The sequence below is a fragment of the Seriola aureovittata genome, chromosome 1 (genome assembly GCF_021018895.1).
Source record: "Seriola aureovittata isolate HTS-2021-v1 ecotype China chromosome 1, ASM2101889v1, whole genome shotgun sequence".
Lineage (NCBI taxonomy): Eukaryota > Metazoa > Chordata > Actinopteri > Carangiformes > Carangidae > Seriola > Seriola aureovittata.
The window spans coordinates 31,679,731-31,751,819 of record NC_079364.1 but is presented as its reverse complement, the minus strand read 5'-3'; the positions used below and the strand labels follow the sequence as shown (position 1 = coordinate 31,751,819).

The following is a 72,089-nucleotide window of genomic DNA, read 5'->3' as shown; positions in this document are numbered from 1 at the left end:
GAGAAGAAAGACGAGAAGGAAGAACAATTGCTTGTGAAACTGAAGTAAAAACCTGCATCAGTTTACTTTAGTACAATCACTGCACTAGAGAGTCTTAATGAGGCAGACAGGCTCTAACCCTGTGATTGGTAAACATTTAAATAATATGAAACAGATACAGAATGACTCACAATAAATAATGATATTAAACGATGCCGAAGGAAACATTGAGCACACAAACACAATTATTCCTGTTTATGAATTGTAAAATTGTTATTGCAAAACTGATCATGATGATAATGAATGAAGTTCCTTGAAGTTTGTTTTATTTATATGTTAAATAACGTCTCTGCTTATTTTGTATTTTCACTTCACTGTAACTTGGATCTCTGTGGAAGAGTGTGTGTTCACATGGTCAAAGGAATGTGTGAGGTGCTGCACATTCTGTTCATAAACACCAATGTATGTGTGGGAAATGGCATACGCATGTGTATGCATCATTTATGCATCTGGCCCCAGGTGCTGTGATTACCACATAGGGGCTGTATGAAATGTATGAGGGGGAGATGGGGTAAGAAAAGGGGGAGGGTATTGTCATTTTTATTTTGTCTGAACGTAAAGTAGTTTGACTTTTTGGGAGAGTGGAGAAGGTCTATTCTGTTCATCCTGCAACCCTAGTTTTTCTCCTTTGTGTCTCCTCCTCTCCTTGTGTGTGTATATATGTGTGTGTGTGTGTGTGTGTGTGTGTGTGTGTGTGTGGCCATGGGTTCTCACTGCTGGCTCCTGGCTTTACTCCACACCAGCAACTAAGCTCCTGATCAAGCTCCAGCTCAAGAACCCCGGCCACTCTCTGCTCATTTCCAGATTGTTCTGTGTCTCTTTGTGCCCAGAATCCCAGCGCCGGCCTTCAGCCGGCCCACGCTGCCCACACAACTGCCTCGCTTTGATGCAATTCACACATAAAAAAAAACCATCCTTCTAACAACAGAGCTAAAGCAAAACCTTGTTTGCGTGTTAAAAAACTAAGGTTCAGACACAGCGATGAAATATTATCATTCATTTGTACATGAATAAATGACAAACATGGAACTATACATGGGAAAATAGGCAAAAGAAAAATATACAATCAAACTTAGAACATAGCACCAATTAAATAAAAAATAAAAGAAGAATTCCTGTTGGGTTGAGGAATGGTGAATAAGGTGTCAGGAACACCATTATTATGTGTTGCTGGGTTTCAAACCATTCCATCACACAGTTGAAGTGGTGAAAACTAACATTGTCCCACATGATAAGACATGTCGGCCCCTGACAATCTCCCTGTCATTCTCTGGAACGAGGCCAGTGTAGAGCACATCCGACAAGTGAAGGAGCCGGTCTGTGTTGTAGCCAACGGCTGTCGCATGGTGAATTACCACATGTTCAGCAACAGCAACACACACTGACATGTTCCCACCACGCTGGTCTGGCTGTGGCCCTCTGACCTACGATGTCCCTGCCACGTCGTATTACTTTGTTCAGGTCAAATCCTGCCTCATCCACATACACTAACATGTACTTGGTCCCACTGGCCTCCACCTCAAAAGTCAAAAACAAAGAGAGACAGTTCACATCAGAACCACTTGGAAAAGTGTCTTCCAGACAAAGAGAGAAACCTCTATATCCTCACATGTGCACACTGATGTCTAGAGCTGTTTTGTTGAAAAGGCATCTTTTTCTAACTCACAGAGGCAATGTTTTTGAAAAATGCCAATGTCTTCCACAACAGCTCTCTGGATCTCTTTGAGTCTAATGGCATTATTTCCTCTCATCATGTCCATGGCTGCCATCTGCTGCTTGAGTGTCAAAAGTGGGCCCCTCCCAGCAGAATGAGGCAGTGGTGCTGTTCTTACAATATAAAATGGTGACGTACAGTTTAATCCTAATAAACATCACCTGTGTCAGGTAGGTTAGGATCAATGCTTCACTTTAAGAATGTGAAACGTCAGAATAAAAGTCGAGAGTAGGGGTGGGCATGATTAATCGATGATCGATAATTGATCGTTAAAAATTTTGTCGATCACGTGGAATCTGATTGATCTAACGTGTGTATTAACGAGGTTGTGTTGTGTGGTGTGTAATGAAGCAATGCAATGAATTTCACTATGTGGCAGCAACCAGCCGGGGCGCAATTTAAATTTTCAACAGAGAAAAATTACCACTCAGCTGGAATATACTCAGGCATCGCAGCTAATGCTGAAGACAGCAAGGTGAAGTTTGGAGTGGGACAAATCCGAGCTAAAAATGAACAAAGCTCATTGTGAACACTGCAGTGCTGTGTATAAGCGCCGTAGCTTTGGCTGGTTATTTGCCTCGGGCTCTTCGCATATCTTTTTTGTTCTGTAATAGTTAAACAATTCAACTTTAACTGCCTTGTTTAAGAGGATTGTTGTTGGACTATAATTTTTTCTTGGAAAAAAGACACTTTCTTTAGTATTTTCTGCCATAGGCATTTATTAATATAAAAAATGAATAATTAATTGATCATCGATCGATGATCGATCAAAGACATTTCTTCAAGTGCCCATCCCTAGTAGAGAGAATAATTTATTTCATCTTTTTATTTTTTTCATCACAGTGCCAGTGTGTCAGAAGTTTACAGACACTTTGTTAGTATTTGGGAGCATTGCCCTTTAAACTGTTAAACTTGGGTCAAATGTCTCACTGTAAATGAATCTTGGCCCATTCCTCCTGACAGAACTGGAGCAGCAAAGTCATTGGATTTTGATCCTGTTTTTACACCTGAATCTGATTGGACAATGACAATCCAATCACAAAGCAGGGTCCAATTAGAGGCAGGCGGTTCCCTTACCTTCATCTCTGCCACAGGTCCTGAAAGGTGTAATAGTTTTTCAAGATGGACGACGGTGCAGGCTCTTCTGTGACCCAGGTGGGTTTGCATACATACGCAGCATATTACATGTTAACGAATATTTTCTACAGCATCTAATCTAGTAAAATGTAGTAGGATAATTTGGTCTTTGAAACACGTCATCCGCTCCACCCTCACACCCAGCAAACTGTCACATGTTGTCAGTGAAATCCCGTTTGTCTTCTTCCCTCATGTTTCAATTTGTGTTTCCTGTTTTATTTTGATACTCACCTCACCCTTGTTTCATTCCAGGTCGCTGCACTTCCTGTGCTTCTCTCCTGTGTGATTACTTGACCCCGCCCTAATGTGTCGTACCTGTGTGTCTTTGTCTCCCCAGCCCCAGTGTAGTCTCACTGTTCCCTTCACTCTGCCAGTTAGTCTTGTTCACTTGTGTCAGTGCGGTAGCCTTTTTTCCCTACATGTATGGTTGAAATATTTTCTAAGTAAAGACTGACTTTTAGCTGCTGAGTGTCTCGGGTCCTGCTTTTGGGTCCACTGTGCATTTTACTGCTCAGGTTCACACTCATAGAGTTTATGGCTCCAGCAGACAGCTGTTTGCAGTGAAAAAGTTATTATCATAATTTTTTTTAAAAACCCCCTGTTACTTCTGAGCAACAACCAGCAGACCGACACACATTTCAACTAACTGGTAAACAAAGTGCAGCGTTTACAGTGAAAGAGCCAGATATTTCCCTCAGGAGTTGATGGAGACTAAAAACTTGACAAAAGCTGATCAGTTGATTTAGATTCAACAGATTGAAACAGACACTACTACAATTGAATGATGATGTTGGTTTAGTGGACGGAAGGTCAAGCTTCCTGTACTGGAGCAACACTTTTCTATTGTGTCTGACACTGAGAACACACTGCCTGTGTTGTATGTGCGTGGTGGATGCGTCGCTGACCCGCTGTGGCTGGCACATGTTGGTGTGTTCACACTGGCGCCTCTCTGCTGAGAGTTTGCAGGTTACTGGAATGTTGGATTTTTTTTGTCACAATAGATTCATTTCTCATTTATTTTGACAGAAAGTGTCAGTGAAGTGTCTCTGTCTCCACATGCAGCGGCTTAAATGGTTAAAAATATATTTAAATGTTTTCATGTCTGTGTCATTCAGATTCAGCTTAGACAGACAAATAGTGGAAGGTGTCAGTTTTATCTAATGTTGCTGGGATGTTGTCAGTATGACCTGTTGTCTGTTTTTGCTGGGACATGTGTTGCGGGTGAAAAATAGGCGAGAAGCCGAACCTCTAGATCATGTGATGCGGTCTCACACAGGCAGTGTGTCCGCTCTAACCCGTTAACATAGGCGCCAAAACTAAAACCATAATGTTCCGCCTTCGCCACGCACACGCCATGTATCCAGTGTGTTCCTGGCCTAACCCTGCTGTTATTATATGAGTTAAAACCTTTGTGGGAGACAAGTTTTCACAAAGTAAGGTTTTTTTTTTTTTTTGATTGCAGTTTCAGCAGGATGGAGTTAAGCCAATCTTCTTCTTCTTCAGGCCTTTCAGTCAGCGGTCTTGGCTGCTGCTCTAAGTCTAACTGCCCAGACAGAAACACGCTGTTAACTGGACGTTTTACTTCCAAACCATTCACTGAATCACATTTCATGTTTTCTCTCTCCCACACTGCCAATAACTGTGGAAGCTGTGTGAGGCTCTTCTCTCAGGGAGAGAACACGGGTTATGTGGTTGTTGATCAGAGGCCGGTCAGGTACAACAGCCCAAAATTTATCAACTCTTAAAATGAAATTAAGAATTGATTTTGATGTTCTGCAGTTTAAATGATGTGTTACAATTCTTTCTATTAGTGTTGGAGACATCTTTGACTTCCTGTCTCAGTAACTTGACAGGAAAATGAAAAATCTAAAAAAAATCATTCACTCCCAAACAAAATGAATCTGAGACTTAAGTCATCAAACATCGCTACACAGGCGTCACAGCTAAGCTAACAGCAAGAACACAAGTAAATGGACTTTACTAAGACAACATATTTCAGCATGTGATTTATCAGTTTACACCACTGTATAAATTAGACTATAAATGAACACATTACCTTGTGTTGTTTCCTTGACACTTTCTTAAATGTGAGAACGCGGAAGAATGAGAGACAAGAGAAAATGTCCCTCAGACTTTTTCCCATTTCCAACTGTCTTCAATCCTAAATCACCTGTGCTTCCCCGCCCACTTACACACCTGAGCCCAGTTCACGTCATCATCCCAGACTGTATATACATGGGCAAAACCACATTATAGCCACAATGGAAAGGCTACAGTAAATAATCTTCTCCTTGGGGACAATTGCAGCAGATAATAGGCTAATATGTGGTTTTATCCGTGCCGGGGAGACAGTAGAAGTGATGCATGCTGGGTAACATTGATTTTAATTTTTTTATTCTAAAAATATATTTAAAAATATGTTCATTCTACCCCGCAGTAAATGGCACTTTCTTGTAGTAATTGTCATGTTGTCAAGTCAAGCAAGATGAAAACTATTCTACCAAATAACACAAGCAACCTGGCCTAAGACGAATGTAGTGGTCGTATATGCCTACATGCAGTTGGTCATAGTCCAAGGAACCCGAAGTAGAGTACATGTTATTGGTCATTAGCTGACCAATTACAATTCAAGGCACACTGGGATTGTACCACTTCATTTACCCCCCTAATGCAAATATAGACTTGGTTGCGGCTGACGCGCTGGGAGAGACAAGGGGCTGCGACAGTGGGGAAGCACAAGGTTCAGGATGGCTGGATGCCGCAGCATGGCAGCCTACTTTTCTATAACGCAATATTTTTATACACAATAATCAGTCCGGCCCTGGCCATGAAACACTAATGGCACACCGGGAATTCTCCTGACCCTACCGATTACCTCCTCAAGTGTGCAGTATCCTTTCTCCAGAGCGGTAAAGCACTTTAGACATAGTCTTATAATGGCAGTAAAAACCCTGTAAAACTTTGACTGGTAGTCTAAGCTAAGAGGACTTTGTGAAACCCAGCCCAGTACACTTTATTTGATTGACAAAAACTAAGGAAAAACTTGCTCTGACTCAAATGGACAAGACTGCAGAGGGTGTGTCAGTGTGTCCCTCGCGCTCTCAACATGTCTGCTTTGTGCACGCTCAACTCTGCTGCACGCTCGCTCAACTCTGTGCAGTCAGTGGCAGCACCGCAGCAGACACACCTGGTCCTTCCTCACTCAAAGACTCAAAGGCCGCTCTTCCTCTGTCGCAAAGACTGAGAGCATGGAGGTGGAGGAGGAGTGTGGAGGTGGCATGGCTGAGAGAGTGGGAAAGGTGAGGTGGAGGTGAGTTGGGCTGACAAAAGAAGTAGATTGCTCCTCAGCGAGGGTCTCTGGCTCCTCCTCGGGCTGTTGCACTACCCGACGTGCTGCTCTGCTGAGCGGGTGTCAGTGTCATGGAAGTCACTATTGTACAAGTTGATTTTCATTTAAAATCTGTACATATTAACAAAGAAAAATACATGTTTTTAAAATAACCAGTACTTGATTTTTTCAGTCTTATTCTCCAAGAAATATCTTATGGTAGATGTCGGGGTAGTTGGGTAATAATATCTGCTACCCACTTATTTGAAACACTTGTCTTTTTTGCCAATAAATAAAATGGGCTTGTACACTAGAGCCTCAAGTTTTCACACCTGAACTGAATAAAAGCAGTTGGCACACATGAATTAAGCCCACTACATTATCATATGCAGTAGTGACAGTGAGGCCAGATCATATTGCACCTATTCTGTGACATTCAGTGTGTTAAAACTGTTTCACTTAAAATTAATTTATGAAATACGAGCATTATTACTGACTTTTACACAGGCCAAATCAGTGATATGTTCTACATTTCTGTTTCTTTGACATCCGGTCCCCACTGGCTGTCCAATAGTTTTTCATGTCATTTTATTTTGGCTACTGTAGCAGGCAATTTTCCTGCTTGTCTGATTGGGAGTCTGGCAAGATGGACAGGGTCTGAATTTGGGCCATGTCATGATGAGACAACAGTGATATACACAAACACAAACAACAGACCAGTCTGTGACACCAGGGATCAGCACGCCCAGGCCCCTGCCTTTGTCTGTATCGCACCACACCCCAATGCCCATCCCCACGGGGGCTGGGTCCATGAGGCGGTGGCTCCATGGGTCAGGGCCCCCTTCCCAGGTGTGGCTCTTTCCCTTTTCTGGGTGATCTAATTTGATGTCTCCTATTTATTTAGGGTTTTGTGAATTGTTCTGAAATGAGTTTCCTCTGTAGGGGGTCTGGGCTCAGCCTTAGAGAGGGTGGGGAGCTTGGATGTCCGGAGGGAACTCAAAGTAGTCGCTGCTTCTTCATGTCGAAAGGAACCAGTTGAGGTGGTTCAGGTGTCCGATCAGGATGCCTCCTGGTCGCCTTCCTTTGGAGGTTTCCCGGGCACATCCAGCTGGGAGGAGACCCCGGGGTGGATCCAGAGCTCGCTGGAGGGATTACATATCCCATCTGCCCCGGGAACACATCAGGATCCCCCAGGAGGAGCTGGAAAGCGATGCTGAAGAGAGGGACGTTTGGAATACCCTGCTGCCACTGCGACCCTACCCCAGATGAGCAGAAGAAAATGAATTGATCGATGGACAAACAACAGATAACAATAAACAAAAAAACAACAAACAACTAGCTAACTAACAAACAGCTAAAGATGGACAGAGTAAAAAAAGACAAAGAAAAAAGTGTCTTGTTTTTTTTTTTTTAAATACTTATATAAAGGATTGACCTGTTGAGAGAAGAAAGAAAATAAGCTCCAGAGATGAACAACCTGCATTTTGCACCCATATTCTCTTGGTCAGTGCTGCCAGATTGGGTGGTTTTCTGCCGCATTTTTCTGGGTTTTTGTTTTTTTTTCACATTGATCCACCAGCCCAGTAGCCTACTGCTTAAAGCTGTCATGTGAGGCTGGTTTTGAATAAGTCACTCAACATGCTGGTAGTAGTTGTTAGAGACTACATGATCCATTTATAAAATGATAATGTTTACCGAGCCTGTCACTGAGCCTTGGGGCTTGTTACAAGCTGATATATGTAACTGGAAATATACCACAAATGGAAATCAGACATTTCCCAATGATTGATTAGGCGTGACAAATATAATTTAACTAATTCATAACCAATTAAACTTGTAATTGATTAGTGAACAGATGCCAGCTGAGCTAGCATATCAATTTTTTGAAGCAAATGATATCTTAATTATATCTTAAGCACTCACTGTCCCTCTATGCCGCTGCCCTGCATTTCTAAGACACTGAAAACAACTTCTTGACCTGACTCGATCTGTCTTTTGTGGTGTGGATTTAAGGAATTTCATTATCTCCATTAATTCATCGCTGCACTTACCACGTGGAAAATCAGAATGGACCATGGGATCGGCGCATCCAGTGAAGATTTAGACCAAAATTTATAATTTGTTTATAATACACTTCAGGTGAAAGCTTTTCCATGAAATAAAAATTGTGAGGTGCATGGAGGCATATATGACCACTACAGTCGTCCGGGGCTGGTTTGTTTGTGTTGTTGTTACCCAGTGTTACCCAGTGTTATATCCTTTCTGAGGATGGCCAAGACATACCATGAATACCCCATCTTCACCAGCAGCCACAGGAACAAATTACTTGTGAATGTTAAATGGTGTTAACTGAGAGTTTATTCCAGCTTCAGACACAAAACAAATCAATATGGAAACAAAACACCAACACAACCTATAGCAAAACCAAATAACAAGTAACTTTCCTAACTAACAAAAAAGAACAGGAGATAAGGTGGTCAAAAGTGGTTCCTTATATTTGGTGGACATCTGACAGGAACCAATCAGCCACAAGTGTCAATGCTATCCACCAATCACCGGCTCGTCCTGACACACCTACTTACATACACTCACCCGTGCACATGTAACACCAGGCCACAGAGAGAAAAACATACAACAACAAAAAAAACACAATACGATTGCAGTTGTAACACCCAGCATGCATCACTTCTACTCTGACTGCAAGACAGACACAGATATAACTGCCTATAAGCCTATTATCTGCTGTAATTGCGCCCAAGGGAGGAGATAATGTGAATGTATTTACAGCAGTTCCAAAGCAGTTTTCAACTACATCCTAAATTTCACACATTGGCCACAAGGTCCAGCCATATACTGGGTTTTGACCTAGTCTTGTTCACTGAAAACTCCCACCCACTGCTGTTGGACACGATGCTGATGAGAGTGATTAAAGTGAACCATAACAGTAGAGCTGCTGCCTCAAAAACCTGAAAGTAAGAATCTGCTGAGCATCACATCAGTTAGGAACAGATGCTCTTCTCTATCTCTGTTTGGATGAGATAAACCAAACGCTAGCACACAACCCAGAGTCAGCAGGCTGATCTGAAGAGGATTCCTCCACTCTTGACATTTACCAATTCACTGAGTTTTAGTTCTGCTTTCATCTCTGACTCTGTCCCACACTCATCTCTGCCCCCGTCAACCCTCTCAGCCCGCAGGGAGCCAGCTTCACAGTGGCAAATCCACCTTCATGGGAAATCATTAACACACACACACACACACACACACACATTAATATTCACTGAATCAACTTATTTGCAGAATCGTGTCTCAAAAAATATTTTTCTTCACACATTCAGAGACACGTTCTCACTTATAAACACTTAACTCTTATCTTAGTATTTTGTTTAATTGCAGATTTAATGTCTGAACCCTGTAAATCAGTGACATATTTACCATTAACTGACAATGAATGCAAATTCCTGTGTTTTCCTGCCACAACATGTCGTGAAACTTACTGCGGATGTTGCAGAGAACCGAGTTCTTTGATTAAAAAAAAACAAATTACATTTTTAGACCAAAGAAACAAAACAAAAAGATTCGTAGCTACTGCTAACTCTTAATGTTTAAAAAGAAAAGACTGTTGAGATTATTTTTAATGTGCAAGTACAGTTTCCACACACATCTGCACATAATAATGAGTACAATATCATCTCCCCTCAGCTGGACAAGGCCCAAATGTCAACGGGAAACACCCATGGCTACGAAAATGCAGCTAGGACCCGGTTGGAGAGGTAACAACACTTTCCTCTGCATCTCAGTCCTGGACTTCCTCACTGGTAGTCTGTCCAGATCGTGGTGCTGGAGGAGTACTGTCCCTCCCCTGGACTGTTCACATTGCTGATATACAAGTACAATGCACCATCCATCTCCAACTCATCATTAAAGGTAGACTATGCAGGATCATTTCATTTTATCCTAATAGACATTTGGGTTAAATTGTGTCATAATTAGTAAATTCATGAGTTATGGCCAAAAACATATTTTGTGAGGTCACTGTGACCTTGAAAGAGGATAAGATCATCCTTGAATGAAACTGATTATAAAATCCTGACTTTATAACTGTTACATCGTCTATCTTTCATTCATGTGTTTGGTGATTTTGTCAAAGACTGAGCTGTGATTTCAAATTATATTTTGGTTTTACAAGAGAAAAGATGCATAACTTGCTGGTTTGGCGATGTAATGTATGTAAATGTACAGGAAGCCTCCTTAAATTCCACTTGTTGTTCCTGAAGCTTTTTAATGGGGAACTATAGGACTGTCTCCACTGCAGTAAAACACATTGGTCATTTGGTTTATTCTTCATATCAATTCTATATTAAATAATACATTCATAGTCTCCATGAATCCCAGCTGTGCTAGTAATTTTGATGCTCATTATACCAATATGATCACACACACACACACACGCACACACAGCTGACATCTTAGTGATGCCGCAATAAAATTCACATTTAGAGCGCTGATGACTTTTACTAAGTTCATCCAAGTCTATCACAGCATTACTGCACATCAGTATCTGTAATGCAGACAGTCCAGAGAGCCAGAAACACAGTGTGATAGATAAAACCTCAGAGCGAGAACAGTTTGAACTGCTGTTACTGATGAGATCGTCTTTATCCCCACTGACTCTTTATCCATCAACTGTGGTCGATTTCAGCACGAGTCAGCCTGTTATATGATATATAGTTTTTTGTTATTTTTTGTTTTGAAAGGCTCAATGCTCAAGCAGGAGCAAACAGTGTAATATATGTTTGCCATTTGTTTTTCTAGATCCTGTGACAGAACATTAACAGGTTTTTTATTTAGCTTAGCTAAAATGGAGCTATGAGTGACTCCACTCTGTCAAGTTGTGGAAGGAAGGGTGATATTGTTTTGCAGTACATGTCAGTCTGTTACAGATGGAGGAGAGGGTGAGTGTGTGCCTATAGAGAAATTACAATATCTGCAGTAAGTGAATGTTCACGATTGTCCTCTGCCCTTTGTAGCTGTGTGGGCATGAAAATAACATTTGTTTAGGATTATTTTTAACTGCAGTTTGGTACCAGCCAAAAATGAAAAACTATTTTTTCTACTGATATTTTTGCATCAACTTTCACAGGTACATTCTGCCTCTACTGTAAAGTATAACACTGACAAAAGCTTTCACCTTCTCCCACCTATTCACCCTTTATACGTTACCAACCTAACTATCAGCCATATAAATGAAAGAATTGCAACCCTAAACAGTGTTACTAACTCTCTTGAGTACTGTGTGAAAATGTTTAGCTGACTTAAACAGTGCCATAAGTGACTGACAGGTTTTCCCCTCTGGGCTTACTGTAGCAGTATGTGCTTGCTGCTGATTGGCTGCTGGTAGGAGGGTTGCAGTCTATTACTCAAAAGAAATTACATCCTATGTCCTTTCCTGACCACTTTTCCTTGACTGTACTGGAAGACATCATGACTTCAAATTCCCTCACATCTTTCCTTGAAAAAGAAAATTTAAGTGCATTTACTTAATAATTACAGCTTTGTAATCATGCAGTGGATGTTAGTGATGTGGGTCTGCGTTCTTAGATACTTTGCCATGTTCGTTCCTATCATTTTGTTTCATGCAGACTACATAAACATGGACAAAAATATTACATAATTACTAAGGTTGGAATTAAAATTAAAAAATGAATATAGGCTACCAGTCTCACAAGTGAAACTAAATGGTTTCGAGGTATTATATGTTTGGCCTCCAAATCTACCACTGTAGATATCAACATTCTTACATTTCAAACATGTTGAATTCAAAACATCATCCGGCTAAAAACTCATACCCCTTTTTCTTGAAAGACAGACTTTAAAATGCTGATTATGGTCTAATTATACGGGTTAAATTGCGCCAGAGCCCACCGGAGCCGAGCTCCGCCTCGTCATGTCCAAATAGCACCCTCTTGGAGCTGAGCTCCGTGTCCTTCAATATTCACATATCATATCACACTTGTGTTGTCAAATCTGCCAGTAAACGTCCCAGCATATGGGTCTTCATAAGTAATTCTGTAAACTTTACAAAGACAAATATTTGAGCAGATTTCTACACCAAACCAATGTTAACGAGCTTTATAGGTTATACTGATATCAATTATCAGACATCATCAGGCACACAAGCCATGAAATGCGTCAGGCGTGTACTGCCTCTCACAGTGTGCATAGCACCATTTTAAATTCAGTCTATTCATTTTGCTCTTTGGTAAGTTTTCTAATTGGACAAAGGTTCCCCGTCCTCACAAATCCCAATTTAGCCCCTGTAAGTCATAAATATAATTTCTTAAGAACCAGCACAAAACTCTGTAGACACGTCAAATGTTGATTTGATTGTGCTTTCAAGTTGTTTGGCTGATGCAGGCTGATACAAACAGGTGTTTCTCCAAAGATTTTTATCAGATAATAAAGGACCCAACACTGCACTCAATGAATAGCCAACAACCCAGCTGAATAGTAAAGATCCTGATGAGCCAATCTTCAATTAGTGGCCTATAAAGGGCAGCTGGGGACTCTCAGAGTTAAAGAGTGAAATGGGAGGTATGGAGCTTTCTGCAAAGAGACATTGACAGGAGGTAAGGTAAGGGCTGCAGAGGCTCATGGCATTGTGTTAACGAATGAGAAGAGGATGCTAATATGGGCTTTGAACATTGAACACACCATCAGAGCATAACTGAAATTGTTGGTGCTGTGTTCCTATGTAGAAGTTAGCCATTATGTTTTACCTCACGTAATGATGCATTATTATATACCGCTATTAAAATAAACAGTATAAGTAAATGCTCTTACCTGTTTACTTTAGACTTTTGAAATGAAACATGGGAGGGCATCCCCCGTAACCTAATGTGAAATAAGCAAAGGTAAACTGTTTGTGCTGCACAACCAAGGTGTGTGAAAATAAATCAACTAACCTATATAGAACAAGTGCTTCAACTAGGCAACTATATTTCAATCACACAAGTTAATTATCGTGGTTCAGATGAACAATTTATTCAACACACAGTTGACATCAAACTGGAGGCAGAGAGGCGGACTGTTCACCTGGCTTCTGCACACTGCGGCTTTTATCACTTCCTGCAATTAGACAGAAGGCTGGGGATTGGTAGACAGGGCACAGAGGAAGAAAAGGAGGGGCGAGTTGCAAACAGGGAAGACTAGCTTAAGCGCAGGTGGGTGTGTGGCATAACCTGCAGAGGAATCCCCTGTTTGACCAGCAGGTGACATCATCTAATCCTGTGGAGCAGACCTAATGACACCACAAGAAAACATCACAATATACTGATAACAAGACAGTCACCTGTGACAACTTTACTTTGTCTTTTACAGGGAAGGAGCAAAATAAATGCCCCACATGTCCCTCTTGTACAGATCTGTTTAGATCTATCTATCTAAAAGACATACGCTTTGGTTATCGCCTGTCTAGGTCATCTATTGAGGCAATGATGGCCTTCTTAGGAGGAACAAGACCCATGACTGGGGTCAATATTTGGAGGTCCCCCTGGTGGTCTACTGGCTGGCACATAGACTGTCTTACACAGTTGTCTACTGGGTCTGCAATAAGCCAAAGATGACCATGTTTGACATTGTACATCTGATGTGTGATGCAGCCCTGTCTCTCCTGGACAAAGTGGTCCACCTCTCCACTTGGGCACAGTGTGTTGGCCATGGCTTGCCATGCCTGCATCAAAGTTCCCCACAGTCCACATGCACAAGATAACTTGAACAGGAACCTTTCCACTGCATCCAGCTTCAGGCAATCTGTGATAGTCTTGGACAGCACTGGACTCCTATCCCCTTGAATGGGAGAGTGTTGTTTTAGATTCCACTGTATTTGTCGCTTACCCTGCTTCAATCCACGACACCAGGGTGCTAAGAACCTTTCTAGCGTTAGTCATGGGCTGTTACCCACCAGCTGGTTAGCTCATGGTGGGGAATGGGGTATACCCATGTTGACTGCACCAGTCAACCTCATTACCCCATACCAGGAGCCAGTGAAGGGAAGAGTGGAGGCGCTTCAACGCTCACCATGACAGAGCCCGATCTGTCGTAGGGTCGTGAGCATGATGACGGTACGGTGGTGAGTTATCTTCAAAGCCCTGGAAGTGGATTACACCTTTACTCCTAATGTCGTTGTGGTGTGTGCAGTGCTCCATGACATCTGTATCACTGCTGCAGGCATCCTGGAGCCAGCTGGAGAAGAGGATCAGTCCCACCACCACCTGTGCAAGGGGATGAACATGGAGGTCAGAATTTACAGGAACAGACTGCAGCACAAGTGTCAGTCCCAAACCAGTGTCCCTTTCCTCTGCAAGATCATGACTATTTCATTTTGTAAAGTTACATTTTGGTTTCAGTCAATAATTCAAGAGCTGTTCTTCTTTTCTTTCTTTAAATAAATCAAGAACTTGGCTTTTCTTTCACACAGTGTTTGTCATATTACAGTGGCTCTTGCTGTGAGAGATTCAAAGACCATGGGCTGCCCAAGAGCCCCAAAAACCATTAACTCTGTAAAACCAGTGGTTATGGGGCTTCCAATTGGTCAGACTATTCTAACTAATATATGAAGAGTGTTTGAATGTAAATGGAAGGACAACATGGGAGCTATATCCTGCATTTATAGTCTACATGTGTTGCATTACTGCTGGACTTTTCATCTGTGTCATTATGTTATCTTGTACAATTCACAGGAGTACGTTGATCTCTTTGCATTCAGGTACTTCTACTTCTTTACTCACCACGTACTCCCTGAGAAAATTTCAATGTGCGTCACAGTACAGAACATTATGTTACATGTACAGCAGACATCTTGTGTTTGAGGCGACAGTTGTGAGGAAGATAGATCGACAGACTGGGGATACTTCCATGTCATTTCACTGTTAGAAACCTTCCTAAGTAAAAAAGACTTAAAATTCAGCCCAGCTGAACAGACATACGTACCCACAGCACACCCGAAGCATAATGAAGTACATTGTTTTGTACTTCCACTCGATGCTAACAAATCATTTGAGTGTGCCCTGCACTTTTGTGACCTGAAAGGTGTGCAAAACTCTATACTTAAAACACTCAACACATTTCGATGTTCACACCTGGTGTATAACAAGAGAAAAATAACACTCCAACATCTCAGCATTACTCAGTCTGGCGACTAATTCCAGCAGCAGCCTGGTGCTCTATGTGGGATTGAATCAAAATAACAGTGTGTGTTCATGGCATCCAGTGTGGCTCATTGATGTGTTTTAATAGATTTTGGACAACAATGTAGCTCTATGGCACAGAGAAATGAGATCTATCAGGCTTTGGATACACAGCCAATACTTCCATTCATTGTTGGTTTGGGTCAGCAACAAGGAAAAACCTATCTCGTACTTTAAATGAATATAAAATATGTATACAGTATATAAGAATTTCTAAGTATAAAGATTTTCTTTTACCAAAAGAGCAAATCATTTCAGGAATAAATTCTGAATACAGCTATGATTAAAGACCACCAACGTCTGATGGGCACAGTGAGTCAACAGAGGAACAAAAGACACAAACACGATGACGTTAATAATTGATGATTTCATTATAAATCAGGAGCCAGCGTACATAAAACATCAATAACACTGATCCTGGTTCTGCAGTAACACTGTGATGTGATGTAGGAGAATCCCTCCACTGGATGAATATTGCAGAGACTTTCAATAACAAGGTCGCTACAACTGTACAGACCTCTGAGACTACACAGACTGAATCTGAGAAAAGCTCTTCAATTATTAACAACAGCTGGAAACACGTCATTTCAAGAGAGAGATGTCATTCTAAGAGAGAGGTGTGTGTGTGTGTGTTGTGTGTGTGTGTGTGTGTGTGTGTGTGTGTGTGTGTGTGTGTGTGTGTGTGAGTGTGTGAGAGTGAGTGAATGAATGAGTGAGAGGATTGGTTGGTGATATATTTGAGCTGGATATCGACACTGATTCAATTTCAGTTCACAAAGTCCAGTGTCGATTCATCAGAGTTTATCCTTGGAATTCATATTTGTTTTACATTACAAGAGAGCAACACTATTGTTTCCTTGAATATATGTAAGTATAAACTGCACATTATTAGCTAATCTGTAAACACAGTATCCAGTTATAAAACTGTAGCTGTTTTCTTTGATAAATGCAACATGACTAAAACATGACACGTCTATATTTTTTTGGCCAAATGTGCAAAACAGTTGATTGAGAACAATAATAAAAAAAAACCTGCATCAGTTGCAAGGGCATCATCGTTATGCACATTTTACAAAATGCTTTCACATACAACTGCACATGTACTGTCAGTAACAGATTCAAACATCAACTTTAATGATCACTAGTGAGTGACTAAATAAAGCAGAATCCAGACACAGTTTAGTCAAGTTCCACGGCGTCACATCTAATAGCCAGAGATAACATCTCTTGAATAAGGAACAAACCGAGAGTTATGATCAGTATGTCTCTTTTCAGTCTGTCCATCTCATAGATACAGTCTCTATGTCTGCTACATGACAAACAGCTTATCTTACTGAGTCATGACAGTCCTGTAAACTGCGACAGGTCCATATACATTCACATTCACTGCATTCATGTTTATGGGACTGTCGTGACTAAGGGTGACTCACAGTCCACAAAGTAACCTAACTGTAACCAAACGTTCACTGCATAACTAACTTCACTGCATTTAGAGCAGATGAACATTATTATTGAGAAAAGGCACAAATGCAAAGATGGATCTGAGGATTTTAAAAACGGATATTTGATCATTCATATAAAAAAATGTGATTAATTGGAGAATAATTTTGTTATCCAACCCACGTCATTTTCATTCATGGATAGCGAACATCAAAGCAGGGTGAGGTCTTGTAGGTGTGTAGGCTTATGTCTTCCAGTATTTACGCTCCTCAAAAGCTTGCCCACATGAGTAACAGTATGTGTTTCAGTGCTGTAAGGCTGGTAGGACAGTTGCCATGCAGGGTCCAAAGCCCACCCTGTATCCTTCTCCTTGACAGTAACCTAGACAGAGGAAGAGATGCAACATTATTATATATAAACATACTATTATGAACACGGACAATAGTCAGTACAGTCATATTATGTAAGACCATGGGCGTAGGTTTGCATATGGACGGTATGTCCCTACCAATATTTGAGTGAACTTGTTTGCATTCGTTGCACTATGTTTGGAGTGAAGTCATTAGATAATTCCAGTGTGCCCTCCAAGGGGCTACGTCTCCAAGACGACCAATTTGAGTATGCTAGCATTTGATTGGCTGAAAGGCAAATATCACTCTTAATGCCAGACACAGAGGAGGTGAGAGCTAACAATGATCCGTTATCAGTACTGTCAGTCCAGACTTCAAGCATGGGAGAAAATGTAGTATTTTAGATGAACCCTCTCATCTATCATGCCATCATAAAAGAGACATCAGTAGCTTTTTCACCACCCACAGTGTAAGTTATAGGTCGTAAATTAACCAGCCAGCAGTTGCATTGATTTAAAATGAAAACCTGCTAGTTACCTAACGTCACCAGCCTTACATTATTAAATTGTTAATACCTGGATTAGCAGCATTTTACTGTCGTAGCTGGTCAATGTAGAGCAAGTTTTAAATGTGAAATCAAGGAGAAAAGGGAAACTGCAGCATTGGTAGGACAACTGAATATAAACATGTTGATGTCAGTTCCCTTTAATAGATCATTTTCTAAAGGTGACTTTCTTTAAATCTTTGATCTGTTAATGTGAATAGTTTTTATTGAAATATAAATTCAGATATGTTACATGTCCATTGGGTTGACAGCATTAAAAAGTCCTCTTTGTTTTGGGGGGGTGGGAGGGCTGTTGTGACTCCACCAATAATGACACCAAACCTACGCCCTTGTGTAAGATCTTTCTAGTAAGTCATCAGAGGACACTTACAGCAGACTACTGTATTCCCTCAAATATTGCACCGCCATTGTAACTGAAAACCTCCATTACAAAAAATAGATCTTACCATTACTAGAATTTTGTACTCTTTGCTGACTTCACACAAAAATATTGAAATAAAAAAAATGAAATAAAAACTTGCTGCTCAAACTGCTATTTTTAGCCCTGATTGATAATATCGTTTGAAAGCCAGTTTTTAAAAAGTACCACTCCATATGTTCCCAGTGAATGATCCAGCTGCTGTGCAGAAGGTTCAGTCTAACCTGTGATGGTGACTTCATCTCCATCATTAAGGAAGGTTCTGGTTTCTCCTCCTCCCAGATCAATGGTCTTAGAGCCCCTCCATGACAGCTCCAGCATGGAGCCGAAACTCTCTGGATCCTGTCAGGATACAGAACATACAGTATGAGCATTGTGCACCATAAATATACTGGTCAAATTGTTGCTGAGAAATGTAAAACCTCTCTGTAACTTCTGTAACAAACGTTGCCGTCTGACTATTTCCGACTATAAGACTACTCCACAAAATGCTTTACAGGAGAAAGAAAAAAGAAACGTGAAGGAATTTCTTTCTTTAAGTCTGTCTCTATTTTTCAGTTAGTCTTTTTTCTTTTAGGTCAGTCACAGGTCACTAAAGTTCATTATTTATCTCTAGCCTAGTGAGTGTGTAGCTTCTCCACTCCCATCAGCAGTAACCATAGTAACCAAGATTACAACAGAGCCCCATATTGACAGCAAGTGTAGGGAGATGTAAACATTCAAGGGAGAGCATGAATCACAAATAGGGAGAGATAGTATGCATTAAAAAAAAAATAATTCATTTCAACAATGTAAGCCTGACATGTTTGACCTGACATATAATCATGGTGCCTCATAGCAGTAATATACCATGTCCAATATAATATATCTTCACATACACAGATACTCAAAAATCATAGTGTACCAGACACTTACAGGTCCACTGATAGTACCAGAGGCCAGCAGGTCTCCTGGTCTGACGTTGCAGCCGTTGACTGTGTGATGTGTGAGCTGCTGCTTCATGGTCCAGTACATGTACTAGAGATACACAGATAACAATGGAAGGTCATGAATCAGTAGAGTTAAACTAAACAGCTTGATACTGGTTCACTGTTTGGATCAAGGAGGACAAACCTGCCTCTGGGGTAGTCTGCACTAACTTTTCATCACCATCTGTGTTAAAACTGCACAAGGTATAATTTTTATTCTGAAGGTCACAAGTGGCCGTAAGAGGGATGTAACTTATTACAATAATTTAACCAGAAATGATTTTAGAATTTCTTAGGGGCTGTAGTAAAATGATTAAAGTGAGAAGGAAATATCAAATCCTTCTTTGAATCTATATGAGTGTCCATTTGCACAGCAAGGGACGGGGGTCAGAGAGGAGGGCTCTACAACGCACCTGCGCTTAAGAAAAGCTTAATAATTGAAATTACAGATAATAAAACTGAAAAATAAAATAAGCTTCCAAATATCATTCATTTAGTTACATAGTATCACTTGATAAAAAATAATTATATTGTAAAGATTTTTTTCATTTTGTTTATTTACAGAGGCAGTGGCATCTGCTTTAGTTGATGCGCTACTTAACTTCTGACAATGTCATCTTTAGTTAGTGACTGTTGGTGTGGGAATTACATTTTCCTGAGATTGCAGTTTGTGACAATAATTTAACATCCTAAATTTAGGAGGGTGAATGCTACAAAGTAAACTAACATTTAAGTTTTACTCAGTGAAAGCATATGTAACGCTAAGTTCCACAAATTACCCCCTATTCTACAATGACCAGGTTGTTTTGCCATCATGTTACCACTAATAGTAACTGCATATTGTCAGACACAGCCCAAACTGGTCTCTTTCAATTATCAGCTCCTTAGATGAATGAAGTAATTCAGCAGAATGGTTGCTGCAACCGAGCTAAGTTCCAGACCACCAACCAACAGTCATATGTTGGGAAACTCACTAACTGTCTGTTCCGATGGCTTGGCAGTGGAAAGGCCCCTCCCTGTCCCTGTAGTCACTCAGTTAGTGTAAAGCTAGCTCCCAGCAACTACATTTTTGCATACGACTGCTGTGGGTTCAGATGTTTAACGTCAAAGCAATCAGATTATCCGGATACTGACCTGACATGGGTGGAAGCCCACGTCAACAGATATTTGATAATGAAAAGACTGTAATCACTGGTTGCAGCCCTCCTTCACAAAAGACTTATGCAGAAACATGTACAGGTTCCCATGTGCCTGGAGCCTCCAAAACATGGTGCTGCATCATCTAATTTTTTTTTTTCAATTGAGAAATGTATGTATTTTTTTTGGTGTGATGTACTGCACTGATGTACCAAACACCATGTGATGGACCTGTATAATACCAGAAAAATGCAAAATGTAGCTCAGTGGATCTGGCTAACATAAAGATTCTTACCTTAAAGTTTGACTTGCAGATGGTTGCCATCTCTGCCATGCCTTGCCCTTAAACAGCAAACAGCAAAGGTTTACTTATAGTGAAACAGACCACTTCATAACATATCACAGTACTCTTCACATGAAGCAGTGAGTTATTGTGAAAGCTGAATCAATGTTTTGTACACTGTGACATTTAAAGTATCGCTCCACCATGGTGAAAAGTAGATAAAGAGAGCGTTCCGATTGCTGTTCTACGAATGCGTGTGCACGTCCCATGTGTCGATATTGGTGAAGCGTTTCAGAGATGGAGAGAACTTGCTGTACTTCACCTGGACAGGTAAAAGGCTGCTAACTTCATGTTTCTGTAATATCTGTAGTGGTTGGTTGTGTAGGTAGATTTACCATGAAAGCAGATGATGAGTGGCTATGTTAAATGTTGCTAACAGTTTAGCCTTCTGCTAACTTTAGTAAAAGGCTCATGGATGCGGCTGTGTTGCTTGTGTTGTATGTGTGTATGAAACGTGTGCATAAATTTCTTCCACACCAGCTTTAATAAGCATAAGTAATAATTATAATCTAATGATTCCACATTTGATTGAGTCAAAAGATATCCTCCACTTCCTTCCAGTGAGGCAACTCCTCAAATGAACACCATCAGAGGGAAGGAAAGGTGCTGCCTGGTTCAGGAGGAGGTGAGAGAAGAAGTGGAGGACCTGCAAGGTGGTGAGAAAAAAGAAACAGAGAGCTTGGACTAGGTGGGAGAATGCAGTCAAGAAGAATACCAAGCCACACCACATTCAATTTTTCATCCAGGTTGTGAACAATGTGTTTCAAGGCCTATCAAATCTGCACACACGGAGAGAGTCACCAGGGTGCCCACTGTGCTCCAAGCAGGGAACCCTGGAGCACATCTTCAGCTGCTGCACAAAGGCCAATGGAGTCATGATCAGGTCCTGGCGACCATTGCTGAAGCCATCAGTGCAGGAGTTGAGTGGGTGAGGAGGTCCCAACAGCAAGGCCGGGTGCAAGAGACTGGCAGCCCAATCTTGGGCCAGAGACTTCATTAATTTGGGCATCGAAGGAGAGAGAGCTTCAAGATGGCTGTAGATCAAGAGAGGGGAGCTATGGAATAAAGTAAGCTAGCCATGTGGACGCAAGCCGGGCTCAGCAATTCGATGGAGAAAGGACGAGGATAGCCATCCATTCAGCAGGATGGATGGAGCGCGACGTGTCCCCCAGTGGAGGTTGGCTTCAGGGGATTAACAGTAGCTCAGTAGCTCAACCTTCTGGACACAAGCTGGTGTCTGATCAGCACCACCTGGGTCACCCGGAGGAGGGCGTATGACATCGAAAGACCCGAATCTCCTGATGATTCCAGGAATACCAGAGGCATCAGGAGATGTATGTACAGTCAGTGATCATTGATCATTGATCACTGACATGCATAGACCAACTACGAACATTATAAAACTTGAATGTTTTATCTTTAAGAAAGTAGCCCACCTTAAAATACTGCAACTTTAGACTTTAAAAATGTTATACGTAGGAGAAATGAAAACCCTCAGAGGTGCTGGTGGAAAGTACAGCTGGTAATATATTAAGCAACATGGATGAGAGAGGTATGGAGAAAGTAATAAAGAGAGAGAGAGAAGGAGACATAAGAAGAATTTAATGGCTACTCATTACCATGGATCACCCCAGGGCTTTTACTGCTAAGCAGTGTGTGTGTGTGTGTGTGTGGCTGTGTGTGTGTGTGTGTGCGTGTGGGAGTGTGTGTTTATTTGCATAAGTACACAGTGAAACCATTACAGTGGATCTGATGATAGTCACTTTGTGTACAGTACCTTTCAGTGACACAAACAGGTTAATGTTGAAAGTGTAAGCATCTTGGTGTTGCAGGTAGGGGAGGGGCTCCGGATCCTGCAGAAAGAGGAGAAACAGAAACAGAATGAAACTGATGTGGATGTTCACCACATACACCCGAACCAATAAAGCATTAACTCAATAACACTAATGAGACAAAACTGTAATGTTTGCCCTAAAGGTGGCGCTAGAGCAAAGGTCATGCTGTTCTCAGAATGAAAACGGGTTTATGTACAGACTCGGCTCGTCGGGCTCAGACTACATTGTCAGACCTTCACGGGCTGAGCTGTGCTTTGTTCTGCACAGTTTAACCACTATCAACTTCTGCACGTACCTATGTTGATGGTTTATGACAGTTGTACCTCTAAGTGATGTTTTAATGCTGCATAAATCACCTTTGTTCAAATATATTTAGGTTTAAAGATCAATACTTTTGCTCTGTTACAGTCACACTCATTGTTTTGTATCTTTACGTTCATCCATACTGGCCTCACTGACCCTAACCCATTTCCTCTGTCAGTGTAGTGCACTCCGCTCTGGTTGTGATTGCAGGTCTGGTTAAGTATTTGTGTTTACACCATATCTAGTTGAACATTGTCTACCAACAGGTCCTCCAACCATGGGTAGTTTTTATCAACCCTCTGATATGACCCAGAGGAGTGTCTCCTGCGGCAGGTGTACTGGACCTTGGTTGTCATGGTAACAATAATACTAACACACGGACTGTATCAAGAGTGACGTGCTCACCTTCGTCATCATGGTTACTATAATAATGGTCACAGCTTGGTTAGGTTAAGAAAAAATTGTGATTTGGGTTAAAATAAGTACTTCCTCAACATTAGACAATCTGCGTTGTCACTACGTCACCCTCTTTTCCCTTTGCTCTCGCCATTCATTACTACGACCACTAGATGTCGCCTAGCAACAAAAAGTAACTATGGGTCGTAATAACCTGCTTCTCCGATGACCTATGGGCTCGTTTTTTACTGGAAAATGCAATCTCTTCTATACAGAACGATTCCTGATTAAATGTTGTATCATTATATCTCTTAATAAACCTAAATTAATAATTTGACATTAGAAATTGTCTTAGAAGTAGTCAGGTTTTACTCTCTGCCTCATTCTATTTGCAGTGGTAATGGTTCTGCTATTAGCATACTCATGCAATACTAAGATACCAGGAGCACCATACAAATAAAGGTCATTGAGTTCTTCCTGTTGTCAGCAAACATAGTCATCCAGCACACATCAGGTAAACTACCTACTACATATCAGCATGTTTCAACCCAAGTGATTATTTCTACCTTTATTTATTCAGGGTAGTTTGACTGAGCGAGAAACTCTCTTTTACAGGAACGCCTGTCTGTTTCATCCAGTGAGTGAGTTTTATCTGATTGTTCTACATCATGATCTGCTGACTCAGTTTAATTTGGTGACTTGGACTTAAGGATCGGCGCTCTTTTTATGGGTATAGGCTGTGACCCTCGTACTAACCTGGATGGAGTTGGGCTCTGCAAAGGGTAGCAGTGCCTCCATGGAGACCACCCAAGGAGATATTGTTGTCCCGAAGTTCTTCCCCAAGAAAGGACCCAGAGGAACATACTCCCATGCCTGGATGTCCCTGGCTGAGAATCAACACAAATTTTTACAGCATTTATTCTGGCTGTAATTACTTCATAAAACAACTTATTTTCTTAAAACAAGTGGAAAAAATCAGTTCAGTAAGAGTATATCACCTTGCTGTTAATTCAAATGACTATATACTGTGCACCTTAAATAAAACAGTATAAAGTATATAATTTCACACTTACATTATGAGAACTGAAACAAAATTTTAGAAAATACTTGAAACAAACTGAAATAAAGGGTTAGGATTCAATTAGAATGAAAAAGGTGAAAATATACTGGAGGAAAAGTCTTAAGCCACAGAAAATGGAAATACTAAGGTACAAGCACTTAAAAATTGTATTGAGGTACAGTACTTGATTAGATGTACTTAGTTACACTCTGCCTTACTTTGATTTATGAGCTCAGGGGTTAAATTAAATACTCTGATGCCATTATCTTCCCACACCCATGTGCACCCATAAGTCTCCTCCACTGTGAGGCTAATGAAGCAACAGAGAGATAATCTTCAGCTGTGAGAGCTTTAATGCTAGTCAGCTCTCAGTGTCTTCCTCTGTGCTCGCACACGGTTCATTGGCTGAACCTTCTCCTCTCCCACTGGGAGACTTTAAGAAATGACTCTTCACTTAAACCACCAATGCGCCACTGAGAACGGAGGGGAAGGGGATAAAAAGCGGGGACATTTAATTTAACATGTAGTATATGGTAGAAATTTTGGATGGCAAACATTCCTGAGAGCCTGTGGTGAACTCTGCACAGACCGATTTCCTGAGGGGCTTCAGCTTCAGTTAACTTTCAGCTGCACATTCAGCAGAAATGTCACAGACTGAGAAATCTCAAACACTGTACTGCAGAGAGTCGAAAACAATACAAAACAAAACCGGAGCCAACTGTACAGAAATATCTATGCACCAGTGTGATGGGCTGTACCTGAAATATTCAGTCTGGACAATGTGTTGCATCATGTGCGGAAACATTTCACAGGCATTTCCAGATATATCATTTTCTGATGTATGTATGTCTGATTTATATCTTTGCAGCTAATAGATTTGTATATGTAATGGGTTATAATATAGTTCACTTATCATGATATAATGATTTTATAAGACATATTATGTGAGTTTTGAAACCATAAATAACAAAATGTGAGAAAAGATTCTTCCAGTCACAGGTCTGATGAGGATCCTTGATCATTTTAAGAAAAGCATTCATTTACATTCTGTTACATAAAAGTGTTATAGTGAGACCTTGTGAACAGCAGTGCCTGAGGTCACAAATTGTAATTACATGATAATGGTACACTGAATTTCCCTCCATTTCCTTAAATTCTCTTCAGTCAGTTAACAACAACATCATTAGACAATCAGACTGAGAGTTAGTGGGATGGGAGCTATGAGGGGATCTTGATGCCACAGATGGAATTGCAGATCACATGACTAACACTGTTCTGAAAACACCTGTTCCCAAACACAGACACGAGAAAAGAAGTGGCTGTAAAACCATGTAAATGCTTTTAGGAGCATCACAAACACCCTGACATGAATCTTTGTTTTATCAGAATTTAATCCATAAGTTTCTAAGAGCTGTGTCGGGTGTTCTGTTTTATTCTATCTCTATTTTATTCTATCTCTATTTTATCTCTGTCAATGAGTCTTTAATCTGAGCTGACTTTAGTGAATCACTGTTGCCACTGACTGAGTTAGTAGCTGTGGAGCTCCTCATTACTGAGTGTGAGCACTGTTGTCAGCTCAGCTGTGATACACAGCAGGTTACTTCTTTGTTAAAAGGATAAAAAAAGATGTGAAAGCCGAAACTTGGTTTTCCTGGTAACAATAATAAACACGCAGATGTTACCTGAGTGGAGTACCAGACCTTCGTTGCTATGGTTACAATGTAGGATAAGATTATGATCTGCGTTAAAATAAGTATGAACCTTACATCACACAATCTTTGTTGTCATGGTTACAATAATAACAACATGGTTGACTGTCGATTGGTCATGGATAAAAGAAACAACAAAAACTATTTGTTCCACACTTATTTCCTGTGTGAAATTCCCGTGTTTCATTGACCCACCCGTCCACCCAAACTTCCTCCTGACGCGGTCTTTGTCAGGCTGTGAAGCTACTACGTCACCGCACCTTTCTCTTTGTTCCTGTCATCATTATTACAGACACTAGATGTTGCCTAACAATAAAACGTAACTGGGTCATAATAACTTGCTGCACAGACGACCTGTGGTCTGGATTTTTACAGGACAGTCTCATTTGAGTGCCAATGTGACACCAAAGTGATTCAACATCATTTCATCCTCTATTTTATTGTTCAAGTATTCAAGCTTTCACTTGTCAGTGAGTAAATGTACAGTCTTCATAAACACTGTGAAATGCCTGCTGCAGTCCGCATATTAAACTCTATCATACTGATTGTATACACTGTGCTAGTCATAGGAGCTGAAAATGCCACTACTGTATTCCTTCTCACTCTTCACTCTGTCTCAGGCCATAAAGCAGTAATAGCTGCTGCACTTTCTACACACAGGGCTAATGAGGTCTCTGCCAAATGACTAATAAAATGAAAATAACAACTAGTTGTGATGAAATGATGCTGACTGTTTACTTTTAAAACCCAAGCAGTCAGGCTGTGGCAGGGCACACTACAGAAGATTACAGAGAGCTGCCATGTTGAACATGTGACAGTGAAGAGAGGGGTGGATAGAGGTGAATTCAGTAAATGGAAATAAAACAATACATTTTCATCTGCCAAAACGACTCTTATTCTGAATTATTCCTATAGATAACGTATCATTGACCCTGACCAAAAATATATTGTACACTCATTCTAAAGCATGTCCTAAAAGATGTTCTCCCATGATTCTGTGCTGCAGACGTCTCAGGTCTAAGATGTTTCAGAGACCTCTGGAGCTCTCTCCAAATTTTCAGTTCAAAATTTTACTTTAAGCTAGTTGATAAAAATGGGACCTGATCTTATTTATGAGTGATATGACACGTTTTACCTGAGCCATTTTTGTGGATATGTATTTTGTTGGTCTAGTTTGTACTGATGCAATTTTGCTTTTATTTTTATTCAACCTCAGCAAAACTCCTGAGTAACAGTCCTGCAGCTGTTTCAGATCTGGCAGCTCCCTCACTGTGTACTGGCCTCAACAATCACTGCCCTCACACATACAGCAAGACTTTAAGAGTCAAATCAATCCACATCTGACTTCACACATTCCCTGCTCCTCACAAACTGTTGATGAATTATGCAGGTGGATTGAGATTGTATGTGTGTGGGGCCCATAGAAAAATGAGAAACTATTTACCCAATTTGAGAATGTTTAAGTGTGTTTATTGTAATAAGATCTCTACAGCTCTAAATCAATACTTAAGTCCTACATTATGGATCCAGGGGCTACAACTAATTAAGTGGGGATCTGTGAGGTTAACAGCTACAACATTAAAACCCCATGAGTACCTCTGACATGTGCAGCAGGATCTCCATCCTCTGATACATAAATAATCTAAAAAACATTACAAAACACTGAAAAATCCATGCACTTAACATATGTACCACACATATAAAATATATGATATGTTGATTTTTTTTTGATTCTATCAGACTTTCAGGTGCAAGCTGCATGGGCCTAACAATTTGGATCTGCTTGTGCAAATTTGAAAGAGACTGTAGCTGTAACCTTGTTTTAAACGGGCAATCTGCTTTCAGCCCTCTCATGTTTAATACATGAAGTGACGGGCGATGAAGGGTGAGTCCTCCAAAACTGTTTTCACCCCTTTTGGTGCTGAATTTCATAAAATACTTTAGTTGGTATCAAAGGACAGCAGAAATAAGATGGCGGAGTCACAAGCAATTTATATTTTCCTGATGAGAATTAATATGTTGTTGTAAGGCTGAGTTTAATTTACTTCTGCTGGCAGAGACTGGGGGAACTGTTTGGCAGGCTACAATATCACTGAGCCAGGAGGAAGGCTGGGATATTAGAGAGAATGACAGTCAGAGAGCAACAGCACCATGCAGGTCCTCTCCCGAGATTTCCAGCTGAATCAATAATACATATTCCCACTCATGTTTTGATGAGGACTGCCTCTGCCATTTAGTCTAGAACCATTTCCATCTGCCTCAATCTGAAGTGACTGCATCAACATGTATAATGCAGAGCTAAATTAAGGAACAAGTGTGCTCCTAAGTGAAACGTCACTGCTGACTGGTGATTTGGCAGCAACCCATCAGCTTCATTACCAGAACCAGTCCAGGCATCAGACCGGTCACGCAAACTTTACTGGTATTTCAGTCCTGAAATACACATTTAGTTCAGTATCAAACCAGCAAACTCTACATTTTAACACTTTCTACTTTCCACTGAGATGAAAATGATTAATGAATTGATTAATTTGGAGGCACATGACAGTTCATTTATTAACATGGCTGTAATTTAGTTGCACGTTAAAAACCAAGAAATTTTGGTTAGTTTTATTATGCCTTCAACTAGTCCTCCAACCTGAACAAATATATATGTTTGGTTTTTTTAATCCCTCTGAGGCGACCCAGGAGTGTCTTCTGAAATAGCATCCCTACGGCGGCAGGCAAACCGGCCTAAGTTGTCATGGTTACTATAATAAAGTCATGATTTGCAACTAGAGTTTGCAAAGTGTAACTATGGGTCATATTAACAGGATGCACAGATGACCCATGAGCTTGTTTTTTAACAGGAGGAAAGTCTCTTATCTACAAGCACAAAGAGTAAGGATGATGCTGGTGTGACGTGTTGTGCAGAGCCTCTTACCACTCCAGTCGTTCATGAGGACCATGCCAAAGATGTGTTCATGGGCTTTGTTGATGGGAATGGGCTCCCCCAGCTTATTCCCTCCTCCAACAAAGAAGGCCTAATCATGGAAAAGAAGCAGTTTTAAATATAACAGCAATGAAATACTCACATATGCTGTTGTGCATTATTGTAAATCTTACAGACTGACTAAAGGATTCAGGCCTTTCTCTCAGGCATTATCGCAGTATCTATTCAAACATTACAGACATACAGCTGATGAGATTAAATAAACAGTGTAATCACCATCTCCAGCTCAATGTCCAACTGTTTAGACGGGCCAAACACCGGAGGTTTCACTAAGAGAGAGGGAAAGGCAAACATGGTTATCATCAGCCGCAGGCTCTGTGTAGTTTTATCATCCACATTGTTGAACAAAATCTGTTCAAAGAGTCACGTCTTGGGAATTCACTTCACATTTAGGGACAAAAAATTGGTAAGTATTAAATTTAGGGGCTAAAGCTGCACTAAGTGCATATTTTGGCTGCTCAAGGACAGAAGAACAGGAACATATTATAACCACGGCCAGATAAACCTGCATACTCAAGGTTTGCTTTAATGTAATATGAGCACACACAGTATAGACCTTTGTTACAGGAAACATCTAGGACTTCAGGATATTTATGAAAAACATTTTAGCAAGCACTTCACAGATCCCTTCTGTTACAGAGCAGCATCCTCATTCATTTGCAGTCATGTTTGTGTCAGCTGCAGAAATCACAACATATTGTTTTACATTGTCATTTGATACTTTATTATTAAAACAATGATTATAACCAATTTAAGGCTGCAATTAGTAATATTTTTATTTTAACAATAGATCTAATGAGCATGTAAAATGTGAGAGGTGTAGCTCATAGTGAACTACACAGTTCCTCTCAGCTCTGTTCAGTGCTTCAGCGTCTTTCAGCTCATTGTTTTCATTGTGCCAGTAGCAGCAGGTTTTCAGGTTCTGATAAAAACACAGTGCACAAACCTGCCAGCACCAAACAACAGGAAGGATCTTACTCTGGTCAGGTCTCATCTGGCCTGAGGGGCGGCGGATGGGGGTCCCAGAAACAACCACTGATGAAGCTCTGCCGTGGTATCCCACCGGAAGCCTCAGCCTGCATGACACAACACCAGAGTTAGCACAACGATGACCACAATGGGAAAATAAAGTTGGGAATTTACAGAACAGTGATGATATTTTACTGCAGTAGGAATTATGTTAAAACAAATCATTTAGAGCATAGGGACATGTACATAGAATGAAGGGTCTTTTGTTAAAGTGTTCAGTTCAATTTTAATGACGATGAGCACAGACAATGAAGAGACACCGTGTGAGACGCATCAGTACGGCCCAGGTGATCTCTGGGAAGTGAAGTACAGAAATGCCACAGCAATGAGCTCAGAGTAAAAGATGGGAACTTGTTGAAGCAAGTAAATAAATAATCACCATCTTTTTGGCTGTGTCCAAATCCCAATATATATACCATATAGTGTGTTCAACCGGTTATACTATCTGAATGTACAGTGAGAATTATTATACCCTACCCTATATAGTGGACTCAAAGTTTCCCACAATGCATCGTGAAAAGTAGAGCACAACCGATGGTCACTAACCAAGCAATATATACCATCATGCATTGCTCTCGCACTGAAAGAAAGAAAAACAGTGCAAGGAAAATGACCTGAGTAGTGTGTGAAAGTGCTTTTTTCATTTTACCGATGAGCTCACTATATAGTCCTCTACAAAGAACTCCCTGGATAGTGAGGAGGGAGGAGTGAATGAGTGAGTGATTTCGGACACAACCTCTGTTTTTCTTAATCACTCGACCCAATGGTCACAGCAGTTACATTAATACTTCTAATCAAGTATTAATGAGTTTATGTGAATCTCCAGCTACGGATGAAAACCCTGAATAAATGAGTGAAATCATCACAGATGCTCAGTGATGGTTTCAGGAGGATGAATATTAGTGATGTGTTAGCTTTGTGTCCAGATGGAGCCTTCCTTGTTGTCTCCAGTGTGGGACTATTTCTATATTATCACAGCCAAGTTATGGAGGAGCTTGTGAAGACAATGTGTAGAGTGGTATTATAGTGAACACTTCCAGCACAGTTGGCCTTGAGGCTAGAGATACAAGCCTGAGAATGAAAGACTGAATCATCTGGTGGCTGGTAGGAAAAATGACAGACGGGTAAAGTGAACAACAAATGCCTTCTCCTCCACAAACTCTGCTATCAATGTAGCAAAAGCACTGAACCCTGAGGAGCTGTGCAGCGGCTGCCAGTAGAGAACTGACTGGATTGGCTGACTCCCGGCATGAAAGCAGCTGTTTTATTGTGACACAGTGTGATGCTGGAAAAGAGACAGAGATTATTTTATTTCCTACAAATTAAAGGAGCAGGCCAACATTTTTTTTTCTTTGCTGTCTTAATTAAAGGTGTAATGTCACAACAAAGCAGTCACTGCACTCAACCATGCCTCAAGCCCCGCCCACCTGGACCCACCGTCAAAACCTTGCAGGATTTGGTTTCTGTGAGTATTTTACCTGAAATCTGCTATTTTTATTGGACCATTCAGAAAACAGCGAGCCAATCAGAAGGGAGGCACTATGAGTTGAAACTCACTGAGATGACATGGAGCCGAGGGGAGCTGCAGACCAGGGTGAAAGTTCTCTGCAGGTTCAATACTATGAGTGACCCCCGTTTACACATTATTTTCACCTGGTCTCTCACGATACATTGTTTACATTTTGAATAAAACAATCATATCAGTTCTTATCATTTCCCATTGCATCACCAGTGATAACTTAAAAAAAGAAGCTTATTTGGGTCTCTTGTATGGTGGCCCTGAGAGCTCAACACACGCAATGCTTCTAGTCACTGATGGCCTTTAAACAAATCACCTGTGGTACACTGTATAGTGTAGTCCCACCTCCCACCTTGTTCAGTGCACCAGTGACAGGCCGTCAAAACAAAACAACATTCTCATAGATGATCAGCAAACAGTGGCAAAAAAAACATAATCCCAGTGGAGTGCATTGAGCTCTCAGGGCCACCATACGTTTGGTAATATATAGTGGTCTCCTTACTTATAATGCACAGATTCAAAAACATGTGGTCCATTGCTAAAAACTATCCTGCCTCATGAAATTTCACATGAATTTGACAGCCAGGAAGAGCAGCCTGCCAATCACCCGCTTAACCAGAGTGCAGCATGTCAGACAGAGGTGCCCTAGCCGTGTTAGCATTCCTCACACTAGGGTCCTAGAATAAATGAAGGCTGTCTGTGCAGTGTGACTGAGGCGTGCTGCTGTGGGATGCTCCTCGGGCCCTGCTGCAGTGTTTACATGCACACTGACGCTCTGAGGCCCAAATCAATTAGAGAAACCTTGTAATGTCCCGTCACATATCACTGTTTGCAGAGGGCCTTGAACATTTTGTTTCAGGCAGTCTCTCAATATCTGGCCCAACACTGGGATTGCACCAAGGCCTCCTAGTAAGCTTTTTGTTTACTCTATCAACAGCTGTTAGTGACTCTTGCTTGTTTGACTGATAGTGTACCAGTTTGGCATCAGCGCGTTCTCCTTCCCGCGGAACATAATGCCAACGTTGGTGGCGTGATCTCTGGAGGAGTAGAAGTCTGTGTAATCGCCTGTGAAAAGCAGAGAGGAGAGTTCATAAGAGGAACCGGCTGAAGTATTCACATCTACTGCCTGCACCCTATCTCAGTGGTCTGTCAGCACAAGCCTGACTGACTGAGCCAAGCCAAAGGTAATGGAAATGTAATATGTGGCTAAACAGTGCCCCCTTGTGCAGCAAATCCACGTAACTATGTTAATGCTCCTTATTTAGCTGCTTAGCTAAGGAGCAAATTACTGTGAATCTGTCAGTGTGATGTAAGGCTAACAAAAGAATTAGAAGAGACATGCTAGATCATATACATGATATGTCCAAAAGTATGTGGTCACCCTTGGGGCAGCCCATATATTTATCTCTAAGATTTTAGAGTTTACAGGGTTACACTGGAATGTAAAACTATCAAAGTGAGGGGAACAAATGTGGGCGGAGTGTCACGTGTCACTATAGTAATTACACTCTTGTCAGCCGCTGACATTAACACAGAGTGACATGTAGCACAGCCACATCAAGCTCAAGCATCAATCTCTGTCAAAAGGTGAGACAAGTCTTAAAATGAAAGACTGTTGACACTGACTGGAACAAATGCATTATTCAAGAAATGTGATGGGACATCAATTTTAAAAGTGATTCCAAGAGGGAGATCACATTTCTGCGTGGATGCAGCCCTGTGCCCCGCTGAGGGAAATGGTCTCTGATGAAATAAACTGCTCTGACAACAGGAGATTAAACCCTCAGAATGAGAAGAGAGGCTGGCTCACCGATGTCTGCAGGAAGGTGCATGGTGGCTGCACTCTGATGGACAAATGCTCTGCAGAGAAACAGACAAAAAGACCAAAATCTCTGATGAAATAAACTGTCTCAAGAAAATCCTAAATCAGCCACCATATAAAAAAGGATACAGATTTAAAATATAAGGCTGGGTTTCCACAGAGTTTATTTCCAATGACTTTATTTTGTCTGGCTAAGAGTGCACACAAAACTGCCTTTACAGTGACAGATAAACACAGACAATTTGTATTGAGTGGAAAAATCACTTTGTTTACCACAATAATTATGTCAGACATGTTAGACCATGTAAGCCTGTGTACTAGATTGACTTCCGAATCTACAGACACAAAACCGACCTGCTCCGAAGGCTGACGTCATCTCTCAGTGTGCTCTCATTGGCTGACAGCAACATTTGCAAGGTCCTCCTGACCTCCCTCCAGGCCTCATACCCGAGAGCCATGAAAGCATTCATAGTGGGCTTTCAGGGACACACAGGAAAAAATGAAGATATGAAACATCGAGCAGCGTGTCCTAACAATCAGCTGACACAGTTCCAGAATGGAAAATGACAAATTATCATTGTGGAAGTGCAGAGGTTATTATTGTTTTGAGAAACATGAGAAAATGTGCACACGACTGCAGTAAAAACAATAGACCGTACACAACACCTTTGACCCTGTCCATGTTCACCATGAATGTATTAAACACTGAATGAGGTGACCAAACATGGCAGCCCCATTCATTTAAGATAATTCAAGAGAATCTTTGCAGCTTTTAAATGTATCTGAGCTGTTGGTTGTGATCATTTAAAGAGTTGGTTGTGAAGAAAGCGTGATGCTCTGGTGTTTTTTAACTGCTCTACTGCTGCTTCTTTACCAAATGTGTTTGGAAAGTCTATCTGCACTCGAGGGCATCATGTGACCTGCACTTCCAAATTTGACTAAAAAATAATAACAGATACACCCTCTAAGAATCAATGCTGCTCCTGGAGGCTTTTTTTTTTACCTGTGCACTTTTGAGGTACCTGTACTTTAGTTGGGTACATTGAGTTCATGCTACTGTATACCTTTTCTCCACCACATTTCTGTACTGGTTACTTTGCAAATTAATATCTTGCATATAAAAAAATGACCAGAATCACCAACTATGATTCAATGTTACATAAATTACCCGTATGAAGTAGTTTTACATAGCTCCTGCTTGATCAGATACAACATAAAAATGATGCTAACACATTTATGCATTATGATAATAATCCAATTCTAACCCTAACCCTAACCCTCTATAAAAAATACAGGCAGGGTTGGTTCTGTATTATGAGTGCTTTTAGCTATGGTACTTTTAGCTCATTTTCTTGACATGTCTGTAGGAACAAGATGGCGCCAGTGTGTGTGGCCAGCCGTCTGTTGGATTGGTGTTTGTTGTTGCATTGTTCTGTGTTTGCTGTCAAGATGTGTCTGCCCTACTGGTGTATGATCAAACCTCAAGCCTAGTGTCTATACCGTACTACCTGCGTCGCTCACCTTCTGTCACTTTAGGGAGGAAGCGGTCCAGAACATGGGGGAAGCGGGGAGGTGTTTTGGTGGTCTCGTTTAGATTATTGCAATTATTTCTTTGTTGGACTTGATTAGTCGTCACGTCGTCACCTGCAGCCTGTTCAAAATGCAGCAGCCCGCTGCGTGATCACATCGCACCTGTACTAGCCTCCCTACACTGGCTTCCAGTCTATTTCAGGATCCAGTTTAAAATTTTTATTATAACTTGTTTTTAAGAGTCTCAATGGCATGGCGTCACCTTAGATCTCTGAGCTATTACAGCCTCACACTCCAGTCAGAGCACTGAGGTCAACGAACCAATTGCTCTCGGAAATTCCTAGATTCAGGCGCACAAACGGAGGTGATAGAGCGTTTTCAGTGGCAGCCCCTGATCTGTGGAACAGCCCACCTTTTCACGTAAGAGCTGCCCAGACCCTTGATCATTTTAAAAATCTGCTGAAGACCCATTTCTTCTCGCTGGCTTTCAGACCTGTTTGAGCAAGATACCTTGTTTTTTATCGTACAACCACAATTTATTTTACTCTTGTTTTATTTCTTGATGTTTTATTGTTTATTTTAGCTCACATTTATTGCTGATTTATGTTAATAAGGATTGTAGATTATATTTATTTGTATAGGTTGTACAGCACTTTGGTCAACTGATGTTGTTTTTAAATGTGCTATAGAAATAAACTTGACTTGAACTGAACTTCTACTTCAGTAAAATTATGAATGCAAGACTTTTGCTCTGCGGTGCTGCTGCTTTTACTGAAGAACAGGCCCTGAGTGTTTGTTCTACCAGTGCCAGTGGCTGCTTCACCAGACTTTGAATCTAATTAGTACGACAGCTGTTTAGTATGCTCCTGTTGCTTAACTTCACTTAACACCAGGAGCCTCTGAAGCTCAGTCACAAATAAAGTTAATATGACAGGAACATTACGGTCCCAGGACATAATTTGAAAGGTTCCATTATCATACATAATATGATAATGGGCCCTTTCAAAAGTACTGTGATATGATAATACTGAAAGTTCATTGTCATGTTACATAATACTTCTGATTCATGTCGGACTAAAAAGGTAAAGTGAGTTACGGTGCCTCTTCTCTGATTACTCTTAAGCTTACCTGGTCAAAGACATCCTGATGTTTGGACATCACAGGTCCTTGAAACAAAGACCTTATCACACTGAGGTCCAGTATCTGGTCTCCAATGGCAACACCAATACGATGCCTGGGCTGGGGAAGTAAAACACATTTGCATTACTAAATGATTTCTCCTCCCCTGCATCTATCAAGTGGTTATAAATTAGTTCTTTATAGTTTTCAGTGTTTCCTCCAGAAAAGGACATTTTTCAACAATATTAAATACTTGTCATTTTGAAAGACTATTTTTGTATTTTGTATTCTCCCTTTAATCATCTTCATTTTGTTGCATTCTATAAACACTGATTGGGTGTGAGGTTTGTACTGGCTTTCGTATTTCAGGATTTCGTGATGAAAGTGAAAAGGCCCTGGGTCCACAGTCCAGTCATTGCTACCATACTCACTTCAACACACTTTGCAAATATCCCTCAGATATCAGATATATCTGAAACTTTAGCAAACTATGAAAAGTCCCCAAGAGAGATCAACTTTTTCCTCATTGGCCCAAAATTATTTAAAGGTTTTATTTTGAAAATCCTGACCAGAAGTCCTCAATGTGTCTCTCTTGACAACAGTCCACTGCAAATGTCAATGGAAACAGAACAAGAGCAAAGTGCACTTACATTATCAGGTGTGGAGAATATTCCATAAGGGAGGTTGTGGTAGGAGAAGTCAGAAGTTGCATCTACTTTTATAAAAGACATCTTCTCTTTTCCAGTGGTATTCCACTCAACCTTACTGAGTTACTGAGTGACTGAACAGCAGCTGTAAGCGCTTCCAGATGTTAAACTTTGGACAGGCCCGCCTCCCACCGCATGGCCAATCACATGTTGCCTATAGTATCCACCCTAAAACAGACTTCTGGTAGTTAATGCAAACCAGCCTGGCAAATGACTAAGCAAAATTGTAGTCTAGGAACTGATCGGTCTCCTCAGTTGTTAGTAAAAGTTGATAGAAGGACAGATTCTAAAATTCCAATTGTAGCAGCAGTTCAGTGAAGGAAAAATATATATCATATATATCATTTCAGCATGAACTGAAGATTGATAGTTTAAGAGAAATTAAGTTAAAAATAGTTGTGAGTATAATATGGTACAAAAGGTATGAGAGAAAAATGTATATCTTAAAACAATTTAAAGGAAATAAGAAGCGCTACATGTTTAGTGTAGGACATAAAATAATGGTTAGATACAAGTAAGGCCACAGGGAGATATTAAAACTTCCAAAGATTGAATCCAATGTCAAATACAAGGCCAAACATTTACAAAATCCTGGACTGAAAATAAATAAAGTGCATGTTTCTAATGTAGCTTAATCAACCTAAACCATAGTACTGCTACTCAGTTTTAAAGGTACAACAACTGCATGTGTAAGGAGTGACACAAAACATTGTTAGGAAATGATAAAACAAAATATTTTTTTGTTTTTAGTCATCAGTGACTTTCCAAAGATACTAAATGTAATACATGTATCTTTTTCTATATCACGATGAGTTTTTAGTTTGGTGTCCAAATAACTTGGAATGATTTCAGTATGGTTTAACTGTGTTATTATTTTATTATGTTTTTATTATTTTACTTTATTCTTGGAAATATAGTAATGGCAAGCACACAAAGTGCCCAGCTTTCACACAGGAGACCATGATTTGCATCTAAACTCTAAGCTATGGCGAGGTTTCAGCAACATGACTTTGATTATGGTTAGGGAAAAAGGTTTAATAAACCAGACCATGATCTTCCCCTAACTCTAACCATAAAAATCTTTAATAAAACATAACATAAAAACACATTGATCCATCCTGGATGAGACAAATATTTTTCTGTTCTAGATGAGTCACATTACAGACATATAAAGATTCAAACACTTTTACAGTAGAATGTTGGAGAATCATAAATCAAAAAAATTGGGTATTAAAATGGTTTCTGTCATAAAATTTGAAAATTTGAGGTCGTGTAAAAACACAGTGGTCCATAATTCTCGATAGGGACTGATATATTTCTGTTTTATAGTAGACAGAGTACTGGAAAACAAGGAATCAAGCAAGTGTACTGTATTATTCTTAAGAATTCTTTTAATTAAAAGTTCCAAATTTGTGCTTGAAAAAAAGTTTCTGTTCTGAAATTTGAGGTCACATAAAAACATCCTTCATTCCTAATGGGGACTGATGCATTTTAATGACTACTCTGACCATTATTGGGAAAACTGGATACATAAAAAAGTACAGGATATTCAGGGATCTGTACTTTACTGACACTTTCAACTGAGAGAAACAACTGTTTTGTGATCTTTTGTTACATATTAAGCCATAGTTGTATGCAGTCAAAGCCTTGTGGGAATTGTAGCCTAGTTACTGAATGCTAACAAAAAAAGGCTAGTTATAGTTTTTTTTTTTTTTTCATTGTTAACATCAACTTTTATCATCCAGTAGATTATGGAGCCCTGAAAATTCCATCTTTCCAGAAAGACTCTGAGAAAATCCCCTGTGCAACAGTAAGCAGCAGTAGCAGCAACAGATGTATTTTGAAATATGATTAGTTCATAAACACACAAAATGCTGAGTGGATACACAGTGCTTATAATCATTTGATTAAAACAATTATAGCCCACCCGAGGTGAGCAAAGACCCGCCACTCCCCTGCCTCTGACTGGCTAGTACTCGGTTAGGTTTAGACATGAAGAGTGACGATTGGTTAGGATGTTAAGAACATAAGTGTAAGCTATGCGCATGCGCGAGCACACGCGCCAGCTCAAACGATTTACGGCACGTATAGACAGCCTCAGTCAGCTGTTGTCGTGAATTGGCCAAGCTAGGTGGCATCCACTAAACATGAATGCCATGTGTTGTTATTGATTGTTAATGTTTAACTCGAAAGTTGCACGAAGCAAAACGCTATGTCGAAACCGGTTCTTCCACAGTACTAACAGTCCGCACGGATACTGAATACTCTTCCCACAGCTGTTTGTTAAATCTGTCTTTTAGCTAGCTCGGCAGTAAGTTAGCAAAGCCAGAATGGCTGCACTGCGAGCAGCAAAGCAAACTTTGCGGAGAGAAATAAAGCGACGTGTTGCAGCGCTGAGTAACGAGGAGAAACAACGACAATCTATGGTCGTTTCACACAAGGTAAGGGAAGGTAACTCCGACTGGAAGATTTCCAAATTAATTCGTAGTATGGAGTAAGCAATTAGCTTTGCAAGCCATGACCAGTTAATACTATAAAAGCACCGTTCTTTTCCTACTGGCACTTTTCTTCACGGGTGAAACGTCAACACAACCTCCAATAAAATGTTTTCCAATTACCTGCCTTGGATATTGTTAAAATGTGTGAATGACCCATTGTGCAACATGAACTCTTGTTTAGAGAAAACGTTGCTTTCCTTCCAATAAAACACATGACATCAGGCACGGGAATAATTTGTGTCAGCCAGAGTTGAAAATGGGCAGCTAATAGTGAAATAAAGTGATTGTGGTGTCTCTAAACTATGCCGAATTGATAAGTTAGTCCAGCTACCCTTATAGAAGTCTCAAGTCGGGTCGAAGTTGTTATTCTGCCGCTGACCATCAAATTAAATGTTAAGTTTTCATATTTCTGAACGTAGTCTGACATGGTGACTGTAGACTTGAAACACGTTCAGTATTGGTTCAGCAGATCTGGTGTGGACTATCTTGTGTTCACTACATGAGACAACAACATGTCTGGACATAGCAGGTGTAACTAATAAACATTAATACGGACTCACTTTCATTCACAGTAAGTGTGTCAGTGCCAGTGAGCCACCACAATAGCAGTGTCCTTGCAATGAAACTCCTGTATGCATTTGATTACATAATTAATTTCACCTGTGTTTGAGAGGTCAAAAATATCTGCTTTGAGATTCATAATATTAAGAATTAGAGGAACTCCGTCTGTGAAGATGACTGAGTGGGCATCAATTCTCCATAGGCATTAAAGAATAGCTCCAGTTTATTACAACTTGGGTCTTATTTGTGTCATTTGGTCATCTATCAATAATAATGACATTTCACTCAAGTTAGTTGCTGAGATCTGGAAACGCAGCAGCAACATCAGAAGTCAGAGGTGTCAAGAATTATGTGTAATCGTGTGATCAGACAGGTTGGAAACAAACCTCTAGGTCTGGAAGACAAGATGAATGTGACCAGCAATATTATAGACTGATAGACTGAATCTTTATTTGTGAATCAATCATGGAAGATTAGAGTCTTGATCTTAATGTGAACATAATTATTTGTTTTGACCTCTGCTTGTGGGCTCTGATAATCACACTGATTCTAACTTTCTCTCTCTCTCTCTCTCTGTTTTTCTTTCAGCTGTTCAGACACCCCAAGTATGTGTCCTGTAATCGGATTGCAGTATTCCTCAGCATGGATGATGAAGTACTGACTAATGAAATCATCAAAGATGTGTTTAAATGGGGCAAAAGCTGCTTCATCCCCAGATACAACAGCAGCAACAGGCATATGGACATGCTGCAGCTCAACAGTCTGCAGGACATGGAGATGCTGCCTATGACATCCTGGAACATCCAACAGCCTACTGAGGATGACCACAGCCGAGAGGAAGCCCTGGCTGCAGGTAATGCACGCACGCACGCACACACACACACACACACACACACAAACACACACACAAACACACACACATACAGGTGAAACTCAAAAAATTAGAATATCGTGCAAAGGTTCATTTATTCCAGCAATTAGATTTACAAGGTGAAACTAATGTATAACATAGGTTCATAACATGCAACTCAAGATATTTCAAGCCTTCATTTGATATAATTTTGATGATTATGGCTTACAACTTATGAAAACCTCAAATTGAAAATCTCAAAAAATTAGAATATCACATACAATTAATAGAAAGGGGATTTTAAACAGAGAAATATTGGCCCTCTGAAAGGTTTAATCTTGCATATGTACTTAGTACTTGGTTTGGGCCCCTTTTGCATGAATTACTGCCTCAATGCGGCGTGGCATGGATGCTATCAGCCTGTGGCACTGCTCAGGTGTTATGGAAGACCAGGATGCTTTGATAGCGGCCTTCAGCTCTGCTGCATTGTTCGGTCTCATGTCTCTCATCTTTCTCTTGGCAATGCCCCATAAATTCTCTATGGGGTTCAGGTCTGGCGAGTTTGCTGGCCAATCAAGCACCGTTATCTGATGGTTATTTAACCAGGTTTTGGTACTTTTGGCAGTGTGGGCAGGTGCCAAGTCCTGTTGGAAAATGAAGTCAGCATCTCCATAAAGCTTGTCTGCTGAAGGAACCATGAAGTGTTCTAAAATCTCCTGATAGACAGCTGCGTTGACTCTGGACTCAAAGCACAGTGGACCAACACCAGCAGATGACATGGCTCCCCAAACCAACACAGACTGAGGAAACTTCACACTGGACTTCATGCATCTTGGATTGTGTGCATCTCCATTCTTCCTCCAGACTCTGGGACCTTGGTTTCCAAATGAGATGCAAAATTTGCTCTCATCGGAAAAGAGGACTTTGGACCACTGAGCAACAGACCAGTTCTTTTTGTCTTTAGCCCAGGTAAGACGCTTCTGACGTCGTTTGTTGTTCAGGAGCGGCTTGATAAGAGGAATACGACATTTGAAGCCCATTTGCAGGATCCGTCTGTGTGTGGTGGCTCTTGATGCACTAACTCCAGCCTCGGTCCACTCCTTGTGAAGTTCCCCCACACTTTTGAATGGCCTTTTCCTGACAATCCTCTCCAGACTCCGGTCATCCCTGCGGCTTGTGCACCTTTTTCTTCCACACTTTTCCCTTCCAGCTAACTTTCTATTAATGTGCTTTGATACAGCACTTTGAGAACATCCAACTTCTTTTGCAATTACCTTTTGAGGCTTTCCCTCCTTGTGGAGGGTGTCAATGATGGTTTTCTGCACAACTGTCAGGTCAGCAGTCTTCCCCATGATTGTGAATTCTACTGAACCAGACTGAGAGACCATTTAAAGACTCAGGAACCCTTCACAGGTGTTTTGAATTAATTAGCTGATGAGCGTGTGACACTTTGAGCCTATAGTATTGAACCTTTTCCAAATATTCTAATTTTCTGAGATTTGGAATTTGGGGTTTTTTAAAAAACTGTAAGCCATGATCATCAAGATTATAACAAATAAAGCCTTGACATATCTCACTTTGCATGTACTGAGTTTATATCACGTGTTAGTTTCACATTTGAAGTTGAATTGCTGACTTGAATGAACTTTTGAACAATATTCTAATTTTTTGAGTTTCACCTGTACATAACATCATCTACAGTCTAAAAAGTAATCTGTCTATTGCTGTTTAACAGATCACATACTTATTCATAGCTGTTAATGCATTGCTTTGGTACTTGTAATGCAATTTTCAGTACTAACAAACTAATATTGGGATAAGCCAATCAATATCAGAGCTTTTACAAGCCCTGTAAAAATGAGCATTACAAAACAAATGGCCACCCTCCAACAGTGATGATTCGCTCCTGAGGAAGAAAGAGCAGGGCTTCGTGTGCTGATCCTTTTGCTGGAAGTTCACTTCAAGATCTACTTTAGGAAGTCAGAAATAAAAATGTTGGAAGGTCATATCAAGAGAAACTTTAAAAAGTACCTGAACAGACGCAGGCAGTCTGATACCCTGCAGGGCGCCCTGGAGAAACATATTCAAGACAGTACAAGTGGGAGTCACTGAAGTTCATTCGTTAATACAGAGTCGACCTAATTTGAAGCCTTTTGAGTGATGGTCTAATTATGATGGATGATTATGATGAATCATGATTATGATGATATGATGTGCTCAGCGTGGGCTTGTAAACATAACAGACTAAACATGAGGTCTTGTTTAGTTAAAATGTTTTGTTTGTTTGTTTGTTTGTTTGTTTTTTAGTATTGTACTTGACAGTATTGACATGTTCAGTTAAAAACATAGTTGTTGGCCCTAAACTGTGGAATAGTTTGCCACTAACTATTAGATCTTCCCCTCCATTGACATAATTTTGCCTTTATTTGATAGGGACAGTGAAGACAGACAGGAAATGTGTTTTCTTTAGCCTTTCGTCATCATGAAGACATGTCTGACCACACTCTTCTATTTTGTATTTGTTTGTATTTTATTTGTTGTTTATGTGGGGCTGTTTCTGTTATGATTTTATCAAGCTATTCTCTGTTTTAATCAATTACCTTATATCCTCTTATATCCTGTTTGTATTTGAGCATTCCTGTATTTTAGCTTTATTGCAATCATCAAATAATCCAATAATTTAATCTCACTGTTAGGTTTGTTGTTTTAAAATGTGCTCTATAAATACATTGGCTAGATTTGACTGGTTGTGGAGCCAGAATAAAATGACACAGAATCACCAGCAGATAGAGCTGTTGTTCTTCTAAAGATCCAAGAAATAACTCTGCGCATGGTCCCTCATCCAGACAGTCAGTTCATCTGACCTCTGCATTTACCAAAACACCAGCGTTCATGTATGAGCTTCCCCTGGAGGATCAGGTTTGATCATGGTATCACAAATCTAATGAGTGACTACAGTTGAGTTTAAGACACCATTTCTTATCATCAGCCTACTGTGCTAATACCACCAGGTCCCTGAATTTCTGACCTTTGACTTCCTATGTTTAGATTTCCTCTTTGGCTGAATCCAAATATTTCCCACAGAAATGCAGCAAATTCTCACATTTGAAAGGCTGGAAAAAGAGAATGGTTGGAATATTTTACTTATAACAGCAATGATGGAAACGATTGATTATCAAAATAGTTGGCAATTATTTTTCAATTACCTAATCAATTAATCATTGCAGCTCTAATGTCAATTGCTATTAAAGCAGCTAACATTAAGTAAATCCCTTCGTTATCTCTGCATAAATCTACTATAATGCTCTTGAAAAATCAGCTGATCCCTAATGGATGCTCAATTTTGATAGAATAATCAGCTACAGCCCGTCCTATAGTGTCCCATCATGCATTTGGACATTATCGAAGTTATGTAGGCAAGAACATGATGCCAACATTAATAAACGTCTTAAATCTTATAATAATATTTATCGATTAGCCATTCACATTAGGCTGTAAGTAAACACTGGAAACAAATGCATATACCTAAGTTTAAGGGTTAAATAGCTTGACTCAGCTGTGTGATACTATCCAGTCACATCTTTTTTACCAAGCCTATACCAGCGCCTTATGCATTTATTGTGAAAAATCACACATGCACCAGTGACCGAGGCTGTAGGCACATCTTCACTGAAAACCTGGAATTTATTTTCTCTTCCACTGTCCCACTCACTTTTCAGCTGCACCTCATGTTAATAGTCCATACAGGTGGGGAAAATGATTTATTACTGTAATGTCATGCACTGTTGGGAAGTCAATAATGATAATGTGAACATAAATAACTCTCCTGTAGGTAAGTTAAAGGGGACATATTATGCAAAATGCACTTTTCCATGGTTTTCTATCGGTAGTATGTGTCCCTGGCGTGTCTACGGACCCCCCAAACATGAGAAAAGTCCATCCTCTCGTTCTTTTGCTTTCTCCACCTTTCAAGAAATGTGTGCTCAAACGAGCGGATTGGAGATTCGCCCCTGGTGACGTCAAGAAGGGCGATGCCCCTCCCCCCGGATGGGTGACGCTCCCCGAGCTAGGTGTGTGTTCCGCCCTCTGAGTCCGTGTTGCAGACGGTATCGTTACTTCCCTCGCGAACACTGGCTTTCGGTGGAACAATGTCGAAGGTACGAGCGAAACACAGTAGTTGCTTTGTTGTTGGCTGCACAAACCAACACAGGAGTCTTTTTTTAATCCCTACGCCCGAGGATCTGAAGACCCAGTGGATTAATTTTATTTTTGATGGAAATGTTCCCGCTCCAACTCCGAAAGTGTTGTACGTGTGTGCTAACCATTTCACCTCGGACTGCTTTCTCAACCTGGGCCAGGACAATGCAGGATTTGCTACAAGTCTCAAGATAAAGCTTGGATCAGTACCGACTGTCCGTGACCCAACTTTGAACTTCGGAGCTGTAAGTTTTACCAGTTTATGTTGCTTTACTGTTTGTTCACGAGAGCCTGTTGCGTGTGTTGTTAGCATGGCAGCTAACGTGGCTAACGTTTAGCGTCGTCGACACGCAGCCGGGTATAGCCGGGTACAGATTGTATGCAATTCTTCTGCTTGGTATCGCCGTGTGACATTGATTAGAGCCACCCTGTTAAATGTATTATACTTTAAAGGCGTTTTAGCTGTCTGTAAAGTCAAGCAGGTAAAATTCGGACTAAAATTAGGCTCTGTATTGATTAGCATAGGTGTCCGGGCTTGTTTATTAGTGCTGTGAAAGTTATTATTGAGAGTCATGCCTTATAACGGCCGTTTTAACGTTTATATCATGTTTACAGACACAGTGCCTGTAGGGAATATCTAGATAAGCACACAGTTAAGTGGATATGTCCAAGGGGATAGTCTATAATACACATTTTTTGCATCTTGCACATATAATGAGCTATTTGCAGCATTTACAAGCTATCGACAACCCAGTTTACACATAATTGAGAGCATCTGTTATCATTCTTGCACTGTTTGCAGCTGTTGCCATAACTACACATTTGAGGAGATGTTGGTGTAACCTCTGTTTCCTCTGTTCAGGCCATCTATACAGCTTCCTGCAACAGGGGATGTTGCATGCCAGACTGACCCACTGCAGGCACACAGTTATCCTTGAAGAGTCTTCAGCCTCACATCAGAAGTACAGGTCTGTAGCCATCTGAAGTGCATCTACTTTTGATAAACCTAACAGTCATTTATCAGTCTTGGAATAATGTGCAGGTAAATGAAGCTGTGGTTACTTAGAACTTGTGAGAGTGTGTAGGCTAAGGTTTCTGTCATCATCTGTCACCTGGCTGCCATGTACTACAATGAAAATGCTGACCGACCACAAGCCCAAACAAAAGAAGGTGAACCACTGTTCAAGGTCCAATTTCCAAAAGCCATGAAGGGAGAATGCAGAGCTAAACCAATTAAGACTGGGCTGACATTCTATAAGTGTTATATTATTTTATTTTTCAACCAAAAATGTTTTGTACACATTGTATTAAATATTGCACATATAATGTTATGACAGTTCCATCAACAACAAAATACAGTAAAGAAAATATCAGGAGGTAGTTAGAAACAGACTTTCAATCATTGTTTTGTAAAAAAAAAAAAAAAAAAGTGAAAAATGTAAAAAAAAAAAAAAATCTTTTGTGTTTTATCAAACAGGGAATGTGGTGGACCTCATATTTGAAAAAGTCTTTGTGACCTGGGACCATACACAGAAGCTGCTTTGGCCATCCCCATCCCAGAGGACCTCACTGCACAGTTCGAGCGGCCTGAGAAGGAGGAGGTCATATCCAGCTATGTGTCCCGGTTCTATCATGGGCCAGTCTAAAGCCCACGTACCGGCCTGTGGCGTCAGGAAACACGGCATGGATGTGTAGGACCACGCAGGCTGGAATGACGACCCAGATTCTGCAACCAAGGAAGCCCCAGCACCAGCTCACAAAGCTCCTATAGGCTAGATACCTGTACTGACTAAAACAACTGGACAGGGCATTTAGTCTTGCAAACATATATCTATGTTGTGTCTCACAATTTTTTATATGGATCCAGTGAATCCTACAGTTTTTTTTTTTTATCACTGATTATAACTGCCTCATTTGATGTAAATAAATGCTTGATTGTTACTAAAGAAATGACTCCTCTGAATTCATATATTATATGCACACTATCTGCTGATAGAAGAACTTTACAGATCAAAGAGCAGCTAAACTAATTTATTTGAGTGTGTGTTACTCTATTTGTGGTGTGTTATTACCATTGTAAAATTATGTGCACTGAAGTAAAACAAGACATCTTTTATTTAGATTGAAACTATGTTTTTACAAAGAAGCAAAACATACTGGTGTATTCCTCTCAACTGTAAAGGACCGTAGTCAGTGCGGTACATGTTGCAGGCATTCTGGAGGGAGTACACAATGAGGCAGAGCGGCTCCAACCCAGGACGGCCGACCGTACATGGTAAATCTTCCTCGATCTCCCATAGCCGTCTGGTAACCTACAGTGAATTGCAAATGGGACATTCTATGGTTTATTATAAATGTAATGTAATCAAAACAAATTACTGATTAGTTTGTCCAGTGAGAATGCTACCTGTGGTATCTCCTAGCAGCAGATATTCTCAGCTTCTGTGGGCATGGTTGCACAGTTTCCACAGGAGCACCTATCCAAAATATATAACAGATATAACCAAGGTAATTTATAACATGTCACTTATTGCATATAATGTGGAGCTTGACAACAGTGTAGTGTAGAAAACTGCCCAGTTTAGTCTTTGACTAAAGATTACTGTTGCTGTCAGACATGTTTATGCTGATTTACAGCTTTTACTGTAATACACAAAATAAATTTACTACATAAAGGAATATGTCATGATGAGCATCTCTGCTCAAAACATGGAGAAAAATGATTTACTTTGTCAGCACCTATTAATATATCTGACTAGTACTGACATTGAACACCTGTAGCAGTCCACATACAACAAACATTTTCAGACTGTAAAAGTATATCTAAGGAGGCATGACAGATAACTACATTACACTATTCACAATAGTGCTTATTTACCAAAAGAGCTCCAGTAATGACGAGACAGTAACAGTTAGCATTAGCTACCTAGCTACATGTTAGTAACTGTGTGCCAGCTCTCATCAACAAACTGAAAATGTAATGTCAAAATACACAAAATTGGTTACCAACCATTCAGAAACGTCCTGCTGCAGTTGTAGAGTTTGAACTTCTTCAGCAGCCTCTCCCTCTGGCTCAGATTCTGGATAAAAGTTGTGTGGTTGAACCAAATCGCTACCGACGCCAGGTTGCCGGTCACGGTCACCGTAAACATTAGAGCACGGTGCCAGAAGCCCGAACGGCATCCCCTTCCGGAGAGGGGCGTGGTCAGGCACAGCTCATTGCATTTAAAGCTACAGACACAGAAACAGCCTGTTCTGAACAGGGCTGAAAAAGAGGGGTTTACAGGCATGCTGAAATATAGGATCGGAGTGGATTTTTTAGCAAAAAGCTTCAAATACATGCTTTGGGGACCTCTGAGACTTATTCAAACTTGTTGAAAAGGAGCATAATATGTCCCCTTTAAAATGAATGAATGAATAAAACAAATTTGTGTGAATGCAGCTTGTTTTTTCATATCTGCTTGCTGAGTGGTTGGGAAATCTGCACATTATTATCACTGTACGAGGGACCCAAGCCGGATTTATTGCTACAGAGGCTGTTGGTTGTGACAGACTCAAACCATTGTTTCAAAGATACATTTTCCTTGTCACTCTGATGTTGTTAGGAGAGAGAGTGGAGAGTTTATGAGCAGGAAACATGCACTCTCTTTTGCATTCTACACACGTTTAGTCAAAAAAAAAAAGAAAAGGTTTTTAATAAGCTCATAGTGATTAATGACATCTCTTCTGCCTCAGATAGTGTGCACTAGCAAGAGCTGTGTTCCCAGAAACCCCTAACAGGTTAGGACTCCTCTGGAGCTCTCTTAAATGTTGGCCAAGATAGGAGTGACTTCCTAAGTTAAGAAAGCTGATAAAATACTTCTATTCCTAATCCTAAAAGTAGGACAACATTTGTGTCACTCTGAAGTTTTGGCCAGTCTGGACTGATTTCCAATTTAAGACACTTGATAAATATGGGCCCTGATCTGCTCTTGTATCACTGTAGCCCACTGCAGCACATGCCTAAGATACATTTAGCATCACAGTAGTTTAATGTACATTTCCATAATAATAATAATAATAACAATAATAATAATAATACCTTTGTCTATATAATAATACTATAAAAATTATGTTGTAGCATTTTGAGGAAAAGCAGTAATAAGTTCTAACTACTTGACAGAGGGCTTTTGAAAAGTTATAATAATGGGCTTAATCTTACAAAATGAAATAAAAAGTGTAGCTTGACTTTCCATTTTTTTTTTCTTTATGTTGAAAACTGCAACAGTTGACCAACAGTGTTTTTATAGTAAACAATCCCAACATGACAACTGAACAGCTTTAACACATCCTTTTTCTTTCCCTCTTTTATCCCACTTTCCCCACTTATTTCTCCCATGTCGTCTCACACAGTGTGTGGGTCTGGCTGACTGATTCAAGTCTCACACTACCTCTGATGCATGTGCACAATTTTTGAGCTCCCTTAGCACGTGTGCCAACTTACATGAGTTTTAGAGCATCCCAAGCCCCTCCAAAAATGCATTTTCCAACAGAGTAATAATAATCTCTACAAAAACAATAATTCCCCCTCTTGGTTCTCGATGCTCGATGCTAATTATCTCTGTTGAAAAGAGAAACTCACAGGAACAGATTTGTAACGTGAGTAGTTATTGTGTTGAATGGAATTTTGTGATGTGAAAATATAGATTATAATCAATTAATCAGGACAACAGGTGATCATGGAGGAAGTATTGAGTTTACATCAGCAGCAAATCAAAACAGGAGCAGATCAGAAAACAGGAAAAAAGTTTGAAATTATGAATAAAGACCTATTTAATATTTAAATGGTAAAATTAAGAGTGAAGGGTACTATTTGAACTTTTGCTGCATTAACATAAGAAATGCGAGGGTAGATATCTAGAGTTACATCAAAAGGAGGGTGTCACTCAACACGACTTAGGACCAGATTAACTGTGAAAATGGCAGTGAAGAAGAAGAGCTCACAACACAGTTCAGTGATGAGGCGAGATCACTAAGCTAAGAAAACAAATGATAACTGTGAGGGAGCAGCCGGCTCCCCCTCACTAAGCAGGTGCACAGCTCCTACTCACACAGTTTCTTGATTAATGCGTCAGATTAGATGAATTTTCAGGATGTTTTTGTTTGACATGTTTTCTAGTCTGTTTCCGTTCACTCTCCGAGTGGCGATTTTCCTGGGATCAGCACTGTCATTGAGGCGCAGCCATCAGTGTGTTGTTGACAAGGGCCTGGTGTGTTCAGTCAGCCTTGTTGGGACAAACCAAATGGACAGAGGAGAGGGGGGATGTTGGATAGGCGTGGGTTATGTTTGGTTTGGGGTGTAAATATTTATATGTTTGTTTTTTTTTTTTTTTTTTTTTGAGAACTGTGTAAAGGTAACGATTAGCTACAGTACATATGTAGACTAAATGTTAGTTTGTTTTTGGTCCTGGTTATGGGTAGATGGGGAATCTATGTCGCTCTCCAAAGCTGGAAATATACGGTCCAATCCCAGTGTCCTCGGGCTCGAGGCTCGTTCCCAGTAAGTCCATGACGGCTTAGTTCTGTCCCACCGTCAAACCATCCAGAGCATGAGGGCTCTCTAAAGACATTTGAGCCCTTTCTGGACACTTTCCATAAGTCTGCATTTCTGCAGACTTTGCCTGAGGGAATTACCCAAAGTTCATAGCGTTGTGACATTAAACACAGGGTTACCATAGTTACCAAGGGTTGCCCAGAAGTGTAAAAAAACAATAAAGAAAAGGCCATAAAACAGAAGAAATAATAAGATAGAAAAACAGTTAACACACAAGCATGAAGGGAACAAACCCTAATGTTAGCATTACAAGAAAAGAGACATGACAGTATAAACACAGAGCTCACTGTGATTCAGAGTAGTGTGTAGTTATCTATCCTATGACGACATGATTATAAATTCCAAATCTGCTTTCATCAGATCTGATCCAGTGTTCTTATTTTGTTTTCAAACCGGGAGTGAAGGAAGGGAATAAGAAATTTTATATCAAAAGTCTCAAAACAACAATTGTATGCAACATGTTTTGGCATCGTTAAGGTGACATGCTATGTCATATAGTGCTGTCCCATTCCTCTTTATTCCGTTTGAGCCGCTGCAGCGTCTCGCAGTCGATCACTGACCAGGTGACGTGAGTTTAGTCTGTGAGGGTTCAGGGCTGAGGCCTTAGAGGTGACTTTGGGATTGAGCCTAGCTTTGTGTAAACTCAGTGAAAGACAGAGCTCTGCCAACATGTGAATGCTGTGTTTCTTCCTGGTGGTCGTATGTCTCAGTAGTTGCTGCCTTCCTCAGTTAAGTAAGGGGCCATTCTCCCATCCAGACTTTACAATAATGTAGTGATGATTCCAAAATATTTACTTTGGCTGAGGTTCAACACTACCTGAAAAACCCTGAGGCTCTTATCAAAATGTTAATAATAAAATTATGACATAATGTTTAACATATGTCAAATTATGAGCACAGAACATGTTCATGGGAAAGGAGATGAAGCTAGATATCTATTGACACAAATCAAATATGTATTAAATGTACATAAGTCATCACAACAGAGAGACAGAGTTGGAGCAGCAGGTCCGCTGGAGAATGTGCAGATGGTGTTATAGATGTTAATACTGCGATAAATGCAGTCAAACACACACACTTAACTGTAGTTAAGTAGCATCCTTTAATGAGCTACAGTTCATCGACAGTAATGTTTAAATTCACATTTGATGAACACACTTCCGGACCTCGTGAATCAAGCTGAAAACATAAACATCCTCTGTTTGCATGTATTCTGATTATTTGTGTTGTCGTTCCATAAATGCATATGCAGTGAGGAGAGATGCATCTTCTAAACACACAAACACAAACTACAACTCCAGCCAATTCAGCATGAAGGGGACATGAATGTCTGTAACTAATTACTTTGCAACCCATTCAATAGTTGTATTTCACTTTAAACCACATGATCATTAGCACTTGGGAATGTTTTTGACCTGCAGCACCAGAGCACTGTTTTCTACCCTGTACCAGTGGCTCTGGCAGTTTGGCATGCAGGGGTTAGAATCATCAACTTATCTATAGACTTCAAATACACAGTCACATCTTGGACGAGGGTTTTCCAGACCTTCATTACTGATGACTCTGTCTGCTCTCATTATCCAGGAGGTCTGGACCTGATCTTGATGCCAGGCCTAGGTTTTGACAAAATGGGGAAGCGTCTGGGACGAGGGAAGGGCTACTATGACACGTACTTGGAGCGCTGCATCAGACACCCTAAAGGAAAGCCCTACACCATCGCCTTGGCCTTCAAAGAACAGCTGTGTCAGGAAATCCCTGTCGATGACAACGATGTGCTCATTGATGAAATCCTGTATGAGGATGATGACTAGCGAGTCAATCACCAGTAGTCAATTTTTAATTGTGCACTCTCATTTAATACAGATACACACTTTTTTCACTGCAGACATTTTGATTTGTTATGGCAGGAAGAGCTGAGGTGGAACTAATGAGACCAAGGATGGGCCTCTGAAATCTCCTATAGCAATACAGCCATCATTAATGTTATTATTTCCACCTATGGTTTTCCTGCTATGACTCAAAATATCTGTTGTGGTATCACACAGCTTAAGCTGCTAATTCAGTGGCTGTATTGATAATGTGTGTTTAAGGTAAACCTGATGCTTTCTGTCAGTATTCTGCTCCTAATATCAAGCTGCTGCTGTTGCTGTAAAGAGCTATGAACAGGCAGGTTTTACTGAACACTAAATACTTCAAATGGAGAATTCAAATATTAATGGACAATTAAATTAAAAGAAGTGCAAATAAAGTTGGCCTGTATAGTGTTTCAACATAGGCTGATGGACCCCTCATTGCCTTTACATTCACATTGTTGAAGATCCTTCCACCTCTTTGTGACTGACAGCACGCCACAGTGAAGCTCTTGCCCCGTTTGTGTAAGAAGATGTTGGCAACTATTTAGCATCACTGCTGGAGCACAGAGGAGACTGACTGTGTTATTACTAGTTGGCATATTGAAGCTGTATGAAAGTTTAATCAGTCAAGTAATGCATGCAGATTCAATTGCCCATTTTGCCCTTTAAACTCAGTCTGACCCTTACTCTTTCCAATCTAGTAATGAGACACAGATGGTGAGAGAGTGACCAGGGCTGCGGTCGAAAAGTGTTTTTTTCTTAGGAAGGTTCAGACTGAGTAAATGAACTGAAGTATCAGAGCTGCTCCACTTCTCTACATGATAAGGAAAGGAGTTTCAACGCTTCCTATCTCATCTCCTTTAGCCTAGGAAGCACTTGAGCTTCCTTTATGAAAGAAAAGGAGAAATGCCGTCCCACAATTCCTTGCTGCAGCAACAATTTAAGTGATGCATCATTGTAGTTTCACCTTGGCAGAGCCACGTAAATGTAGAAACAACAGAGAAACTGTTTTATGTTTGAGACTCGATCCAGAACTGATGGAAATACTCGTCTGATTCACTGAAGCCCAAATCCACAAATATGATTTCTTCTCTTTGAATCCAGTCAGGAGTCGTCATGAAGAAGAAGCAGATTGAATTTATAGTCAACAATATCATCATCATAAAAACATATTATAGCCTATACATAAATGTTGTCTCACTAAATCCCCTCTCATTGTGTAAAGACCTCAAAATTAATTTTATCTACTTAACAAATCTCAAAAGCTTCTATGCCAGAAAACTATATACAATTATGTCTGAATATAATTTATTCTGATCTCTTGCTCAGTTCATTATTTCTATTTAATTACTATTTTAATGGCTCAACTTTCTCTTTTTATTTCTGTCATGTCATATTACTAATTAATACTGCATATTATTTCAACATTTCAGTTGTTTGTTTATTTCTGTGGATTTATCATCATCCATTTGTTATAAATGAAGTTGGTTAAAAAAAAGGAGCTTATAGTAAGTGCAGTTGTGTTTTCTCTGCATCGTGTTTGTCTTTTCCAAAGTCCTCATGAAAGTCCTTCACATCTTGGTGTGAAGTGGTTAGGAAAGGAGATTATTTTGACTTTTTGATCTCAGCCCTGGACTTTTCTGAGTGTGTGTGAGCTGCACACTTGGGGGGGCTGTTTGTCAAAGGGGTCAAAGAAAAGCACAACTTGTTAGTGGAAGGAACATTTGTCGTTATTGAGGTCAAGATCCACAACAAATACACTTACAATAACTGTGTGTCGACCACCTCTCATTACATGACTGTTTCATCAGACCAGCTTATTGATTTTCTTGTGCCTTTTACTGGAATACTGAAGTCCCCCTACAATCAAAATTATAGTTTTGCTTGTTGTTACATCATTTGGATGCTTGTCCTTCTCTGTGCAGACTGATGGATGTGTGACCGGAGTCATGGTCCAGAATGCGACTTGGACTAATGTGATGTGAAAAACATGCAGATTTGAAACGTTAATTTGTTGTGAAAAGGTTTGTAACATGATGCAGGAGGTCAGGTTACCGTACAACATACAACTGTTGCCTGGCATAATATGTTTTACCTTTAAAAAGAAAAAAAAAGTAATGCTGATGTTCATGTATTTTGATGTTGGCAACCAGCACCAACAGTCACTGCAAATCCATAATATCAAATCATATCATAAATACTAAAATACCATGGTGAATTGCTACGCACACATGCTTCCCACTGGATCAGTCCTTTCCATTTTAGACAGTTTACGAAGCATTTGTGTTTTTAGTTTTCCATTCACTGTCACTGAACACAGAAGGATTGAAACTATTCATTCCCTTGGTTGATGTTACCTCACATAAAAAAGCACCTGTGTGTGTCCAGAGGAAACTGACACAGTTACAACAACATCCACCACTTCAAAATGTAATTTCACTAATACATGACAGTTATCTCATTGGGACCTTCCCCCTTTTTTATAATTGAGTTTTATAATAATAAAGAGTATAATTTTTAATTTTTGTATATCTGCATTGTGTGGTTATTCTATGGTTCTGGCTCAGTGGCAGTGCTTTCTTGCCACACCTGTAAAAAAACCCACTTTCCCATTCAATTGAACGGGAAATTGGAAATAAGTAAAATCAGTATAATGACAACTTCTAGTATTATAATAACCTGGAATTAAAGCCTGCTTAGAAGCATCCCCATTAATTATTATTTAATCTGGTTTTGCCTTTACAGTAATTTGTCTGTATGCATGAATTCAAATAATTAATATGCAGTTAATAATTTAAGGCCGCTTCATACATGATAGAGCATGAATACAATCTACATTCATAAATATGAATCAATGCAGTGAAACAATCTTTAAAATTGTATTCAAATTTTTATCAACACTGTCAAAAAGGATCAGTAGGCCTATTAAATGTAAGAGCTGCAGGTCTGCCTGAGGGCAGGTGGACCTCAGGAAACAGGGCTCTTAATGCACCTTTTTGTCCCCAGTGGGGGTCCTGGTCCTGGAGATTTGGACACCTAGATGCCAGTCTGATTCTATCTCCATGGTGCAGCCTGCAGACTTGATCACAGCACTGGAACACCTACTTTTCCAAACTTCGAAGACAAAGTTAGTCTGCTTTAAGAAAACAAAGAATATTTTCAATTTTCCATCATATATACTAGAATAAAATGTTTTGTCAAGTCAATTCACAAGAAATCCATGACACCACTTCTTCATTTCTACTATGAAGTGATAAATATCTATTTGCATTTGGTAGTGTTAGAGTTATAGTAACATCACAGAGGGCAGAGCTATAGAAATCAAGAGAGAACATGGTCCAGATATAACAGCTGTTTCCACTCATTTTAAAGTGGAGTGGAGAAAGTTTTGTCTTTTTATGTTTGAAACAATCTTTTTACCAATGGAGAGTCTAATACAAACCATGTGGAAGTTTGCAATGGCATTATGGTATCAGAACTGCAGCTTCTGCAGTTGCACAAACAAAAACTGCAAGTAATGAGAAAGTTGATCATTTCAGGAATGGCGTGCCTGATGCAGAACGTAACACATATTTTATTACATTAGATAAATTAGATTATTTAACAAGATTGGAAAGAGCAGTGTTTGCTAAGGTGAGAAGGAAATTGCAGAGGATGCAATGAATTTAAAAAAAAAAACGTAGCAACACAATGCTGGGTGTGTCTTTAGAGGAGGTGAACTAAAGACAACCAGGTAACAGCAGATAAGAAAAACTGCAAATTCAATTTTTCAGAAGAAAATCTGGTGTGTTGAAATAGTTAGAAAAGAAAATAATAAGGTTTTAGCAAACTGTCTGATGACTAAAACCAGGGAGGCAGGACTTTTTCCAGCCAGGTGTCAGTTGGGGAGGAGAACTACTTCTTGGAATGAGAGGAAGCGTTCGAGGAGGCTAACGTCAGTTTCAGTAAATATTCAGAAGTTATAAGTCCCAGAGTCAGGGCATTTTCCATGCTGATTTTAGCAGCACTGGGGAAACAAGGTTATAAACAATTTATTAAAAATAATCTGATGACTAAAACATGGGAGGCAGGACTTTTTCCAGCCAGGTGTCAGTGGAGGAGGAGAACTACTAACACAACTTTTTGGAATAAGAGGAGGCGTTCAAGGAGGCTAAAGTCCGTTAAAATAAATATCCAGAGGGTATAAAGCCCAGAGTCAGAGAGAAATAAGGTATTAAAAATAGTCTGATGACCTGGGAGGAGGGACTTTTTTGACATGAGGTCATGAGTGAGCCACTGCCATCTCAACTGTGGAGTTTGCTTCTCAGAGATTTGGTGAATGTTGTGGCAGCAACTCAAAAAAAGTGTTCGTGGAGACCAGTGATGCAAGACGCCTTCATGTTCAACAGAGAGGTCTGTCAGGCATGCTTTGCCAAGAAGGTGTAATAAATCAGGTATCTGCAAACTAGATTAACTGTCATTTCTGCAGCTGCAGAGTCAGAAGGTACACTTTAGGATGAGTTCAAAGGTCAGAAAACAGGTCCTTGTGAACCGTCAGGAGGAAGGAAGGCAGGGTCCAGGCCTTTTCCAGAGCATTACTACTGACAGACATGTATCAGCAGTCAAGAGGGACGGCACCTCCTAATAGGAGGAGCTCAGGGAGGAGCTCCACTTGACCTTGAGAAGCTGTCGCCTTTATTAACTGACTTACATTGCATATTTACTGCTAAATGGACTACTTTTGCTGCTTGCTGCCGACTCGTTGCTCTATTCAGCTCCTGCTGCATACACCGTCACTCGTATCTCCGGCTCGCTTTCTCTTGCTCGCCCATGATGCAAGGCCAATGAATCGGCAGACCTGAGACAATGTGACCCAGGTAGGTAACTTGGCGGTGGAAGAGGAAGCATTTAGTAGGTTTTAGTTTAAGGTTGGCCTGGTGGAGCCTGTTGAAAACCTGGCCGAGCCTGCCCAGCATCTCCGACACATCCCTACCCGATCTATGATGTTGTCCAGGTAAACCAGGCAGGTCTCCCACTGCATGCCAGCCAAGATGCGGTCCATCAGTCTCTGGAATGTCGCAGGAGCATTGCACAGTCTGAACGGCATGACATTCCACTCAAACAGTCCAGTCCTGGTGGAAAAGGCTGCTGCTTTGCGTGCTCTGGGCGTCATTTCAACTTGCCAGTAGCCGGAAGTGAGGTCTAGTGTGCTGAACCACTTGGCAGTAGACAGGGTGTCCAGCATGTCTTGGATGTGGGGCAGCGGGTATGCGTCTTTAATGGTGCAGTCATTCAGGGCCCTATAGTCTATGCAGAGGCGGTACATCCCGTCCTTTTTACGTACCATCACTATAGGCGCTGCCCAGCTGCTGTGGCTGCTGCAGGCCAGCCCCGCCTCCAAACTTTGTTGTATCTGTTGGTCAGCACTCTGTTGTTTCTCCCATGCCATCCGGCATGGTGGCTGCTTGACTGGGGCACCTGGCCGGGTTATGATATCGTGCTGCACCAAGCTGGTGCGGCCAAAGTCGTCAGGACCGGTGGAGAACACACTGCCATAGGTACACAGCAGCTGATCCAGCTGGAGCTGTTCATCTGCTGTAAGCTCAGTGGAACTCTAGGCATAGAGCTCCTGCAGGTGCTGGGGAACAATGAGGGAGCTGCTGACGGTCTGTTCAGGCTGGGCTGTGGCTTCCGCGGGCTGCAGGACTTTGGCAGGATGGAGGAACCGTTGCAGGAACCCTGCAACGGCCCTTTTGATGGTTACGGTAGTGTTTCCAAGATTGAATATGCGGAGAGGCATAGCTTTATGGGTCTGGGCTTCCACCGCAATCCGGGCAACCTTTGTCGGGGCTCAGCATCACCTCCCCTTTAACTGGCTCTCTGAAGTGGATGTTGCCTTGTACCACATACTCTTCCCCGGCCTCCAGCACCACAGTCCGGGCCACTCTCACTGCATGTGCCTTAGGTTCACTTTATGACTGGAAATATGGCACTTCCTCTCCAAACAGCACAATGCGGTGGTTTCCAAAATCAAGGCGTGCATGAGCTTGGATCAGGAACGGGTGGCCTTTGAGAGCCTCATCACTTACTATATCAGCAACCACGAAATGCACGCTCACCTGCCGGTTGTTGACTGTACAGGAATGTGAGTTTCGCAAGGACAGGTATGTCCCCAAGTCAGACACCTATCAGAATCTTTACAATCGATAGTTGAAGAGGGGGGGGGGGGCATCTGGGTGAATCGTATTATAGTGGTGTAAAGGTAATACACTTTTCCGTGCCCCACTGTCCAGGACAGCACACACCTCCAGTTCATGCACCAGCATGTGAATTACCTGACCACGGGCTTTAAGGTCAAGTACAGCAGGTTCTGGGCTGTCAGGGGAGACTGTTGAAGCTTGGGTGTTGATGGTTTCCTTTGGTAAGGGGCAGTTTCTCCTCATGTGGAGGCGTGAAGAGTTATGATGGCGTACATCTTCCCATTTAATGTCTTTACACCCCCTATTTATGTGGTGTGTGATTGGAGCCATGAGGCTGAGGATTCCAGCTGGCTACTAGGGGAGCTGCAGCAGTCTCTGGTTCCTCCAGCTCGGCTCCCTCCCTGATAACAGCAGCTCGGGGCCTCCGTTCAGTCATGCTGTGCATCCCTGTGTGCATGAGGCTGGTGACGTATGACGCTGCCTGCTTGGTGGTTTCATGCGGCGGGCGATGTCATAAGCTTTGGCTAGTGTGTGGGGCCACTGTTCCAGCAGTTTCTGTACAATTTCTGCATCGCCCACAGCATTAGTGAAAACTTCAACGCCTATGGCTTCCTGCTCAGTTTCAGTCCTGTCACTGTAGGCTACTGACACTTTACCATATATGTCATCCCTCAAAGCATGGAGAGCCTCACCCACTTTGCGGACACGCTGCCTCAGTTCAATCTTAAAGGGACCACGCTACACTTATAACACCATGGACAGATTCTCGGATACTGTCAGATGACTGAAGAGTGTGAGGCATGCCTTTGTACACGTTGATTGCAGACATTGTCTGCAGCAGAAAATTTTACCAACCAAAATGTCCACTGTGGAGGAGGAAGTGCTGGAGGGCTCAAAGGAAGTTTTGCCCTCTGTCCTGCAGAAATCACTGAGGTAGGGCACAGCCGCAAGGCATTATGAGTGCATTGCAACCACCCCCATTTAACAACCATCTACCTTAGAAACCACACCAAACACTGTAGAGTATCTCAGCAGCCAACAAGCAAACCTTGCTTTGTTGTTCATTGCACATGAAATATTTAAACTGTCGTTAGATTGCTTTCCTGACACAGTCTGTGTCTCAGAAAACATACCCAACATTTACTTTTTATTTTACTGGACTACATTTTCATGAGAGAGAGCACCAAGTACAATGATGAAACATTTCCCATACAAATGACCTCTTCTGATGAGGTTGTAGCGTTTACTCTCGTTGAAATGGGGCACCAGTCCTCTGGGAGGACAACAATGAATTACTTCATTGTCAAATTTATCAATCTCATATCGGAAGCCATGACTTCTCGATTCAATGGATCTCCAGTCTCTACCTCAAAAGAATACAACAGGACAACAACTGGGTGTAAATAAAGGAGTTTATTAACTAAACTACTATCTACAGAGTAAATGCAAGGTGTAATAATCATAAAGATGAAAATAATAATAATGAAATGAGCAGTGTGATGAGTTGGCAATAGTGGGAGAGGATATGTTATGGCTATACACTATGGCTATACAGCTAATGATGCTACATCTACGAATTAGGTTTGATGATTAAATATTGCTATATTTCGACATCAACCCAGTCATGAGCCGTGAGGACCGGCCTACTGTGGGCTGCGCTGTAGCTGAAGACCCTCGGCTGGAACCTGGGTTGCTGTGGTTGTTGTGGTAACCCCTCAGACGCGGGATTTAAGTGGATTTTCCTGGAGGCCGTGTCCCGTTATCACGATGACAGATTCTGCTGGTGTCTCAGCGGTTCAGCTCTGGTGGAGTTTGCCAGGAGACTTTCTGTCTCGGGCACTCTTGATTTCTGGTCGGCTTCTCTGCAGGCGGTCGTGCAGAGGTGTTATCTGCTGGCGTCTCTTGTGGGTTGATGCAAAATAAACTCAAATGCTCTTCACTTTGACTGGATAACTTTAGAGGAGACTGGCGTTGACCAGATGACTCTAAAGTTGTCAAAATCTTCAAAAGGGAAAACTTGATGATGATTTAAAAGTTACAAAATTACTCTGAGGCACTTCTGTTGTTTTGGTTCAGTTGGTCTTGACTTGGCTTATAAAAATAAAAGATTGCGTGTGTAGACAAAAATGATGTTACTTGGAGTTTGTTGCAAAGATAAAAACATAAGTATAAAAGAAATAAAAGACGTGAAAAATGACTAAGAGCCATGAGTTTGTGGTTAGCAGCTTAGAGCTAAAAGTTTACATGGCTACAGAGCCGGGCTTTGAGCCGAGCTTTGAGCCGGGACTCTGAGCTTTGAGCAAAGTTTTCAGCTTGTAGTTTCTGCATCGTTTTCTAACTTCAGCTTTTCAGCCTCTAGCCTTTAACTTCGTTTCTCGCATCATCTTCCTTCTTAGCATCCCGCCGAGTTTCTAACTTCTTATTTTCTAACATTTCTGACCTCTTCTCACCCTTTTCTATCTTCTCTTAACATGTGTGAATTGTTCACGACTGTTTTATCCCCTGGGGGCTGGCGCATGTTTCAGGGGCGTCACCTTATCCTGTGTTTCCAATTGGAGAAGAGAGTAATTTTCCATTGAATTTTGGAATAATTTAATTCTAGAGTTTACTTATAGACTCACACATTCGTCTTCCACCATGACCACAAAATATTAAATGAAATAACATATAAAACTACTAGCACTAATAATGGCAGATAGGAGCAATAGGAGTGTTGATTGCATATTACATCCTTCAAACCTGGAATTAATCATGATACAAGTGGTTAATTGATCAAACAACAATATAAACATTTCCCAAAGCTAATAGTCTATAAATGTGGATTACACAGCAGTTCTTTGACTGTAATAATAATATGGACATTCTGACAGACAGAGACAGAGTCTTATTATTACAAACTGGAGATTTTGCCTATATTCTCCAGTTGCCTGGTGTCCATTGGTTGATCTTCTGGAGCTGACCCTTTGACCTTTGGTCTGGTTCTGTGTCTCTCTGACATGCTAAAAGCATGGTCTGTTTGTGGGAGAAGGGTCCTTTTTCTCTGTTTCCTATCAATTTGATAGTTTGATGGTGGAAAGAGTCACAAAGTGTCAACTGTGGGTCCGTAACTCTGCATGTCCTAATAATGAACTTCCTTAATGGCTTGTGACTGATGCCAGGCCAGGAATGTACGCAACAAGGTATATTCATTACCTGCATGAAGAAACCACCGAACAAAGCTTTGACAACCACTTGAAAACCCTGACTTTTGGCAATACAGTAAACACATTCAGATGGTGTTTGTGTGTGTGTGTGTGTGTGTGTGTGTGTTTGTGTGTGTGGGTGGAGTCAGGCGACCGTGAGAGGAGAGTGGCAGACACTAGACCCACAGAGAGCGCACGTACGGCTGGGAGGCTGTATGCCCGTTGTCTGGTTTGTTTACGGACAGAGCGGCTTGCTTTCCAAACAATTCTTCTAGAGGGTTGAACAGTTAAACAGCGATTCTAATCACTCTTAAAAGTATGATACAAAGGACTTGGTGGTCCGTCTATCACAACACAAAATAATAGCTCAAGCAACAAAGCAACAAGGATTCACAGCAATAATTCAATAATATCAGCTAAATCCGTCAGTAAAATCCAGTCCAATCCAATCCTCTGTGCCATCCGCGTTCCTTGAGGCGAGTCGACATAGTGAGAGGGTAGCAGGCATAATTTTTCCACACCTCAGTGAAGAAGTAACTTGACCATGCTTGAGCTCAGGCTTCAGGGGTTACAAGTAGGCCCGACCAGGCTTGCTTTGTCTGACCACATTTTCAGGCCCAACATCCCCCCTTTTGGTCTGATGACTGGGGTGTTGCACAGTTTTCAGAGCAACCAAAGGGCCGTTAATCCATTATGAGGGGTGACCTGAGGGTCACTGACTCCATGTCCCTAGAACAAAGGATGTAGTCCTTGAGGAAAGGACAAAGTCATTATAGTTCCACAGGTTCAGCATCTGGGCAGCTATAAAGAGGTATACATCTGGGCAGATGGCTTTTACACACTAGTTATCTAAGCATCACAAATTAACAAATTTCATATTTCACACTCCTTACTGTGTAATGTTCACCACTGGAGACAAAGGCAGAGGAATGAAGACAGACAAAGAAAGGTGTTAGGACAAGTAACTCTAACGCCGGAGAGGTCTGATGCCAGCTGGTGCACAAAGCGTGGTGGGACCAACAGAAGAGTGTCCAGCCGGGTCTGCAGTTTGTAAATATATTTGTACATTATGTGTGCTATGATTGCCATTAGGACCCAACCACTAAGGAGGAGTCCTAGAGCAATCCAACTGTTCTTGATAGAGTGCTAGCCTGCAGCTGGAAAAAGTGGTGGTTAGGTGTTAGTGCATGCTGGCGGGGAGGAAGGGGCATGTATCTGCCTCTCTAGCTACTACTAATCCCCCCCCCTTTGGGGTGTGAACAGTTCCGCCATTTCTGGTGAGGAGGCTGCCTCTACCCTTTGGAGTGATTACGGGCGCAAGAGTTTGATTTGGTTCATGTGAACCCACTTGTACTTTGGTGCTTGGCTGCGTTTTGAGACTCTAATCTCGTAGGCTACTAGCGATAGCTTTCCCACGATTTTGTAAGGGCCAGACAAGCTAGGTAGGAACTTCTTTGAGTGTCCTGCTGGGTTAGCGAACCAAAAATAGAGCACCTTGTTACCTACATTGTACTCATGCTGGGACACTTTCCTGTCGTGATAGGCTTTGGCTCCTTTGACACTGGCTTCCAGGTTCTTTTAGGCCCATGCAAATGTGACCTGAAGATGGTTGCACAGGTCGGCCACATATTAATGGGCTGTATAGGCTGTGGCAATGCTCGCATCCTCTGGGCGGTACAGCAGGTGCAGCGGCAGTCATTTCCCTTGCAGTCATCATCTCAAAGGGGATCACTCCTGTGGAGCAGTGCGGGGTTGACCGGTTGGCCATTAGCACCAGGGGAAATTTTACATCCCAGTCTTTGTCATTGTTATTGGCATACTTTCTAAGCCTGCTGACAATGGTGCGATGCACAATGGACTTGACCTGATGATAGGGATGGTAGGTGATGTCACTTCCTCTCCCAAGATTTCAAACATAGTGGTCATGACGCCCGAAGTGAAGTGAGTGCCCCTGTCTGAGTCTACTGAGAGTGGAAATTCCCAGTGACTGAAAATGTGAATAGCCGTCCACATAGACCTAAGGGAGGTCTAAGCAGGCTTTCTTGTCTTTATAATGGTGGTTGGAGTGAAGGGAAGGTGAGATGTTGGTGGCATGTTTCACTAATAATGTTCCGACATCCAATGTAGCTGTGGAAGTGCTCCACAGCCCATAACGGTGCCGTGGAGGACCCTCTTGCAGTCGGAGAACTTAATCTCGACACTGCTTAGGGGTCATCTCGTGAAAGCGACAACTCTTTTATCTGTGTCATATTTCTGTGCCAGAGTATCACTCAAGCAGTGGTAGGAGAAGCTTACCTTCAGGTAAAAGTCTTTGTCCTTGTCCAGGTAGGCCAAGCAAGGGGCTGAACAGTTTGTCTTTCATGCGGTGGAAGGATTGTTCCTGAGGCTCTCTCCACGTGACCAGCTGGTCTTTACGGAGGAGCTCTGTGAGGGCTCTGGCTATTTCTGCATAGTCCTCGACAAATGGTTGTGAGTAGTTACAGACGCCCAAGAAGCTTCTGAATTCAGACACGTTTGTTAGATTGTCCCGTTTTACCAACAGGAGAGTGGGACTTGTCTGTTCAGAGGGCGGTAGTCAATGGTGGGGCACCACTTGCCATTTTGTTTCAGAACTGGCCAGATTGGGGAGTTGTAAATGGAGTTACACCCCCAAATGATCTGCTTTTGTAGCAGTTGGTCGAGGATCCCTTGGATCAACTCATAAGTGGCCAGAGGAATCTTGTACTGACATACAAAGGACAGTGGAGCATTTGGATCAGCCGGTATGTGGACAGTATGCAGGTCTGTGACTCCCCAGTGTTGGGAGTCCCAGGAGAAAATTGGTTGAAAGTCATGAAACAATTCTGAAGTGCTTCCCTCTGCTCCTCCTTTGTCAGCGCATCTGCATTTGTCAGCTGCTGATCGATTTCAGACTAAAAGCCGGAGTCAAGCTCCTTGGGTGGGGATTGGGTCCCTACCGAGCTGGGGTTGTGTCTCCAGGCTGAGTCACAAGGTCATACATAACTAGATCACCCTCGGAGCCAGGGGTTGTGCTGCAGATAGCTTCGCTCTGCAGTGTAATGTGGCAGGTGATGGTGATCATTTTCATCGAGTATGTGAAGAGGACATATTTAAGCGCTCCCATTCTAACTAGAGAAGGGGGAAGCTCTCTTATGATTGGCAGAGTTAGCTCAAAATCATAGAAGGAACTATCAAATTAACATCCCCAGCAGGCGTCATGCTGCTATCCAGATTGGAAGGTATGTCAAGTCCTGTACCAGGATGTAGGTGGCGAGGTTATCAATGGTAAGCAGCCGTGTACCGAATACTGCTCCCAGAAGAGGGGCGGGGGCTGAAAGAATGCCTGTGGGCCCGGGAGCTTCTGTCCCTTAAGGGTCACGAGGCAAACGGGGTAGCCTGCTGTTCGTGCAGGGACCACATGATCAGCTTCACTAGTAGACTGACATGCTTGTGGAATGGTTTGTCCTGACAGCATGTGTTCAGGTTTGATGGTTAAAGAGTGGTTGGCATTAGCCTGGGACCATAGGACTTGGTTCACTGTGTCCAGCTGGGCCCCAAGCCTGTCAAGCAGGTCTGCTCCCACAAAGAGTTGGGGTTCGAGTTGTGGGACAACACTCATGAGGTGGTTGACATGTTTTTTGCCCATTTGGATGGAGACAGCACACACACCCTCAGCCTTAAGGAGTGTCTGCGGTGACCCCGCAGAAAGGTGGCTTCACTGGGTGAGGAACGGGGGTGAGTTGTGCTGACGCAACTCATTAAGAAGCTCTTGGCTGATGGCAGACTTCTCTGACCATGACGCCACAAGTGTTTTGGGGACAAGGACACAAGGACCACTTGAGGACTGTACAGTGATGGGTTGGTGTTATCCAGTGAACAGAGGAAGAACTTGTGGTCTTGGAGGCATGATGATTGGCAGAGGGCCTCTTGACTCTCGGACAACAGTAACCCAGTGACCCGAGCATTATCTTTACGTACAAGGTCGTCCAGGAAAGTCAGAAAAGGAGTGTGCTGAAGGTCAGGGTGAGTGGCTGAGATGGCAGTTGGGCCTCCCCTGATTCCTTTCCCCACCAAAGTAAACTTTGGCGGCAGCAGGGGAAGGAGCTTGGCCTAGTCAGGTTGGAGGAGGGGCCTGGCCAGGATCCTTTGGGCCTCGATTTTCCATCGCCACCTCAGCCATGCATTTCCTAACCAAGTCTTCCATCTCCTGCTTTGAACGGTCCATCTTTGGGAAGTTCGTAGGCTTACCTGACTGGTTCTGTACCTTAATATTTGGCTTAAAACGGCATTCTCTGTTGGGTTGGAAGGAATCCTGCTGCCGTGGCCCTGTTGTTGTGCTTCACCTCCTCGGCTCTGCACTCCCCGACGTCCTTGGGGCCCAGCCCTGAAGTTGGTCTTGGCGTGAGGCATTTCATTGCCTTCTAGTGCCAAGGTGTCACTCTGTGGTGCCTGGATCTCCAGGACCCTAGCATTAGCGTCATGGCCTCTGGCTGTGTGGATGCGTGTTTCCCATGCCATCTGTGCATACCTCCATATTTCTTGCATCTTATATCTCCCGGATGCAGTGCATGATAACGTCATACCGGATACTTTCGTGGAGGTTGTGGAGGAAGAGGGATCTGAAGGATTACTCTTGCTAATAAAAGTCATTACCAATCATACCTGTGGTGTGTCGTGCTGCAACTGGGTCCTACCAACATCTGTTACACTCAGGGTCGCGACCCTTGTGGTTCTGGGCCAAACCTTGTGCACGACTGGGTGGTGGAGACAGTCTCGAGTCATGATGGTGGCCCCACAGCTCTGGGTGGTGCATTGCACACTCCTGGGGGGTGGAGAAGGGCTCAAGTTGTAGTGGTGGCCCCTGCAGCTCCGGTTGGACTGTTGCCCATCCCTTGAGGGTAGCATCTGCATGTCCTGCGACCTGCTCATTGAAAGTGCATGGTACTCATTGAGTACTGCAAATTCATGGGCTGTGTTGCCCGGGGTTGTTTTGTCCCCAGCACGGGCCACCTGGCCCAGCTGGATAGCCTCAAGCTTGGTACACAGATTGAATTCCCGGAGCTTCACAGCCTGAAGGTCCTGGCTCAGTAGACTGTTCTCACTCTCCCACTCTGCCAACTTCTGCCCTGGTTCTCTCCTGGTGACTGTCTACAGTGTCTGGTTGGGTCGTTTGCGCCTGGACTTGGGTTAGCTCAGCTTGGGCCTTCTGAGCATCTTCTCACAAGCTTGTGTTGTCCCTCTGCACAGCATGGTAGATGCGTTGCAGCCCGGTGACCCACACTTGACTCTCAGTCAGTTGCAGCTGATTCTTGCTATTATGGACCAAAAACATATGGCTTAATAATTCTGGGATGGTACCAGCTGGCAGTACCTTGCCAGCTGGGTTGTTGGCGTAGTCCACCAGCTTGTGTAGCATCTCACTGCAAGTGTAGATGCTATAGTCATTTAGGTTTTGTCTCTGTTGTGGAGAAATGAAGGAGGGCAGTGACCACATTCTGCAGGCTTTGGTCATCTGCTCCTCCAGGAGCCTTGGCTCCAGCTACGTGGTTTTTTGCGGTCCATTCATCCAACTAACTAAAAATACAGAAAACACAGCAATACAGTAAACACATTCAGATGGTGTGTGTGTGTGTGTGTGTGTGTGTGTCTGGGTGACAAGATGGTGGATGTGATCTGAAAGATGGTGGACATGAGTTGGTGAGGGGTTGCGTCACGTGAGCCAAAATGGCAGACATGGTTTGTCTTGGCTAGACAACCACAAGCAGGGCTGACTAGTAGTTGGAACTCTTGTGCTCACCCAACTTAAAATCCTCACCACCCGTGGCTAGTGAGGAGGGATATTTAATGCGTATGTGGAGGTCTGAATGTGTGTGTGTTGGTGGAAAGAGAGAAAGAGAGGAAAGGCGACTCGTGGCGGGGTTGGGCGACCGTGGGAGGAGAGTGGCAGACGCTAGACCCACAGAGAGCGTGTGTACAGCCGGGAGGCTGTGTGCCTGTTGTCTGGTTTGTTATGGGCGGAACAGCTCACTTTCCACGTGTGTTGGCACACACAACAGGCCTGAAATGGGCATATGATTTTTCTAGCGCAGTGAACAGTTAACCAGCGATTCTAATCACTATTCAAAGTATGATACAAAGGACTTGGTGGTCCGTCTATCACAACACAAAATAATAGATCAAGTAACATGGATTCACAACAATAATTCAGTAACATCAGCTAAATTAAACATGCAATCACTGTATCTGCGTAGACGTAAACCTCTTACTTGGATCGCTTCCAAGCGATTAGGTGCATGTGAATGTCCGTCAGTGAAGTTCAGCATGGGTCCTTCGGTGCAGTCCTGACGGTGCCGTCCTCGTTCCATGACGATCACAGCAGCTGGTTCCTTGATTGGCAGCACAGAAACACAGCAGAGTCAGCGTAATCGGAGGGTAGTGGGTGTAGGTTTTCTGTGAAGAAGTAACTTCTTCCTTCTGCAGGCAAAAATGAGAAGGCAAAGCTGCACCGGTGGAATCTCATATCGGATCCTTTAGTTTGGGTTCAGCTGAACATAGGGGGAAGTCTCAACTCGTCCAGTGAGGGGAGAATCTTCAAACTCCACGGGGAAAAGGGGAAACAAACGTGCACAGGGTTGGTTACCCCCTCAGTAAACTAGCTCACAGAGAAAGCGAACTATCTCTGGTGTAGTTATAATGGAAAAGCAATGGTGTGTATGCACAGCGGGCATTTATAGATGCAGTGACAACGTGGCCGCGTCGTCAGGATTCCCTGTGGCCAATGAGGAACGTGAGTTTGAGACTCCCCAGAATCCACTTCAGGTGTGAAACGTGGAGCATGCTGGGAGTTAGAGTCCTTGGGGTGGCCTTTGGCACTCTTTCCTTTGTTCAAGGGTTTGAGGACAAAAGACCATGCTTGAGGTCAGGCTTCAGGGATTACAAGTAGGCCCGACCAGGCCTGCTTTGTCTGACCAAGTGTTCAGGCCCAACACTGTTCAAGTCTGTTTGACTTCATTCTTAAACCCTGAACATGAATTACAGGTCAGGGTTAGGGCACCGGTCCCAGGTATCAAACATGCACCACTCAAGGACAAGGCACACCAAAGCCTCCTCAAAACCTTACCACTCTGCCGTTTATCTAAACGTTTCCCATTAGGTCTTCAGTTCTTGTGTAAGACCATGAGAAACCAGGTTGCACAGTGCCCACACAGTGGCAGCAAGGCCAAGTATTCTTGGCTGTGTCCGTCTTAGGTTGTCCCAAGGTTTCACAGGGGGATCTTACCTGTCATAGGCCAGCCAGTCTTCCTTACTTGACCCTTTCTCAGGAGTGGCGTGACTCTATTTGATTTTTCTTTGAGATAAAAGCAAGTGCAGCTGTAAGGAGAATTTGAGTGTGCCTTACCTGATTGGTGCAGAATCAATACCTGTGGGACTCAGGATTCCCCCTAACTGCCTTATGTTCTTTCTTCAGGTCAGGATTATTTCAAAAAGAGGCATGTGTCTGTTTTCTAGACATTTGCTATCATACTATGACACATTTATGTGTATATATCATGCTACAAAATTACATTAGGTTCATCTTTAACGTGTCTGTTTCTGGCAGCTGTTAACATTAGTGTATCATTGGTTTAGCAGCATCATCATTTGATTTCAAGATCTGGATGATGATCTGCCGCCATGTGTCCCAGAGTTGTTAGCCAGTCACAGTCTCAGGTGTATTGTATTTGACTGTGCACTACCCAGTTACGTTAAGTTCTGGTTGGGAGTTAAGATTAGGATATATTTTGACTATCAAGGGGTTGTTAAGTTATATTTAGGTGGTTGCAATTGTCTTTCTAGCATTTGACTTTTGTGTATCTCAGTTTTGTCAGCTTTGCAATGTTAAACCATCTGGTGCTCTCTGTCTTGTTTTTTGTGTGACACTGATATATTCAGTCCCCTGGTGTCACTGACTGTGTGGGGGGGTTACGTAGTGTCCTACCTCAGTGTGACTCCCTCTGCTCTGGACTTATCTTTGTCCTACCTCTGTCTCTCAGGTCTTTGCCTCTCCTCCTCATGCACCTTCTGCTGGTCTGTTTTTTGTTATAACATCAGCAGCTGCTTCCTTGTCCCCATCTCTGTCTGATGAATAGTGTTGCCTGAAATTAACAATTTCTTTGATGATCTTTTTTTTTTTTTGAGTAGCTCACTGAACAAAATCTTTATTCATTACACTGTGGATTTGGAGCAGAAATGTAACTGTGACTGACATGTTACATATCTAAATTCACAACATAATATTGTAGCAACTACTGCAGTCAATCAAACAAATGTTATTGAACTTCCACTGCTGTCAACAAATAGCTCAAAAGAAGCTTCTTCTGTAACATGAAAACTTTCTTGTGATCAACAAACCACACACAGGAATTTCAAAAACAATGCAGTCGTATTTAGTCAAATACTATTAAAACTTATTACACAATCTTTAATCTTCATGTTGTTGGATAAAGAAACTGCAGAAAGTCAGAAGTGCAACAATTTCAAACCTTTAAACTAATCAATGCACATCTTAATATAATGCTGACTGGATTGTAAGTAATGAAAAATTGTGACTCATGTAACAGAAAAAGACAGAAAAGTAAATTCTTTGTTCCACAACACGACACAGTTTTACCAAAGAGAAACAGGAGAGTGAAGGAGCAGCAGCTCCACAGAGGTCTTACCTGTCCACAGGTCCATGTGCAAATGACTTTGAAGCTGTGTTCTGCCTTGGATTACATGCAAATGAGCCTCTTATGATGTCATAAGACATCAGTGACATCAGCATTCCATTCCAGCTGGCAGTTCTATTTTCAATGAATTTCAATAATAACAACAAAATAATAATGTATAGCTAATTTCTTAACAAAGTTCCAAGTAAACTGATATATATATAATATAACACAATTTATAACTTACTTGTTTACTGTGTTTATAAGGGACCATGTCAGCACCATGAGTATGTCAGACAAACTGAATATAATCTTATATTTTACTTGTGAATAAATTGTACAAAAACACAATTTGAAGTGTACTTAGTGAACCTTTATGTGCTGAAGTGGAACAACTTCAAGTATACTTTGTGCACTTTAGGCTAAGTACAGATTTAATTTAAATTTATTGTGAGTATAGAAGCAATAAACCATGAATTTAATGTTACTACAAAAATAATATGCTCTTTTGGGTTATCCCAGTGACTGAGCAAACACATGTTCTCACTTTGATTTACTTCATTGTACATTACACACTATAGGCTGAATGACTTATCGGACAGTGCTGAATACTCTTGTTTTCAAGGCCATTAAAAAAAACATTAACACCATCACTAATAAAGGGATGGAAGGTTGTTTTTTTTTTTTTTTTTAAATTAAACTTCACATGGTTCCAGTTTTACAACACAAAACCAACTGACCAATTTCTCATTACACATCAGTGTAAGGCCAGTATATTGTTGCTCTACAAGTGGCATTCATTGTTAAGACTATTTATTATTTCTGCCAGACACGGAAGCTTCTGTAAACATGTAAATCATCATATTTCTCATAGAAGCAGTTTGTGTTGTGCAACAAAGGATCCACTGTTAAACCTTCTAGTTGAGTTAAAGTGATGTTCTGTTTATTACATTCATTATAAAGTCATTGTGTTTGTGAGTATTAATATGTGTGTGACCTGAATATTATGATAAAAAAAAAAAAAAAATATATATATATATATATAGGGGGCAGGAGGACAACAGCCTGGACTGAGAGACATTCTACCTTTTCTTTTATCTTCTTCATTCTTCATTTTTTATTTTTTATTTCATGTACGTTATTTATTTATTTGTTTGTTTCTTAACTCATGCATTTGGAGTGGTGAATCTAAGTCTAGTATTCCCTCTCTTTTACCTCTGTTTTTGGTCTCTACAAACTCCTGTGGGAAATATCTGGCTCATTAGCTGCTAAATGCTCCGCCATGCTCACCGCTATGTTGAGTAACGCCCTGCAGTAACTGATTTTCTTCCCTCTTTTAGCTCTGTTTTTGGTCCCTACGGACTCCTGAGGGAAATATCTCGCTCATTCCGCCATGTTCACCAGCTGGTCTCTAACTGTGTCTGTCTGCTGTTTACTGCTGAGCAGGTGGTGAGGTTTTTTAAGAAAAGAGACGCTGTGATTGAAAATGACACCATCAGAGTGGTGAGAGAAAAGCTGAGTAAGGCTGAAGGCAGCAGCAGATTGAGCTGATAATTCTCTCTAGGCTCAACACAATAACGAACACTTTTCACTTTGTCACATTGTTTTTAAATGTCATTTGATTCATTGTTATGATAAGGTTTGCTACCAATGTTAGTATTTATGTTGCTACAGCATAGTAGTTGTTATTTGCCACTAACTTGAGCGAGTCCTGCAATCGATCAGCAACAATAAGATCAGACTCCATGTGAATTCCAATTCATTCCAGTGAATGTTGCTGG

The 72,089-nt window shown here is 41.5% G+C and overlaps 2 protein-coding genes across 2 annotated transcripts; one reads left to right on the top strand and one right to left on the bottom strand.

The window, feature by feature from the left end:
- Nucleotides 1-15,818: 15,818 nt before the first annotated feature.
- On the bottom strand, nt 15,819-36,790 carry fah (fumarylacetoacetate hydrolase (fumarylacetoacetase)). Its single transcript, XM_056384782.1, has 14 exons — nt 36,652-36,790; nt 36,011-36,121; nt 33,707-33,828; nt 33,341-33,390; nt 32,505-32,595; nt 29,961-30,058; nt 29,199-29,251; nt 28,914-29,013; nt 23,978-24,108; nt 22,465-22,540; nt 20,640-20,686; nt 19,155-19,256; nt 18,464-18,581; nt 15,819-17,287 (listed from the first exon to the last, which is right to left on the bottom strand). Exons 1-14 carry the CDS (start codon nt 36,730-36,732, stop codon nt 17,211-17,213), a joined length of 1,257 nt encoding a protein of 418 aa, XP_056240757.1. The 5' UTR covers nt 36,733-36,790; the 3' UTR covers nt 15,819-17,210.
- Nucleotides 36,791-38,819: 2,029 nt separating this feature from the next.
- mthfs (5,10-methenyltetrahydrofolate synthetase (5-formyltetrahydrofolate cyclo-ligase)) lies at nt 38,820-54,781 on the top strand. The gene is made up of 3 exons (XM_056380081.1): nt 38,820-39,149; nt 40,356-40,620; nt 51,992-54,781. Exons 1-3 carry the CDS (start codon nt 39,039-39,041, stop codon nt 52,216-52,218), a joined length of 603 nt encoding a protein of 200 aa, XP_056236056.1. The 5' UTR covers nt 38,820-39,038; the 3' UTR covers nt 52,219-54,781.
- The last annotated feature ends 17,308 nt before the right edge of the window (nt 54,782-72,089 follow it).

Bases quoted from the DNA above. Each gene is read 5' to 3' on its own strand.
- fah (XM_056384782.1), bottom strand. From the start codon at position 36,732: ATGTCTTTTATAAAAGTAGATGCAACTTCTGACTTCTCCTACCACAAC. The intron at 20,687-22,464 runs GTACTGTACACA...TTGCTGTTTAAG, and splicing joins CCTGTTTGTGTCACTGAAAG to GGCAAGGCATGGCAGAGATG. The intron at 18,582-19,154 runs GTAAGTGTCTGG...GTATCCTGACAG, and splicing joins CTGGTACTATCAGTGGACCT to GATCCAGAGAGTTTCGGCTC.
- mthfs (XM_056380081.1), top strand. From the start codon at position 39,039: ATGGCTGCACTGCGAGCAGCAAAGCAAACTTTGCGGAGAGAAATAAAG. The intron at 39,150-40,355 runs GTAAGGGAAGGT...TTTTTCTTTCAG, and splicing joins CTATGGTCGTTTCACACAAG to CTGTTCAGACACCCCAAGTA. The intron at 40,621-51,991 runs GTAATGCACGCA...CTCATTATCCAG, and splicing joins AGAGGAAGCCCTGGCTGCAG to GAGGTCTGGACCTGATCTTG.